The 72,089-nt window shown below is 39.0% G+C and overlaps 1 protein-coding gene across 1 annotated transcript; it reads right to left on the bottom strand.

Annotated features, from left to right (window-relative positions):
• Positions 1 to 15,299: 15,299 nt before the first annotated feature.
• Positions 15,300 to 65,869, bottom strand: kcnk9 (potassium channel, subfamily K, member 9). Its single transcript, XM_052023297.1, has 2 exons — positions 65,191 to 65,869; positions 15,300 to 17,417 (listed from the first exon to the last, which is right to left on the bottom strand). The coding sequence occupies exons 1-2, from the start codon at positions 65,738 to 65,740 to the stop codon at positions 16,576 to 16,578; spliced, it is 1,392 nt and encodes a 463-aa protein (XP_051879257.1). The 5' UTR covers positions 65,741 to 65,869; the 3' UTR covers positions 15,300 to 16,575.
• Positions 65,870 to 72,089: the final 6,220 nt, after the last annotated feature.

Genomic DNA, 72,089 nt, shown 5'->3' with positions numbered 1-72,089 from the left:
CGGATACCTCAACTTGTTTCAGAGCCAATAAATTATCATTTGATGCTTAATCACTGTTATTTTGTAGGCAGTCTGTCCACAGCAATAAATGAGATAACTGTCCAGATAATAATCCAGGCACACTAAGTGACAAAAATATTGTACTTGTTGCTCACTAGCTTGTCAGCTATAAAGTTTTCAAAGGCTTTGCAATTTAGACTCGTTCAAATCCACTGTCTAATCCAGTTTGATACTCTTTCTGGCATCTTTGTGATTCTACAACCAATCAGATTGAAGATTCCTTATTGGGACACACCTGTTGGTGTGACTTCATTCCAAATGACAGTTCAACACACTGTGAATTCAACATTACTGACTGAACAAATTTCTAGATCACAGAGTACAAATCAGAACGCATAACACAGAAAATATAAAGTGGATTTAAATAATATATAGAAAGCAAAGTTTGAGATACACAGATGGGCTTAGGAGATAAAATAGATAGAAAAATGTTTTTTTTTAACTTTTAAAATAGCCAACACTAACATTTTTCTAAATAACTCACAAAATTAATCCAGGGCTAGAGACATTACACATTTATGGGAAATTTGTGTGCAAGTACAGCAAATACTTGCTGTTGCATTAAATTCAATGGTGCTTCTTTGGGAAGTTTTGCAAAAATATATTTGTGGAAGAGCCAGGTAAATCTGGCAGCATTTTTTGGATTTCTTTGTATGTGCATACACCAAGTCTTGCTGTCTGATTTAACACATTAAAAAAAACAATGACCAATAATATCTCAACTCCACTGCAAAGCCTGGGCCAATATTTTGGTGATATTGGTTGAGGAATGCATTTTGGACAAAGGGCTGAGCAAATTCCATGTTCTCCATCAAATCTCATCAACAGTAATTGCACTATCCCCTGAATCAGCAGACTACCCACACTACAATGGTTTATCCTTAGATTGTGAGCTTACACCCTAGAATGAGAGTTTTTTAATGGATCTTTTACTCACCTTCTCTCATTCTTCCTTTTTAATTTCAAAAATAAACTTGATTCATAATAAAAAAATATAAACAAAAGAAGAAACAGTGCAAAACTTTTATATTCATGATCATTGCATTCAGTAGTGTTAACTTCTTTTAAAAAAACATAGCACCATTACCACTCACGTGACCCCTTTGGGTGATACACCATTTCAATGTTTGAGGTTCTTCCCCACCCAACACTGCCCTTCCTTGTGCGGTAGCAGAAGGAGCCTAAACTATGATTCTTTTCCACAGAGCCTTTGTACTGGCTGCACCAAGCTTCAGTGCATTCCTCAGCACGTATTCCTGCAGCCTGGAATGTTCCAGTTGGCAGCATTCCCTTACGGACATCTCACTGTGCTGGAGGACCAACAAGTTTCAGGCAGACCAAAGGGCATCTTTCACCAAGTTGCTGACCAAGCAGCACTTGATGTCTGTCTCAGTGTGTGACCCTGGGAACAGCCCGTAGATCAGAGAATCCTTGGTTTTGCTTGGAATGAACCAAATCAAGGACTCTTGCATCCATCTCCACACCCTCTTAGCAAATCCACAGTCTGCAAAGAGATAGGTGATCACAGCCATCCCAAGGGCAGTGTATGTTGGAGATGATATGTCATCTGGACAGGAAGGATCTGACTTTGGGAGCCCCTCTCACTGCCAGCCAATTGAGGTCTTAGTGCATGTTGGAGAGTTCTGGCAATGAGGCATTCTGCCAGATGGTTTGGACAGTTTGCTCAGAAATCCACCCACAGTCTCCATAGAGTTCCTGTCCTGCATTGTCTACAGAACATTCCTTGCTAACCACTGCCTGATGGACTTGTGGTCAAAAGCATTTGCTTGGAAGAACTCTTCCACAAAGGACAGGTAATGCAACAATGCCCAGCTGACTGGGGCGTTGCATGGCAACGGGGCCAGACCTATCCTCTGCAGCACCAGGGACAGGTAGAACCTCAGCACATAGTGACACTTGGTGCATGTGTACTTTGGCTCACACACAGCCTGAATTAGCCACACATGAAGGTGGTCTCTTTAACTGCCTTATCTCAAGCAACTTCAGATATTTCAGAAAATAACATATAATTCTTTTTTATAGACATTCTGATATTCTTTATATCTTATATTCTTTTATATTTTGACTTTAATCTTTATTGACTATCTTGAAAGTCCGAAATAATTTTCTAGTCCCAATTTGTGTAACTATGTCTTTGTTACAGTTCCTGGTCTAAAAATTCTTTGGTGCCTGGAACGGCACACTAAAATGATAGTGTATGACAGGCCAACAAATGTTTTATTCAATGGTCTGCTGCTTAGAACTCTGTAGTGAATGAGGTGCAAAGCTTTACCATGATGTTTTCAGGAAAAACTGGATGAAAAACAAGGTGCTCAGTAAAAAGAGCTAAGTTAAAAGGCAAGCTATACTGTGGACCTACATGTAGTACTAGCTTGGGAAAGTTTAGTTTTTTCTGGTTAGGGTAGGATAGTGAGTGTCTCAATATGTGAATTGAGAGGTCTTTCAGTTTGCTTTATCCTTTTCTGTCCTCTGAGGATACAGAACTTATCAAGACAGCTTAAGACATTGGAATAATAATTCCATAATGTTGCAATAATCATGGGTGACTAACCTTCATATAGATTGGACAAATCAAATTAGTAAAGGTTGTCTCGAGTGTGAGTTCATTGAATATATTTAGGATCATCTCTTATGAAAAATACATTGCGCAAGCAGTGTGGGAAGCGACTATTTTAAATCTGGTTATGTGTAACGAGACAGGATTAATTAATGATCTCATAGTAAAGGATCCTTAGGGGAAGATTGGTCATAATATTATAGAACTTCACATTCAGTTTGTCAATGAGAAACTTAGATTGAAGTTAACTAAAGCCAATTACCAAGGTATGAAGGCACAGTTAGCTAATGCAGATTGGCAAACTAGATTAAAATGTAGGATGATAGATAAGCAGTGTAATCACAGTCATGTGTAATATATATGAGTGTAAGTCTTTAAAAACTGCTTGAACTATATGATATGACCTTGACATATAGTTGTGCCAGATACATCTGTTAGTCTGAGAATAGCTGCCTTCAATAAGGGATGTTACCTCCATCTAGTCTGAACAATAGAATTTGTAGCAATACAAAAGAAAACCAAAGACACCACAAGCAATGGCAGGTATTTGAGGAAATAATACACAATTCTCAACAAAAGATATAAACCATTGAGAAATAATTAAGGGTAGTATGAGACTGAAAGTAAAGACATGTACTGTCGCAAAGATTGGAGGCATGCCAAATGATTGGAAAAATTTCAGAACCTAGGAAGAGATCACTAAGAAGATAATAAAGCAGGAGAAAATAGTTTATGACTGTAAAACTAGCAAGAAACATAAAAGCAGATTTTCTGCGGCCTTTGATAAAGTGCCACACAAAGGGTTATTAGATAAAAGTAAAGCGGAGGGGATTGGGTGAACATATTGGCCTAAACAAAAACAAAAAACAGATTTGGAATAAATGGGTTATTTTCAAGTTGTTTGTAATCCATCGAGTGCTACAGGAATTAGTTCGCAATTTATATCAATGATTTATATGGCGAGGTGGGGGGAACCTAGTTATGTATATCTACTTTTACTGATGATGAAAAGCCAGGTGATGCTGTAGATTGTGAGGTAGATCTAGAGAAAATTATAGGTCTCTAATTTTCTCTAGATCTTAGAGACCTATAAGTTGAGCAGGCTAAATGAATGGCTGAGGAGACGATAGAACATAGAACAGTACAGCACATGAATAATTTCTTCAGCCCACCACATATGCGCCAACCATGATGCCAATTTAAACTAATCCGATCTGCCTACACATCTTCTATACCCCTCCATCCCCTGCATGTTCATGTTCTTATCTAATTGCCTCTTAACTGATACTACCATCTCCCCTGGCAGTGTGTTCCAGCTGCCTACCATTCTCTGTGTAAAAAAATCTCGCCTCATAAATCTCCATTAAACTTATCCCCCTCTCACCTTAAACTTCTCAATTGTGATGAAAGGTCTTTGATCTGCAACATTAACTGTTTCTTTTTGCACAGATGTTGCCTGATCTGATATTTTTTTAGCATTTTCTGTTTTTATTAGACAAGGTCCCACATGGTAGGCTAGTGTGGAAGGTTAGGTCACATGGGATCCAGGGTGAGCTAGTCAAATGAATCCAAAATTGGCTGAGTGGAAGGAATCAGAGGATAGTAATGAAGAGTTGTTATTCAGATTGGAGGCCTGTGACCAGTGGTGTGGCCACAAGGATCGGTGCTGGGTCTACTGTTGTTTTCATCTATACTAATGGTTTAAATGACAGGGTTGTTAACATGGTTAGTAAGTTTGCAGATGACAGCATTACTGGTGGTGTGGTGGACAGTGAAGAATGTTATCTAAGATTACAACAGGATATGGATGTACTGGGGAAGTGGGTCAAGCAATGGCAGATGGAATTTAACTCAGACAAGTGTGAGGTGTTACATTTTGGTCAGTTAAACCAGGGCAGGACTTACACAGTAAATGGTAGGGCCCTGGAGAGTGTTGTAGAACAGAGAGATCTAGGGATACAGGTACATTGATTCCTGAAAGTGGTGACATAGGTAGACAGGGTGGTGAAGCAGATGCTTGGCATGCTTGCCTTCATTGGTCAGGGCATTGAGAGTTGGAACATCATGTTACAACTTTACAAATTGTTGGTGAGACCAAACTTGGTGTATTGTGTGCAGTTCTGGTTGCTTAGCTATTAAGCTGGAAATGGTGCAGAAAATGGACCGTTGGAGGTTGAATGATGACCTTATAGAATTATATAAACTCATGAGGGGCATAGATAAGGTGGATGGTTACAGTCTTTTTCCTAGGATAGAGGAGTCTAAAGCTAGAGTATAGATTTAAAGTGAGAGAGAAATGATTTAAAAGGGACCCGAGGGGAGCTTTTTCACGCAGAGGGTATTTGGTATATGGAACAAGCTGCTAGACGAAGCTGTAGAGGCAGGTACATTTACGATGTTTAAAAGACATTTTGACAGGTACTTGGATAGAAAAGGCTTTGAGGGACATGGCCAAACACAGGCAAATGGGACTAGCTCAGATTGACATCTTGGTCGGCGTGCACTAGTTAGGCCGAAGGGCCTGTTCCTATGATGTATGACTTTATGATTCACTTGGTTGATTCCAAGAATGAAGGGATTATCTTATGAGGAAAAACTGAGTAGTTTTGAACCTATATTAACTGGAGTTTAGGAGAATGACACATGATTTTATTGAAACAGATAAGATTCAGAGGCATCTCAACAGAATGGATGTTTCTGCTCATGGGGGAACCTAGAACTAGGGGCCTTTACAAAATAATTTCAGAATAAGGGGTTGGCCATGTAAGATAGAGACAAGAAGGAATTTCTCCTGTCAAGGAGTCATGAATCCTTGGAATTCTCTAAACCAGAAAGCTGTGGAGTTACGGAATATATTCAATGCTGAGGTAGATTTTTGGCCTATATTTTCCAAAAGCGATTGTGATCTTATTGAATGACAGAACAGATTTTATGGCCTTCTCCTACTCCTATTTCTTCTGTTCTTATGCTCTGCTTAGAGCCTATAAAAAGATAAAATACCCCAAAGTGCTTCATTTCAGGCCTATGAAGCAAAAATTTACAACAACCCAACAAAGAAATATTAGGACTTGTGACCAGAATCTTGTTCAAAGAGGTAATGTTTAAAGACAAAAAGCAAAAGGATAGATGGAGTAACTTTCAGAGAGAATTCCAGACATTGAAATCTAACCATTGAATGCTTGAATATACTGTACACGTTAATCACTTGCCTTCATACAACTAGTGTGTGGTGAGTTTGCTTCAAGTAAATATTGCCTGCTTTCATTTTTTGTTGGAGGATAGAAAGAACTGCCAAGGAAAGATGTGAAACTCATGGACATCCATTGCAATCAGCAGAGGCATTGCTGCAAGTACAAAGCAATGACTTGGCTCTTATTTCAGAGGCAATTGAGTGCCTTCATGTAGTCTTGCACAGGTGAGTCTGGGCTTGGTATTTGAAGGCATTAAACCTACAACGTTTCATCAATAGGATCTTTGGTACTAATGCAGAAACTGAATATTTAACAATTACATGGATGTAGTCAGTCATCGGAATCCTATGCTATATAGCTACTTCTCTGTACATCAGTTTTCTCAACTAGGGATGCATTTAGGATTCTTTTTCTTCTTCAGCTGTCCCTCGGCAGTAAAGATGACTTGCTCAGTGGGTTCTGAGGTGGCTGGTGAGGCCAAGATGGGAAATGCAGACTCAGCTCCCGGTAAGATGGGAGGTGGTGATGGGGTGGGTTGGTAATTTGGTAGATGGTCCAGTCCTTCCATCTGTTACATAAGACTTCAATATGTTTCCGACAAAGAGGTTGGAGGTTCTTGATAACATTCTGAATACTCCTTCCAAATTTTGAGCCATCATGGCTGGGGATTCTTACAAGTCGATGGGGATATTACACTTTTTCAAGGAATATTTGAAAACATCCTTGAATTATTTCATTTGTTCGACTGGTCATCTCCTGTTGCGACGGAGCTTGGAGAGGAGTGTATGTTTTGGGAGTCTGGCATAAAGCAACATGACCTATCCATCAGATTAAGAAACTTGGAAAGGCTACAGAAAGAACCATCAGACTGAACACCTGCTGTTAAAATGGAATTTAATAAGAGGTGCTCACCAGAATAAGATTTGACCACCCTTGCCTCTACGTCGTTGATCAGGTGCAGGTACTTTTTTTCCACTTCATACTCATGCAGTTTTGACCTTTAAGATGATTCAATTAAGTTCTTCACCTTTTTGAACAAAAAGAAAACATAATAAAACTGCCCCAGTCAGAAAAGCAATCTTGTCTAATGAATTTCATGCCTTTTAATCCAGAACCAAGTAAGTTTCTTCAGTAACAGAAAGATCAAAGAGGCAATCCACTTCCCTCAGCCTGAATGACAAAAGACACCTGAACCCAGTGTGCTCTGAATGCATGTCACTGAGTTGAAGAACTGGATGTTCTACACTTGTACTTTAAACTTTCTTCAAATAAGTCATAGTGAGGTCCCAGAGGATTGGAGAGTAGCCAATGTTGTTCTTTTGTTTAAGAAAGGCAATAGGGATAATCCAGGAAATTATCATCAGGTGAGCCTCACATCAGTTGGAGGGAAGCTACTGAAGAGAATTCTTAGGGATAGAATTTACTTGCATTTGGAAAAACATGGGCTTATTAGAGATAGTCATTGTGGCTTTGTGAGGGGAAGGTCATATCTTATGAACTTGACTGAGTTTTTTGAGGAGGTGACAAAGATGATTGATGAGGGTAAGGCAGTGGATGTTGTCTACATGGACTTTAGCAAGGCATTTGACAACATCCCTCATGGTAGATTAAGATGCATGGGGTCTACGGTAACTTAGTAGATTGGATTGAAAATTGTCTTGTCCATGGAAGACGGGGTTGTCGTGGAGGGGTGTTCTTCAGGGATCAATGCTGGGACCTCTGTTGTTTGTGATATATATAAATAACTTGGATGATAATGTAGGTGGACTGATAAGTAAGTTTTCAAATGACACATAATTTGGTGGAGTTGTGGATAGTGGAGAAGGTTGTCAAAAGATTCAGCAGTATATAGATCATTTGCAGAAATGGGTGGAAAAATGGCAGATGGAGTTTAATCCAGGTAAGTGTGAGGTGTTGCACTTTGGGAGGTCAAATGTAAGGGAAAGGTATACAGTAAATTCAGGAACCATAGAAATATTGGTGTACAGAGAGATCTTGGGGTCCAAGTTCATCGCTCCCTGAAATTGACAACACAAGTAGATAGGGTAGTAAAGAAGGCATGTGGCTTGCTTGCCTTCATCAGGCAATACCTTTGGGATAAGTCAGGAAGTCATGTTGCAGCTGTATAAAACTTTGGTTAGGAAACATTTGGAGGATTGTGTTCCATTCTGGTAGCCACATTATAGAAAGGATGTGGAAGCTTTGGAGAGGGTGCAGAAGAGATTCACCAGAATGGTGCCTGGATTAGAGAATATTAGCTCTAAGGAGAGATTGGACAAACTTGGATTGTTTTCCCTGGAGTGCAGAGGCTGAGGGGAGACCCAAAAGAGGTTTATAAAATTATGAGAGGCATAGATAGGGTAAATACTCATAATCTTTTTCCCAGTGTAGAAAAAGCAAATACTAGAGGACATGGCTTTAGGGTGAGAGGGGAAAATTTAAAGGTGATGTGCGGGGTAAGTTTTTTACGTAGAGAGTGGTAGGTGCTTGGAACTTGCTTCCAGGGATGGTGGTGGAAGCAAACACAATAGTGGCATTTAAGAGGCATTTAGACAGGCACGTGAACATGCAGGGAATGTGCAGACAGATAGGTTTAGTTTAATTTGGCATCATTGTCAGCACAGACATCATGGGCCGAAGGGCCTGTTCCTGTACTGTACTGTTCTATGTTCTATGTTCCATAAGCTGAAACAATAAGAATCTATACTTAAAAGAGTTTATTTGCTTCAGAGGATGATTGACAGTTATTAATACTTACTAAGATATTAAAAAGATAAGTGCTTGTAATTATTAGCCCTAAATATCTGTGGCAGGTTTAGTTTGCATCTACAATGCAAATATAGCAATTTCAAGATGTTTAATACATGTTATTAATGAGGCAGGCATTGTAGAAACTAACTGTGGTGCAGCAATTTCAAAAGCAACCAACTTTTGGATTTTTACTTTCAATTGCACATCTGCTCCTTGCCTAAATTTCCTGCAGATTTTCAAAATACATACATATAAGCACCATTGGCTTCAACAATATATTGATTGTAAAATTTGGTGTATACTTTCAAGCCAATGAATAATTTGTGGGTAATATATATAGAAGTGAATTTGAAGGTAAGGTGTTTTAATTGTGAGATGTTTTGTTTTTCTAACATCATTACAATGAAATGTAATAAAGATAACAGGAAAGGAAATACATGTACAGCAATTCTAAAGTCATTAAGGAATTAATAAAAACTTGCTGAGAATTTTGTCACCAGAACTCATTTGGGAGATCAGTTATGAACAATTAGAGCTTAAACTATCTTCTCTATTGTTTGAAAAATATTTTCAGTTAAACATAATGACATTATTGTAGCTTTTAATTTGGCACATACGTAGTTGGTGCTGAGTCATCCCTGAGTTTAGAGCTGAATCTGTATTAAGGTTAATTTAGCTTCCTTGCAATTACAGTCAATAGCTCCTTCAAGCCAGTAGTGGTGATATCATTTGCTGCCATTGCTCAAAAGAAACAAGTTACAGAAAAGCTGACAGAAAGAGACAATTAATATGTTAATATTAATTAAAAATCTGTTGCAATTATTTGATTTTTAGAAGAAATTCAAATGCTGTGATTCTTAATTAAATTATTTTATTCAATCAAACATAAAGGGCTTTAATTAACTAATTATTCTCAGATTCATATAAATATACGTACTATTGTAAGTCTCTCATGTTGCTGTGACCCTATGCCATACATCTAGGCTCTATGGAGCTATAATTTATTACTTATAGTGCTGGAACATAAAAGTCACTAATATAGTTTGTCTGAGTAAAATAGTCACCTAAATTATGCATTGAAGTTGATGGGCCCCATTAATGACTTAATGGGCTCTACATTAGTAATGTCTAAGTTATAGAGAGATTATAAGATATTCTTTAAGAACGTATTTGTATTCAAGAACAGGGCTTCTGCTATGATGATGGGGTGCATTTGATGCCCTGGTAAATTGGGAATAAATTATTGTAATAACAAAATTTTAAGAATATTTTTGTAATTTAACTATTAGCTATATTGAAATAAACATGTTTTTAACATTTTGTTCTAATTGTATTCTTTCTTGTTAAAATTGTGTATAATTAATGTTTAATTTATGTTTTCTTCTTGTGAATATTGCTTATCTGATGCTATATGCCTTTGATGCTGCTGCAAGTAAGTTTTTCATTGCATTTATGCACACATGTACTTCTGTATATGACAATGAACTCGACTTTGACTTTGATGCGTGAAATGTGATTTTTGAACCTGAGTGAAACACATAGAAACACAAAAATGAATCTTATATTCCACCAAACATAATCAGTTATTTAATTAGATCATTACTGATCTATACTGCAATGCCATCTACCCTCAAAAGCTTAATTAAAGCCTTCTATATTATAGGGTCTCATTTGCAAAAACTAGACAATAGGGGTCCCTACCCTTAAATAAAATATTTTGTTTATATTTATCAAAAATCTTCCTTCCATCTGTACTCAATGTTTGGTAGGTCCTATTTTCTTGTAAACCCCTCCTCCCCGCCACCAACAAAATATGGTGCACCTGTTCCAGTTATATCTTGTCCGTGGTCCTCAACATGACTTTATCTTTAGCATTAGCACAGAAAAGTAGGGCAAAAAAGAGCTGGAGGGCAACAGCCAGAAATCTGATAATAATCCGAAGGAAGTGAAAGAAATACATAAGGTTCCATCTTTTTTTCTCAGGCTGTTCTAATGACACTCCACAAATCTGCTGACCCATGCTGATGCAAACATTATACACTGTCCCAGCTTTCTTCAGGCTTCCCTGATTTGGCACCCAATAAGATGATGTGAGCCAAGTGATGGCTATGCTCCTCCTGATTTATTTGCATCTTTGAAATGTCCTCTGCCTGACATCAGGTGCAAGATCAACTCTCTCGGGAAGTTGCAGAAAAAAGAATCGAACAGTCAAATTAAAGGTGCAAGGACCCAGCAACTCCTTATGTCTTTCTCTTAAATTTCCTTTCATTCACGAGCAAGTTGCAATGCAGGCTTAGATTTCTCCATTAAACATAAACATAAATACCCTGTCCTGATGTGTAAAAATTGTCTCAATTTCTGCATTTATTCTTTTACCTTGTTGTGAAATAGGGACGTTTCTTTCATTCTATTATTCACCAAAGAGTAGGAAAAGAAATAAATTGGAATTATGTCTGTGCTAATGGTACTAAGAGAACTTCCTTAGAATTATAGACTGCTTTAATTGAAGATTTTCTTTCACACTGTATGCCCGTAGCAATAGCCATATCTATATGACCATGATGCTAACTACTGACACAATCTAACAATTGGAAGGTAAATTATTTTCAAGTACTTACTTAATTAGACATGTTAGCAGCTTTGCATCTGTGTCCCATTGCTATGCCTTTGCATAGATTCAGAGAATGAATGTTTTTGAAGGTAGAAACTGAAGGTAGTGTGATATCATAGAGTCATAGAATAGAATCATGCCATTTGGCCCAACTCATCCATGCTGACCAGTGGGCACCCTTCCATATTGACCCCATCTCCCAGCACTTGGTTCATAGTCCTCTATGCCTAGGCATTTCAAGTGCTCATCGCGACACTTCTTAAATGCTGTCAGCAACCCTACTTCAACCACTCTCTCAGGCAGTGCTTTCCAGGTTCTTACTCTTGGTAAAGAAGGTCTCCCTCATATCCCCTATAAACCTTTTCCCCTTTTGCCTAAATCTATGGCCTCTAGCTTTATCTACCTCTGAGAAGGGGAAAAGTTTCCTGTATTCTACCCTATCTACACTTCTCATAATTTTATATACCTCAATTATGTTCCTTCTTAACCTCCTCTGCTCCAGAGAGAACAGACCTAGCTTCTCCAGTCTCTCCTCATAAATGATTTGCTCCACCCCAGACAACATCCTGGTGAATTTCCTCTGTATCTTCTCTAATGCTATCACATCCTTCCTGTTGCATCCTTCATATAGCATGCAGTACTCTAGCTGAGGTCTGACCAAGATTTTATAAAACTGGAGCATAACCTCCCTACTTCTGTATTTGATGCCCTGCGTAATGAAGACGATTATTCTATATCCCTTCCTAAACAATCTACCAGTTGAGCCACCTTCAAGGATCTATGGACTTGTACTCCAAGGTCCTTCTGTTCCTCAATCCTTCCTAAAACCCTTCCATTCATGGTGTATGTCTTATTAGTACTCCTAAAATACATTGCCTCACACTTCTCTGGATTAAACTCTGGATTGATATCAATATGGAATTTATGAATTACAGAATTATATATGCATTCTCATTCTCATTCATTTTTCCCAACAGTTTGTAACCTTTACAGTCCTCCCCCTTGAAGACAGGAATCCTAATAAATTCTCAACTCCAATGCACCTCCCAAATACATCCACTTGAGCTGCAAGTTTGACCATTAACTATTGACTATTTAACCAGGTGAGGCATATATCATTTTATTCTGGCTTCTGCCCTCTTCCTTTCCAGTCTTGATGAAGGGTCTTGACCCGAAACGTCAACTGTTTATTTCCCTCCATAGATTCTGCCGGACCTGCTGAGTTTCTCCAGCATTTTGTGTGTGTTGTTGAGGCATATAAGGTGAATGATGACATGGGAACAGCCAGCAGGAGCTGAGAGATGATAAAAAATCTGGGATCTCAAGATGCTTTTATCCTCTCTTGGTAGAGGGTGAATTGTCAATCCTCCCTCTAACCCAAGCTCCTGACACCAATTTACAGTCCTATCATAGTTGCTGAGCACTCCAAGCAATGAGAGCCACGCAAGTACCAGAATCATCATAGAAAATGCCATTGGTCTTTTGAATAAGAGATTCCAGTGCTTGTATAAATCGGAAGGCTTCATGCAGCATATGCCCAACAGGTGTGGAGACCACATGATTGTGTGCTGTATGCTGCACACCTTGTGATTCTTACCAGCCTATGACAAAGAGCAGCATCCAGGCCTAGAGTCTGAGGGACATAAATCACAGGCTGAAGAACAGCAGGAGCAAGAAGAGCAGGAAGGCAAGGAAGGCTAACGGGGGAAGTCCCAGCAGAGTATCACCAGCCTCATCCCGCAACATGGAACAGGCATTATGTGGTTCCCTGATAGAGAGACATTGTTCAGAAGGAGCCTGCTGAATCACAGTTCTCATTCCAATCAATGACTTTCTCCACACTCTAAGCTTTAATACCAACTTGATTAAGCAATAATCAGCTGAGAGAACCCAGATGACATGTAATGATCACTCACATGCTCCTTTACTGGCTCACCTGCATTAATCAATGTTTGACTCCTTGATCCATTTGCTTAAATAGCTTTCTATGACTATTTACAATGGTGAATAACTTATCTTGACATATCTTATGAAGGCAGTGAGATTTGTTTCTCCAGAGTTTAAGTAAGTGGGGATTCTCGCATCTGGAGACAGCTGGAACCACCTCCTACTAGGCTCTTCCTATGGTGGCTCTGTGGGTCTCCCAGCCCCATAGCATACAGCCCCTCCTTTCTGGCATTTACTTCACTGATGAGAATGCCAGATCTCTTCCACTTAATCCAAGGACTGTTTCCCTTTCTCCTGTGGCCATAATGTGTGATGCTGTGGTGATGAGTGTGAATTCAAGAACTATTGCCCTTCACAGAGAGCTGTGTAGCAAATTATCAGAAAGTACATTCAGTTGATTCTGGTCCTTTTGGGAACTATGTACTCACTGTTATAACCACACTGTTCTTAAGGTATTTTTAGTTAATTTTATGTTTTGTTTTGTTGGAGATCCAATTGGACATTAACACTACGTGCAGTACAGGTTCACACACCAAAAGAGGGTGAAGTCTAATTTCTGGGTAATTATAAGTTTCTATAAAGAAAACTGACAGTGTAAACTTGTCACATTTTAATTATAACCTTCCACTAGGGGTGGTACTGTAGAGTGTCAGTTTCATGTCACAGTTTGTAATGAAGAAAAACCCATAGCTCCAACCAACCCTGGATCCCTGCTTCACAAACGGCCATAAATTTTCTAATTTACTTATACCAATGGTTTTATTTACATAGTTTCTGCCATATGGCCCTGACTTTCCTCAAACTTCCTGCTGTTGCATTGCTGTGACTTCACTAGAAGCTCAATATCGGTAAATGCACTTCTAAAAAAGTTAAGGCAGCAGCAGAAACCCTGAAGGAAACAGGACAATCTGCTTTATTAACAAATCTTATATCTACCTTTCATCCGACCCATCCACCCCCATCAAATCACCAACTCCACCCTTCCACCACCCTCAACCCTGACTCCTCCACTCTGACAATTTTGCAATGCAATAGACAATTGCTATCAGAAAAGAACATAATAAGATTGCTATCAGAAAGAAAAAAGCTGTAGTATTAAGGTGGAATGAACACTCAATGCTATCCTTATTTTAATTGGGGTATTAATCTATTTATTTAAAAAGTTTTCCCCTTCATATTTCATTAAAATAGTTGAGCTAGGAACATGCTTAGCATTCATATATTTCAAATCACAAATTTTGCAAGTATCACAAGCTTTAACTCAGAAAGTCAAAAATAAAGATAATGATAAAATATAAAATGTTTTACACATTAAGTAGGGAAGATGAACAATAGATTGTATGAAATGAGAGTGGCACATTTAGAGGGAGCTGGCTGATTATTTGGTGAAGGAAGTGAGTGATGGGTACAGGTGATAAACTTGGATGTGTTATTTTCCAAACATTCAATATGGCCTGATGAATCATAATGTTATCTAATTGTTCAGGTCTGCCAAGGCTCAGCTGCACATCGGTCCACCAATTGAGTATGAACCGCAATAAATAATGAATAAGATTTATGGTACTATCTCAGAGGTGGTCATTTTGTGTCATTGTATTACAGTACATGAAAGATTTGTTTCTTACCGTGACTGATTATACTGAAAAGAGAGATTTGAAATATGCATGCCATTTCTGTGTCTCTGTTTGCTGTACATTGCAGTAGCTCATGCAGCGTATTGTGGCCCACGTTCTGATCTGGATCAACCCTGCAATCTGGCAAATGCAACACAGACTCAATTTGACTTTAGCATGTGACTTCAGATGTCACACTAGTCAGACCAGAATAAGAGTCCAGATATTTCCTGTGTCCTTTAAAATATGCAATCATGCCGTACAATAGCCAAAGTAATTCAATCTAAAGAATACTGTAGCCTAATTTTGAACACTTAAACTTTCTTTATCAGTTACACTTGTTGATACTTGTGCTACTAATACCTCACATAAAAGATATGGGGTCAATAGGACTGACATTGCTCACGTATCCAGTTATATTGACAACCTTTCAGTGGACTGTAAGACTGATCAAAAATAATTTGTGAATGCCACTTTGCACACAGTACTTGTCAAAAATGTACCTTTTATTGCATGCAAAATATTTGCCATTTATAACATCTCTTTATACTTAAATTCAGCAGTTAAATTTTCTCTGTACATTTTCATTCAAATTTTGAATATATATTATATATTGATAAAACTCTATAGATGGCTGTTTTTGTACAAAATACTACCACTGAAGTTAGTTCCTGTGGTGCAAATTTACAGGATTTTCCTTAACCATGTACATTTGTTATAAAAGCAACAATGTACATTTTGAAACGTGCCATATTTTAATGAAAAAATTAGAAAAGTGCATTATTTTACAACACTGCAGTAATTGTAAAGACAATGTAAAATATATACATATTAGTGCATTCATTACAAAAAGAAGCAACCCCAATAATTACATTTTATACATGAGTCTGAGATCTAGCTTGAGTTGTAAACATTTTGTTACAGCTTCCTATCATTTAAACTATTTCATAGTACAGCAAAAATTAAATCAGCTTTGGGAATAACAGTTAAATCATTTAAACTGTTAGACCTTCTGGAGAGGAATCTTTTTTGTTATTGTTGTTCTTTTTCTATTCTTACAGTCTTAATCCAGGCATTCAAAAACTAATTCCAGGTCATGCAGGTCTTAACTGAACTAAAGAACTAAACGCAACTCTAGCCATTTATTTCTACTCCCTCCACATAAGGCCAGAAATAGAAAATGACCAGAATTGCTGAAAAAGCATAAGTACTCATCATAAATCAATAAATATTAATTGCATTATTAATTTCATTGCTAGTTAAGTTGTCTTTTCATGTAAGTTACAATGCATACCAGTTTTACAAAGCACATGCATTTTAACTGGCATGCTAAAATGATCTTTCTGCACTTTACAATCAAGTATTAAAGAGCCAGCTGTTGAAAATACAATGGCACATCCGGTATACTGACTGCTTCATGTGTTAACGCGCATGCTATTTCAGCAACACAATTTGGGTTCTTCTGATCTGTTAGTTAAGTCTGAAATGCAGTATTTAAACTGTTTTACAAAATTAATACCTGATGCATTGTTTCCTCACATTTTCCACTTCCATCCAGAACACTCTCTCATTCTAACAATTTAATGTTCCTCTCAGCAGATTAATACCAATCAAACATGTCCACTTGCAAGTAATTTTGATGAATGCCCAATGTGTTGCTTGCTCCTAAAACTCCAGCTGCCACCTGTAAGGCATATTGTCGCTGCTGTGGAGCTGTTACTAACCATGCTTCATGCTTGGTTTCTGAGTCTCAGAAGAAAGGCTTCTTTTTTTTTGCTGCTTCTTCTCCAGCACGCTCAATAACAAATCAAAATAAAAAGGGTTTCAAATGGACTTCCTCCTTCTCATGAGCCTGTGGTTTTCATTGAAGCTGTGTAAACCAGGCGACACAGAACTCACAGGGGAGGGGAACAGACTGTTTTTCAATGTACTCGGTGAAATCTCTTCTATCTTGTAAGATACTGAGTGAAAGTACTGAGGGTTTAATTGCGAACTGAAGGAATTCTGGTGTGATACCACCTGATTGGTATACTCGTGAGACCTGTAGCACATGCAGGAGCAAACAGACTGCAGGTCTGTGACTTCCGTTTTGTACCTCTGTCGGCCCTGTTGGGCATCTTCCTGGATGTGGATGATCATGCTGTTCCTATTCCCTGCCAAAGAAGCTCGCTCTTCAGCATCCCGCCGCTCATCTTCACTGTTCATGGTCAAAAACCTGAGAACCACCAAGTTGAGGAAAGCTCCAATAACCGTTAAACCGACTAAAATATACATAAAGCTAAAGGCCACGTAGAGTGGCCTTTTTTGCAGGGCCTTATCTTTCTGGAGGGCCACAAAGTCCCCAAACCCTATTGTAGTCAATGTAATAAAGCAGTAATAATACGCATGAAAGAAGTTCCAGTCTTCATAATGTGCGAAGGCAGCTGCTCCAATGCATAGGGTCCCCATGCATGAGAAGAAACCCACAGTCACCATGTTCTCCATCGACACATCTGTGCTTTTCATGCCAAGGCATTTCTTTATCCGTTTCAAAAGGTACTTGACAAATGTGTTCATCCGTTCTCCCAGACTCTGGAACATGACTAGGGTCAGTGGTATTCCCAGCACAGCATAAAACATGCAAAAAGCTTTACCTGCATCTGTGTCTGGAGCTGCATGGCCATATCCTGCAAATAAAAAAAATCATTAATCAAATTGCACTCAAGATCTTTCATTTGTATACTTCATTCTGAAACCAGAAAATACCCGGGATCATAAGTGGATATTTCTCCTTTTGGAAAACGTTCAACTTCAGAGATGGTATTATTACTCAACAATCTTTGACAGCCAGCATGACAGTTGTGCTCTTTTCACAATGCAAAGCAGTTGTCATTGAAATACTTAGAATGTGCACACAGTCATTACATAGAAAGTCAGGCTTGAAAAATTATTAGATATATTTTTCATTAAAGCATGAAATAACAACAAAAAATTAATTATAAGCGTGTTAAGATCATTTGAATGGCGACATCAGCCAACAATGGTAATGAATAGTACAGAGGTACTATAAATTCAAGCAAGCATAGTGATTAAACCACTGCAAATTGAACCCAAGGTCTCACAATTCTCAAATGACACTTTTTAAAAAGGGAAAAATTGAGAATTATTATTATTCTGATGACTCAAGTTCATTTGGGAATTAGAGACTGGGCCTTGAGCAAGATCAACCAAACTCATTTAACACGTGGGTGGCACTGGTAAAGGCAATATCCATTGTTGGAATGCACTTGGACCCATGTTTTCAGAGGTTTCATTTCAGAATACTACTCAGCTTCTAATTATGTACCCTTTGATCCCAATAAATACACACGTAGACTGATGAGATTTGAAACAGGACTTATAGATACTGGACAAAACTAGTCTCTAGTGCTCAGTCATCCTTTGATTTAGTCTGCTGTTCATGGCACAAATCTATAAATAGCTTGGCTTCTAAAGTGTTCTGAGTTAAACAGTGATCTAACTAGTGAATAATTTATTTCCCCACTTTGTCTGGTTTAGAATTATAAACAAAGGAGAAGAAAGTGGATTTTTGTAGTGCAATTTAACATTACAATTGAATCCTTCATACAAATTCCATTAATTGCATTGCAACCATTATCAGGAGCTGCACAAGTATCAGCAGATCAGTCTGTCCCACTCTTCCGACTTGGGTTAAACATGTCCTTAAGGCAAAGGGGGAGAAGTGCAGAAAAATCACTGTATGAGGACTTCATTGAATGAAGGCAAAAACACAGTTAAATATTTGATTCTTTTTTTTATTTCATTACATCTACACTCAATCTTGCAAGTCTATTTTGCCGACCACTGCCAAAAATCATTTTGGCTTGGAATTTCCTGGAAAGTTTTGTGCAACAGTGGCATAATAGTGAAATTGCATGGTGCTTACTTTGCAAATTTGCACAAAGCTTATTCATCCAATTTTGCAAGACTGTGTACATATTTTCTTGCTCAATTGATCCACTTCTGTCTTGCATTGTCAAAATCTTACTCATGTCATTAACATGCAGCATATAAATGTTCACAATGATTGGGTTTCCTGTATCTTCATCTATTCAATGTACAGGATCCAAAGTCATGATTTCTGGTGTTATATAATGATTTAATCTTCCATCACACTGAAGTTGCATTGTATTTTACAATTGTCTTTTATGGCACCAAAATTTGTAAAATATAGCAGAGAAAGCTTCCATAATTGCATTTTCTTAAACATGCAATGCTTAATGTGCATCAGCAATCAACACTGATTTTTCAGTACATCAGTAAGCTGCACCAGGACTTAAAGAAGGAAGAGGACCTACATTATGGATTTTCACTGCACACCAGTTGTTTACATTGCTTGTTGCTTGTTTTACACCAGTTTTTAAAAAATTTGACATATGTTGCCATCATTGTTCGGTGTAATTTTGGCATGAGTCAGATCAAGGAGAATCTGGCCCATTAATTATTTTGTCATCTGATTTGTATTTGTGGGATATTCTTCTGTGTAAAATGGCTGCTGCATTTGCTTACATAACAATTAAGTACCTTAGGATACTTTTTTCTATAAATATCTCTTTATAAATGCACATTGTTGTTGACATCATTTGTGCTTCGAAGGAAATTATTGTGTATGAAATATTTAAATATTTCAGAAAGTTGTAAATAAATACAATGTATTCTTCATTGTATGAAATATGTTCACAATGTTTTTTTTCCACCTTATATCTACTAAAACAATCAGAGTTTGAGATACTACCATTTGGTAATCTGTTACATTTTAGCAAAGATGATTTTATTCCACTGCAATTTCAAACAGAGACGGTTGAATCATTTTATTTTATCCCTCCAGGCGTATTATTTTCTGCATTATTCATGAAAAGTCCCTTTTTTATCTTGAGTTTATTGCTGATTGATGGCATTTTCAATAGAAGGACTGTACTGTACACTCTGTATTATACCAAAGACATATATTTAAGATATGGGCACATGAAAACTGTTATATCTTTGAACGAATATTAAACTGTCAAACTGTAAGAGCAATAATAATACCAGGGAAAGGGTTGGTAATATAAATGATGAAAAAATGGAATTGTTTTCACTGTGTGTACAGAACTGTATTCTAGATTAGTGCGACTTTACCTCAACATGGTAAGTGCAAATGTGAATCAAATTCCAGGAAATTAAGCAGAGCAAATAGGAACTATAAATTGAAAAAAAAATAAAGCCAAAGATACTTAACAGAAAGGCCAACTTCAGCAGGTTAAAATGATAAACTATTCAAATACATTAGAAAGAAGAATTGGCTGATAAGACAGTGGAAAAAGTACAGGAAGCTCTCAGAAAGGCGATGCTAACGGTAAGAACCAAATATATATATATATGCACAGGAAGCAAAAGCAGTGAAGCTTAAACAGTGATTACTGAATGAATAGACAACTTAAAAATGGTAATCAAACAGAGTTTTGAAAATAATTTAGAGGAATTAACGAAGTTTAGAAATGGTGGATGACATAAAGGTAGATACAGTTCCTTTACTTAAGACATCCACGATAATAGCCAGAAGGCAATAATCATTATGTATTTATATTAATGTCAATATTCAGAGTTGTTGGTTATAATGTTTTAAGTTCTGCACTAATTTAGACAGAAACTGCAGTATTTACTAACTAATTCATATAATTGCATAAAATCTAGAGGAACCTATACCACTATTATACTTTCAAGCATTAAATTCAGGTTCTGGTGCCTTTTTGCTGGAGCTCATCGCTTCATTATAAGACCTAAAAGATTGGCTTGAACTTCCTAAAACTTTGCATGGAATAATTTTAATGTTAGAATGAAGTTTGCCTCTGCTTTTCTACCATGAAATCACATTGTTATTGCATGAGCCAAGTTAAAATGACAAAGGTTGCCCCAAGTTGTTGCTTCGCAGTAGCCGCTCCCTTTGGATCATAGGGATTCACAGACAGGGTAAATTTGATTCCTGCCCTCCGATAAATCTCACTGTACCCGATGTTCACAGGTAGTCTTCTACCCAATTGCTAAACAGGCCTTTTTTCCAGAAAGCTTTGTCTTAGTATGAAAATTAGTACGATAAGACAGACTATTGACCTCACAATCTATCTCATTATGAACTTCCACCTTATTGTCTACTTGCACTGCATGTTCTCTGTAACTGTAACACTTTAGTTTGCATTCTGTTATTGTTTTACCTTGTACAACCTCGATGTACTGTTTAATGAATTGATCTGTATGGACAATATGCAAGACTACTGTACCTCAGCACAAGTGATGATAATAAACCAATTCCAGTTACAATTCCAAATTAGTGAAATGCTCCTTGGCAGCCAACAAGTGAAATGTCCTATTAATGTATAAGCATTAGGGTTAGGGTCAGACATCACATAGTTCAAATTACATTTTAGTCAACCTGCTATAAGTGTTGGCAGTGTAATGAGGGATTATATTTCATTAAAAAATAAAAGAATGGTTAAATAAAGAATGATGAAGATCTGATATTGGGAAGGGGATTCTCATAGTGGATGGAGAACAGGCTGAGGTGCTAATGATAGTGGGATTGCATGAATATGAGAATGGTGGATCTGAGAGACAATTTTTTCTCATATTATTAGATATGGAAATCATACTTGAGGACTGCAGATCACCAATATACCATTGCTATTCAAGAAGGAGGCAAATGAAAACCATGCAGTTATACGGGGATACATTGGATAGGTATTAATGCAAATAAAACTGAATACTTCAAAACACATGAGCTAATTATGGAAAGCCAACATTGATAAGCAATTTGAATCTTCCAAGTTATTAACTTCTTCTAATGCAATGCAATGTATTGTTAGGGGAACTTGATTCATTGTTAAGAACAAATGTATCAAATGAAATTTAGTGTAATAATAAAATAAGAATAAATATGTATTAAATGGTAGAACTTTCAAAAAGGCAGAAAAAGAGTATTTAGATTTTCCCAAAAAAGCAAATTTTCAAGCGTGTGTTTAAAATATACAAAATGGGAAATTAATTATAGAAGCAGAGATAATGCTAAATCAATGTTAATCACCAGATGTAGTATTAAAATGTTGGAATACCGTTTCCAATTTGAAAAGGCAATGGAAAGAATTCAAAAGAAATTCATTAAAATTGTACTGGAGTGAGAGGCTTCAGTACTGATCACAGACTAAAGAAACAAAATTTCTTTCCATTAGAACAAAAATGGTTAGGAGGTGATCTGACAGCAGTGTTTAACGTTCTGAAGAAGGTTTGTTATGGTTTAAATATGAGGAAAAGAGCATAGCCAAGAAAGGAGGGAAAAAGAAGGACTCCTGATCTCTCAGTCTACCTTGACATGGCCCTTGCACTTTATTTGTCTAACTGCACTGCTCTTTCTTTGTAACTGTAATGCATTGTTTTTGTTCCCTTTTGTACTACCTCGATGTACTTATGTATGGAATGATCTGTGTGAATGACATGCAAACAAAAGCTGTTCACTATATCTCAGTACATGTGAAAATAATAAACCAATTACCCATTAACAATTACAAAGAAAAATATATTGACCATCAATTGGTAGCATTAAAGATACATTAATTTACTTCTGTAGTAAAATTAAATGAACTGGTTAAATGTTTAAATGCATAGGTATATCCATAATTGATTTTTTCTTGCTAGGGAACTTGCACTTATGCAACCTTTCAATATAACTAAATACTCCAAAAAGCTTTACAAATTAGGACTAGCAAGCAAACAAAATTAGTGTGGGAGTTTTTGAACAGTTAACAAGAGACTCACAGGAAGGGAAAGGTTTTGAAGAGGATTTCGGGAGTGAAAGGTTTTGATAAGGGTTTGCCAGATTATTGAATGCAAAATGCCAAATATGTCCGTTTCAATAGCATATCATTTATTTGTGGACATGTCTTTCAATTGCAACTAAATAAAACTGGAAGAAAATTCAGAATTCTTTTAATACCTAGTCAGGGGCATGGGATGTTGAAAATGCCGTGTTTCACTCCCAGTACTAAAATATTCCACACTGATCATTCAAACAAAAACCATAGATTGATTTTCCCAGGCAGGTTTTGAGAATAAAAAATGGGATTGTCTGTCGCTACTTTGATTTCAATATCCACCCAAGGAGAAAATGATTGTATTAATTCTACAGGGAGTTTAATGTAAAAGAATGACAAATATATAACAAACTAATATGTGTTTTTATGAAGGAAACCTAGTGTGTTTTATCTATCCCAAATGTTCTAAAGTCTTGGTTTATAAATTAAAATATAAAATATCCAGTTTCATAATAGTACATAATTCTACTGTCATGCAGTAAAAACAATAATTCTAAAATGCTTTCCTTCAAATTGCAACCACATTCCAATCTTAAATGTAAGATAAGGAATATTTAACACCTGTGTTACTGGTATACCTCACCCACACTTTTCTCTATCCCGGCATTTCGTGATATCTAATCAGTACTTACACAGAATATATAGTGACAAGTATTTCTGAATCATGCATAATTTTGTCAAATGTTTTCTACACCTAATCAAAGCTTTCTGAATGAGACTAGGCAGCAAAGCAATCACCAAATTCTGAAAAATACCTGAAACATTTGGCTTCCAGATATTATATAGACTACCAGACTATTGTACAGAGTTTGGGAGGTAGAATTCTTCTTAAGTGGTTCCCTGAGATCAGGGAGCATTTGCTTCTAAGGTGACTGATGAGATCATTGTAGGGCCCACAAATCCAGCCATAGGCGGGGCAAGAGGTGCTTGGTGGGGTAGGCAGGAGGCTAGTTTGGGAGGTGATGTCCTCTTTGGGAGGTGGCGTGGCTTGAGAACATCCTTAAATTATAGTCCTGTGGCCACTTGATAATCTCTTTGCATGGGAAAGCTTAGAATATGGTACCCATTTGGTCAGTCTGTATTGGGCATGGAAATGATGTGGCCTGTCCAACCGAATCAACTAGGCCCTCAATGTTAAGGATGTTGTCTCAAGAGAAGACACTGATGTTGGTTCACTTATCATGCTAGTGGACTTGGAGGATTTTGTAGAGACAGGATTGGTTATACCTCTCCAGTGCATGCTGCAATAGTCTTAGTTTCAAAGCATATTGAAGGGCAGGAATCACAGCTGCCCAGTAGACCAGAACTTTGCGATGGGTTTCAGGTTGATCTTCAGATATTCTTTTCCCCAAACAGCCAAAGACTGTGCTGGCAAATGGAAGGCAATGGTTAATTTCATTATCAATGTCTGCCTTTGATGAGAGGTGGCTCCCGAAAGATATGGAAAGTTGTCCACATTTTCCAGGGTCACAATGTGTACCTTTATTGTTGGAGAGCAGTTTTATGCAGCAAGGGCAGGTTGGCAGAAATTCTTTGCTTTGTGGATGAAGGGTGCATTCTTTGACATTCACAAGTGGTCAGAATGGCCAGTTGTTGTGGATGTCTACTCAGGCAGAGAATAAGAAATATAACTGAGCATTTCCACTACTAACTGTTAAAAAAAAAGATGGACACCAAATCAAATAAGGATTGGATGTGGGCCTCTCACAGCTGAATAGCTCAATAACAATCATTGCAGCTCATGCATAAAGAGTGAAGAGTATGTTGAGTAATGTACAAGAATACTCCAGCTAACTGTGAAACAAGAACATCTCAAAGGGGACGTGAGTCACAGCATCATGGAGTCATACAGCATGGAAACAGGCCCTTTGCCCACCCAACCCCCTTCCCAACCCAGTCTGCACCTACCATCAGGTGTCCATTTACACTAACTCTACACCAATCCCATTCTATTTTCCCACAACTCCCCGCACCTCCCCCCAGATTCTACCACACATTCATATATTAGGGAAAACATACAGTGGTGAATTGACCTATCAAAAGTTGACAGATTTATGAAAATCAAGTTTATCATCAATTGGTTTTGATAAACATCTGGCTTTTGAGTGAACAGAAATTAGTAAAATGTGAAACAATTTTTTTCTGGACAAAATATCAAGCTATTTTTTCATGTTGTAATATGAAGGTGTTATGTGCTAATCACATACATTAACTTTCAACAACTTCTAGATAGCTCCCTGCCTCCTCACCTTCATCCTGGCCCATGTCCAATGTTGGAATTGGTAAAATGTGACTCAATTAAAATAAGGTAAAAGCAAAGCAAAATCACATTGATTTGATATTATTGAACGGGAATGCACATAATAGAAAAATATGACAAGAGCCACAACCAGGTGATGTTATGTTGATATGTGAAAATAAATATTTGTCACTTCACAGAAAACAAGGTGTTGTTTCTTCCTGTGATTGCTCTTACTGCTGACATAGACACTGAACATTAAGGTTTTCACTCAATGAAAGGTTCAGCACATTTGCAGCTTGCTCAGATTTAGCAGCCTGTTTTATATAAAGAGACTGGCCCCTTTGCCTCTGGTTGTTAAATCACCCAGATGCAAGTATCAGCAGAGTTGTCACAAAGTGAAAGTTTTCAATTTGGAATTGTAATCAGAATAGAATGCCTCACTTTACAGTTTGATATCTATTGTGAATTGTTTACCGTAGTGTTAACACTCGAGTCTGCAACCTCCTTTGAATCTTTCTACCCTTCATGACCAGTGAATTAAGAAGTGCAAGGTCTTGACAAATCCAATGAAGCTGAAAATTAAGGAAGAGTGAAGTAAAGTGAAATAGCAGCTCTGGGCTCATTAACTTTAATATATATAAGTAACAATGACAAAGGCAACTGCTTTAAAAAAACTGGCTAAAGTGGGAAGTAAAGGGATCATGATGAGGAAAATGTTCAAGATAATTCAATGGTCCACAATGTTATAGCCCATAGGACCCAATGCCAATTGGCAAATTAGATCCAAAATTAGCTTGATATCTGGAGGCAATGATTAGTAAGTTCACAGATGGCATAAACGTGTTGCCAATAGTGAGGAGGATAATTGGAGGCTACAAGACGATATTGATCTGGTGGTAAGATGGGCAGAGCAATGGCAAATGGAATTTAATGCACTGTGGGATGACTAATAAGGGTAGGATTTACATAATGAATGGTAGAGCCATAGGCAGTATTTGGGATAGAGGGACCTTGGTGTGCAAGTCCAAGGATTTCTAAAGGTGGTCTCACAGGTGGATAAGGTGCTGAAGAAAGCATATGGAATATTTGCATTCGTTAGGTGGAGCATAGAATATCAGAGCAGGAAAGTTATGGCACAGCTTTATGAAATGTTGGTCAGGCCGCTGCTGCAGTTCTGTGTGCACTTCTTGTTGCCACATTATAGGAAGTATGTGATTGCACTGGAGAGGGTGCAGAGATTCACAAGGATGTTGCCTGGGATGGAGTGTTGCAGTTATGAAGAGAAACTGAATAGGCTGGGTTTGCTTTCCTTGGAGCAGAAGAGGCTAAGGGAGGGTGGGGGATTGGGACCTAATAGAGGTATACAAAATTATAAGAGACATGGAGACGGAGGTAGGAAACTTTTCTCCCTAAAAGAGCTACCTAAAACAAGAGGGCAGAGGCTTAGAGGAAGAGGTAAAAACTTCAGAGGGGATCTGAAGCAGAACGTTTTAACCCAGAAGGTAGTGGAATCTGAGTGGTGGTGGAGGCTGGTCCTCTCGCAATATTTAAGAAGTATTTAGAACAAGTACTTAAATCATTAAGACATTGAAGGCCACAGACCAATTGCTGGAAACTGGGGTTTGGTCAGATGGGTACTTGATAGTCAGCATGGACACAGGGGGCCGAATGATTTGTTTCTGTACAAACCTATGACTCCGTGACTGCATGAATAATACTTACGTTTTCTCTGCCGAATAAAAAATCTCATTACATTAAAAAGTTCATCACATTTGCTGAGGATTTGGCAACCACAATTGAGAATTGCTAGCTAATGCAGAAAATTTGCCTTACAAATGCAGTCCAAAAATTGGAAAGAATTCAAACATATGATGTTCTCTTCTAATTTGGATATGTGCGCACCATGAGCCAAAACAAAGGACAAAAATCACCTGTTCAGCAGAATTGACAAAGTATCAAAGATTAAAAGTGGACTTAAATCTGAACAGCACACAAGATATCTATTTAATAAAATCTTATGGTTAGATTGAGTTTTACCATGCTATTTAATGGGAAGTAAAGATCTTTAAGGCAGTCTTCAGATTTTAGTTGACAATTTTTATTTTTAAATACATTCTTTTCAAAAGTAGAAATAATTGTGCAACTTTAGAAGGTCATTTGAAGAGTTTATAGATTTATGTAGTTCATTTTGTGCTAGAGAAAAGATGAAAGCTAAAGAAATACTTCATCATAAATCTTGACCTCCAAGGATAACTCTTACCACTTTGTAATGCCTCTACACTTTTTCAATAGAACTCACAGCACAGAAACAGGCTATTCAATCCAATTGATCTATGCAGGTGTTCATGCTCCACACAAGTGTCCTCCCTCATCATATTCAATAATTATAACCTTCTATCCCTCGCTTCCTCATGCATTTATCTAACTCCCTCTTAAATATGTTATGGATCCTAATCACTCCATCTCAACCATATTCTCATCACCCTGAGTATAGTTTATCCTGAATTCTTTATTAACTATTGTATTATTTATATAGCATTTATATAATGCTGACGTAATATTAATTTTTTATCTTAAAAAAAGAGTAACTCATAGTTCTAAATCATAACCATCTTATTTTTTAATGTTTGCATTTTCATAGTGGCAATTAAACTGCACTGTCATGAACTTCAACTGCTTGATCTTTTTAAGACAAATTTCTACAGTCTCCTTGATCCCCACAATGTCTAATCTATGCATGCATCTATTCCATTTTACCCCACCTTCTGGGCATTATTCTCCTTCTCAAGGTTTAGCAACAGAGAAATCATTTTGTTCAATGTTATACAATGAGCTTGCTTATTACATATAGCTTTAAATGAAGCCAGATAACCTCTTACTAATTTAGCATCATGTTCATATTATAAGTACAACCGGGCGGTTCTCAATGAATTTAGGATACCAATCTATTTGAATGTGTTAGGTGATATGTAAACTGCAGAGATTTTTCATTATAATGGCTCAATTGGATCATTTGTCTTGTACTCACTGAAAGTCGATCAGTATCCTCTATACATTTTTAACATAATGATTCTTCTACACTACTTGAGCTGCTGATTGAAAGACTGTAACTGAAACTGACCTTCCAAATCCAACAGATGATCATTACTTAATATCAGTTGCGGATTACTTGTTACAGATGTAACAGGACACTCCTACAAACGGCACCAAGAACCATTGAAATAAATCTCTTTATAAATATTTATAACAGCAAAGCTTATGTAAAAGGAACCATATCTTGAACCTGGACACAAAGCAATAGATTAAAAAAATGAATAATGAATGAACATCTATAATGGTGACAGTGGAAGTCTAAAAAGAAAACTACACATTTAAAAGTATGGGTTGATTTTTACTCTCAGACATGAACAACTGTCCACGGACTAATTCAGGAATGTCAGCAGGAAGGGTTACACTGGCTCCAATTAAGCAAACCTTGATTTTAAACTCCTCATCTTTACTTTTAAGTGCTTCCAATGTTGTGCATTTTTCTATCAATGTAGTTTCCTCAAGCCCCCTAACCCTCTAAGGTATATGATCTGACAATCATCTCTAAGTTCAACTCCTCCACCATTGCTAGCTCTGAAATTCCCTTCCTACAGTATTCTACTTTTCTACCTCTCTCTTCTCCCTTAAGATGCATCTTAAAACCTATGACATTGGGCAAGATTTTATTATTCTGCTCTAATATCTCTTTATGTGGCACAATGTTAATTTTTCTTTAATAATGCTCCTTTGAAAAGCTTTAGGATGCTTTGTTTCATTAAAATAACACTTTCAACTAATTGCCATTAACGGTTGTGATGAAAGTGAATGTAAATTAATCCATTCTCAAATTAGCGTTTTCTTTGAACACATTGGTCACCCACCAGGGCAAAAGAAATTACAGCTTCAGAAAAAGAAATATTCTCTACATACTGCCCTTTACTTTTACCAAAGTTGATCATGTTTGTAACAGGGATTTGGCATAAACCAGGGTGTTGAATGGGGCAGACTGCATATGGGTTAATACTGATGCAACGCAGAGTTACATGAGACTTCTGAGATGTGCATGTTGACAGAAGGCTCAATTCAACATAAGCCACTACTTCTTGCAGAGGGGAGAAGGCCAATAACAAATGCATTGAAGCTACACAGTTGAGCAGTGCCTCCTATTAGGCAGTGGGGCAGACCTAGGTCTGGAACCAATGCAAAAATCCCAGCAGTGGCAGGAAGAAGCACAAGTGGAGCCCAGAAAGTGAGACACTTTCTACTGCATCATCAACCTTCCAGAGAAGATGATTTCAGTAACAAGGAAAAAACTTGAAGGTCAGGACCAATGACCCCTCTTTGACTCAGTAGACACCGAATTTTTCACACAGCCATTGATGTTTGGTGAGTCCCCCCTTGACCAAGTCATTGGCTCTTTTTATAATGTAGCCTCACTCTTGTGGCAATCACCAACCCTCCCTCTCTCACCTCATTGCTCCTGAGTTAAGCAATAAATCTATCTGGAGGTTTCAGTCTGAAATGCTCTGTTACTGATACGTTGAAGTTAAATCACATAAGTACAGAAAAGGTTGTGGTAATTTTGTTCTTCCTGGTTCACCTGAGAAATAATGTTTTTTTGTGTTTCTCAGCAATTTTACTCTTCACTCTTTTGACAAGGTATGGTTGCACAAATGTCTATTAACGTATTATCTCATGAAATAAAAAACACCCCAGATGTGCAAGCTCAGCAATTAGTAAAATCAAGCTCTTTGGTAATATCCACATGATGGCCACTGGTGAGGTGAAGGCAACAGGGGGATGAGCAAGAGGCTGAAATTGGAGGGAAGGAGGTTTAAGTCTGTTTAGGACCAATGGAAATTACAGACATAAGGAGAAGAAAGCCAAAGGAGAGATATGAACACAAAGGAAAATTCTAGATTACTTCATTGGTTATAAAGCAGATGTATTCCATTCTATCATTTAACATATTAGTATAATATTATCATTTACTAATGTGATTAAAATAAGCACTAACTTGCAATCAACTTTTTAATCTCACAATTAATTATGATTATTGTTTTTAATTGTTCAATGCCTTAATCCCTAAGATGTGCAAATTTTATTGATGACCAGATAATATTTACATTTTGCAGCATCCTCTCACCCAAAACCAGCAGGAATGGTAACGTGACTGACAGATTGTCAGGCATGAGATGTTAAGTGCTGGGGATCAAAGAAATGGTTCATGGTATTAGGGAAGTCTGGAGATGCTGGGACAGAGGGAAAGAAGGCCAACCTTCCTAGATCTCTTCTAACCCCACCTCATTCCTTGCAGGTATTTTTTATTCATTCCCAAGACATGGCTGCCAGCATTAATTGTGTATCCCAAATTGCTCTTGAGAAGGTACTGTGTGGTTTGTTGAACTGTTTGAAAGTCAACCATTGCTCTGGGTCTGGAGTACACACAGGGTAAGGAGAACAGATTTCCTTTCCTAAATGATACCAGTGACCTAACTAGTTGTTTATGACCATCCAGTAATTTCAGTGTTACATTACTGATATATTTAATTAAGCAGTTAAACTTCCCCACCACCAGTGGTAGGTGTTGAAATCTTTTCTGGACCATTAGTCTGGGTCTCTATATTACAACACTCCTGTAAAAGAACCACAATGCTACTGTAACCCACGTTCAGCAGAAAAAAATTATGAGGGCTTCTCCTTGGAGGCCTGGGGTTAATATGTACATCAGTACAACCCAATCTCCATTTTTAAACAAGGACCCCACCAATTTCGGCTGAGAGGCCCCTAGCATTTGAAATTTAAGTTGCAGTCAGCAGGATCTGTTAAAGCTAAGGCTAATGCTCCAATTTTATCCCAACTGTACAGAAAATAAACAAGGAGGGGGTGTTTAAAATTTGTTCCCCATAACATATTTTACATTTAACTTCTACTACCACACACTTAGAATGACACAAACATTACCATACACTTAAAGTGAAATTACCCTTATTATTCTACACTGAAAATGACATAACACATATTGCTATAAACACAAAGTACTTATATTACCAAAAGCAAGTTACATTAAAAATAGAATAGAGGACAAGGTTTGGCTTTAAAACAAGCACAACCATACAATTAAATGGAATAGATTGTAAATGAGGCGCTCTCTGCTGAAGTGTACAATTAGTAGCTATTTTCCCATCAGTCCATTGGATGTTAATGTGACCGGGGGTGTCAAAAGATAATAAACTCGATAGCCAATTTGAACTCATTTTAAATAGTGTACTATTAATAAACTGGAAGGCTATTTTCAAAAAAAAGCTTGGTTTATTTATCTTCTGTAAGCTTTTGCAAGAATAAACAAACTTGATAGCATCCATATACTTCTAAGCAAATCCTCAATAGTTCTTAAGTTATTTTATTCATTACAGGTGAAATTTGCTCCCTGAGGGTTGACCTGATATTTGATACACATATGCTCTGACCCTAGTAGCCCATTTAACTGACTTTAACTATATTTCTAAATAAACACTGATTATGTCTTTGTTTGTGTACCATGATGATGGATTAAGGGGAATGATGCTGCTGACAAGAAAACACTGAGTATCTATTTCGCTCCATTTCTGAAAGTATTTTGTGGTCCACAATGTTTGCAACAACTACATTGGCTTTGTATCACATTACATATAATGGTTGAGAAACCTACTTCGTCAACCTATAGCAGCTTCAAAGATATTGTTGCTAGGTAACAATGGATTAGAATCTAGGTGGTATCAGTTTTTTTAACATTAACAACAAATACCAATTTGAGTAAAATGGCAGGTTTTTGATGCAAGAGACTAGCACCAAGATCAACAAGCAGTGAAGATCAGCACATAAAGGAGCTCATACAACCAAGATACAACTAAAAACATGATTTATGTGCTGATAACAATATTAGATAATTTAATGGGTAAATGCACTGCATTAAGTTGCACCAAAGCATGTTACTTAGAAAGTCAAAGACAAAAGAGACTGCAGATCCTGGAACCTGGAACAAAAAACAGAATGCTGGAAGAACTCAACGGATTAAGCAGCATCTGTGGAGGCCAGAGAGAACAACAGTAGGATTCCCTTGGTCCTCACATATCACTCCACCAGCCTGCTCATCCAACACATCATCCTCCACCAATGCGATCCCTCCACCAGTCACATCCTCCCCTCTCCCAACCTTACTGCTTTCTGCAGGGACCACTCGCTTCATGACTCCCTGGTCTGCTCATCCCTCCCCGCCATCTCCTCCATGTACCCTGGCACTTTCCCCTGTAACCATAGGAGGTGTCACCCCTTTCCCTTCATCTCTTCTCTTAACAATATCCAGGGACCTAAACAGCCCTTCCATGTGAGGTAAGGGTTCACCTGCACCTTTTTCAACCTGGTCTACTGCATTTGGTGCCCGAAGTGCTCTATATTGGTGAAACCAAGCATAGATTAAGTAACCATTTTGCAGAGCACATGCATCTTGTCTGCAATAGCCATCTTGAGCGTCCAGTTGTTTTAACTCTTCTTCCCACTCTCACATCAATATATCTGTCCTCCACCTTCTCCATCGCTACGGAGAGGCCAAATGCAAATTGGAAGAACAACAGCTCATTTTCCACTTGGGTAGCTTACAACCCAATGCTACTAAACACTGAATGTTCCATTTTCAGGTAATTCACACCCGCTGTGTTCTCCTCCCACACACACTCACTTGTCCACCTAGTTTTCTTCTCCCTTTGTTCACCTTTTTCATCACCTCCCCCCACCTCATTCCATCTGCTCATCATTACCTCCCCATCTTGTTCCACCTTCTAGCCTCTATCTCACCTCTCCTCACGCCATCCCCCCACCCCTCCCCGTATTACAATACACTCACAAACTTTCCTCTTCCCTCTTAGGGTCTTGCCCTGAAATGTTGACTTACACCTTTTGCCTCCACAGATGCTGCTAGACCCATTTGATTCATCCAGCATTCTGCTTTCTATTTAGAAAGTCATCAGGTGTGATGTAGATTCTATGAGAGGTTTGCTTATCTCATCTAGGAAGTTTATTGAGATTCTATAAATGCTATAACCTCTCTGGACAGGTAAGAAGAAAGTCATCTCTTGATCAATCATCAGTAATCTGTGCTGGAATTTAAAATGCATGCATTCTTTTCCAGTTCTGATAAAGGGACCTGAGATGAAGGCATAGTTAAGATGTGAAACCCTATCTTTAGAGATGGTTAGCCTCCTACCACTCTTATTTAATGCTATAATACGGCTACGAAATGAAGCCATATTACAGCATTAAATAAGAGTGGTTGGAGGCCATTATGACCATCTGACCATTCATAATGGCTAGATGAAGCCATTATCTGTAGAGCCATACCCTAGCAGCAGAAAACTCAGATAGATCCAGAGGATAAAGACATTTCGGCTTATTTTATCATATCTTTCCAGGTGTCTTTTTATTACAGCCTCTATCTGTTCCTTATATTAAAATCATTGCCATGACCTCAACCTACTAATCCCCTTTTGATGGACCCATCATCAGAACTGGAAGAGAATACAAGTGTGTCTTAAATTACAGAGAGGTGGAGGGCTGGAAAGAACAAAGGATTCTCTACAATAAAGTGGAGACGTATGTTGCCAAGGTAACAATTGCTTTAAAAAAAACAGCAGATGGGGAAGGAAGAGGAAAAAAAAACAAATTGGAAAAGAAAGGTACAGCGAGAGAGAAAAAAGGCTGGTTACTTGAAATTGTTAAATTCTGTATTAAATTACAAAGGCTGCCACATGCCCAGGTGGAAGATGAAGTGCTGTTCCTTGAGCTTATGTTGGGCATCTTTGGAGCAGTGTAGGAGGCCAAGGCTGAGAGGTGAGAGTTGGAGAGAGGCAGACAATTAAAGTGACAGTCAACTATAAGTTCAAGGTCACCCTTGTAGACTAAGTAGAGGTGTTCTGTAGTCATCACTCAAATCAGGTGATTGCTTTGCAAGTACCTCCATTTAGTCCTCAAAGCCAACCCTAAGCTTTCAGGTTCCTGTCATTTTAATCCTTTATCCCCCTCCCACTTTGACTTCTCTGATTTCAATCTCCTACATTGCTCTGATGCCTAACAGAAGTTTGAAAAACAGTATCTTGCCTTCTGTCTGGGCACCATGCACAAATTGGGACTCAGTACTGAATCCAACAATTTCACACAATTTCACAGCCTTTTTGTTGTTCAGTATTTCAGTTTTAATTTGTTCCTTTGTTACTTTTCTGTCACTAGCTAATGGTATTTATAGTAATGGTTACCTTGACAACTTTGCTCTGCATCCTATCACAAACATTCCCCCTGTTCTCTCCATCCCTCTCCTTCCTGCAACTCAAAGCATACTTCTTTTCTCATGTTCCAGTTCTGATGACCTGAAACATCAACACTGTTTCTTTCCCCACTGATGCTGCTTGACTTGCTGAGTGTTTCCAGCTATTTCTGCCTTATTTCAGATTTGCATTATCTCCAGTTTTTCGCTCCATTTCTCCTATCAAATGCTGTCAGTACGGAGAAATGAGACAGGGTTTTCCCACCTTCAGCTCTGGAAGGCACTCAGTTTCTCAAATACATAGGTCAGAAAAATGATGGTCTCCATTTCCTTTATGTACCCATGGGGTTTCTGCCGAATTTCTGCAAATCATGTCTCTTTCTTTTAAATTATTCAATAATTGATTTGGTATTTGTGGTAGGAATCAGCCAGTCAGGAAAATACTAATGAAGTATGAATGGCATTCCAAACCTCCACCTTACTCAGATATTCGGCCTTTTGCTAGTCACATAAAACAAAATATTGTGGCATTCTCCAGGCTTCTGCTAAAAGTCTACATGGGTCTGGGCATGTTAAGGACTTCATCTACTCGTTATTTCACACACCTCCACCTCCCCCTTCAGGCCAAACGTGCCATTTCTGTGAATCCTTGTCCAGGTATCAGCATGTAAATTTGCATTGAGTGTTTGCTACAACTTTAATGACCTTTCCATGATGGGAACAGAAAGCTTTTGAGTACACTAAATATGGGACAGCCATTGCCTTGTGCAAATTTACAGCTGTCTCCTATTTTCTATGACCCAATTAATAAAACATAGAAGCTACTGACTAAATTATGGCTTTATCTACCTTAACTCAGATATTCAGCAATAATGTATTTGCTCCTCTAGTATCTCTATATCTGTGAATTCTTCAGCACCTTTGCAATGTGTTTGTACTCCCATTGCAGGTCATTGTTCCTGAAATGAATTATTTCTGAAGGTTAAATTGTGTTTACCACCCATCTGTTTGTTCTACTAACTTAGTTATGTCTTCCTAACATCTCTCCACTGTTTCAGTTGTTCACACATTTCAATATTGTGCTTCCCAATTTGAAGTCTAAATCTGCTCAGTGTACTGAGACCAAAAATGAGCCAGGATTGACCCTTAGGGTATACAATTTTCAATGCATCTCTAATCCATGGGATTGGGATTCAGATCATTAATTGATGCATTGATTGAAATTGAAATCTGTCAACAACATTCATTAAGAGTTAAAAACAAATGAGAGAGGAGATTAAAGCAATTAAAGCATCTTCTAATAATTGATGTGAAAATACTTGCTCTTAAAATCCAACTGTAGCCTCCTTCCCATCCCTCACCTCCATTTGATATTGTGACACATATTAGGAAAGGAGGATTTGCAATATGTATTTATTTTGACCTTTTAGGAACTAATTTCATCTTTAGTGTGATTTGAAGTGTGGGTTGAATTTAAAACTAGATTCATCAGCAGCTACTTGCTGACTGGTGACCCAGTTTTTTAAAATTGAACCACAATCCAGCAGAATTCCTTCTCAAAGCTACAGATCTTTCATTAATTTTCATCTTGCTTACCACAATCAGATAGATTGCATTAAAACCCACTGTTAAGTTATTTTGAAGAGTGTACTCAAAATAAGACAAAATGCGATGAGATGAGATCAGGTGCTAGAACCTACCTATTGCAATTTATGAATCTGTTCTATTATTCATACCACATATTCTATCATTAGTCTTGGTAGTTCTAAGTATTACTCCACAATCATTATCTCAATGGTGCAGGAAGCCAACAAGGGTATGCTATATCATAACTGATGAGCATGCAAGAATAGAAATGTAAACAATAAACTTTGGAATAAGTCATCCATATGTCCATTAGTAATTAAGAATATAGTCCAGGATGTTGCCTAGATTGGAGACCATGTCTTATGAGGATAGGTTGAGTGAGCTAGGGCTTTTCTCTTTGGAGAGAAGGAGGATGAGAGGTGACTTGATGCTGTACAAGATGTTTAGAGGCATAGATCGAGTGGACAGTCAGAGACTTTTTCCCAGGGTGACAATGGCTAACATGAGGGGACATAATTTTAAGGTGATTGGAGGAAGATATAAGGGGGAGTCAGGGGTAAGTTTTTTACACAGAGAGTGGTGGGTGCGTGGAATGCACTGCTGGCAGAGGTTGTGGGGGCAGATACATTAGGGACGTTTAAGAGACCCTTAGACACATGAATGATAGAGAAATGGGGTGCTATGTGGGAGGGAGGGGTTAAATAGGTCTTAGAGCAGGATAAAATGTCAGCACAACATTGTGGGCCAGAGGGCCTGTACTGTGCTGTAATGTTCTATGTTCTATATTGCTCTTACAGTCAAATCCTGATCTTCCTTATGAATTGTGTATTGGCCAAGGAACAATAAATAGAAATGGTGAAGAACTAAATTTAAGGGATTGTTTTCTTTTCTTACAACAAATGATAAACGAATCTTCCCCCCCACCCACGCATCCCAGCACACCCCAAAAATAGATCTTTTATTTCTTTTCCAATTCTACCTTTATCCCCCATTCCTCATTTGAAGTATTGGTGATTCGCTGAAATACAGGACTATAGCCATTAATCAGCTTCCCACTCAGCAGCCACATGATCATTAACTATAATGCTTCTTGGGAAATGAGTGTTGAGCACTTATTGGCTAAGGTATAGTGCATCAATATCAACAGGTATGCACTTACCACATCCTTTAGTAATCAAGCTGACTTTGTCCTGTACATAATGCAGGTCAATACATATTTTATTCTTTATATACAAAGTGCGAACTGTATCAATTCAAGAAAAGGAGGACAACCAGGAATGTCCATTTGCTGTTGGATGGGAATGAATGTAATTGACCGCCCACCTGTTCTCCCAGGGATTATAATTTGGGAAACAATAGATTCACAGGCCAAGATTAGTCAGAGATGTGAGCACAGGTCCCCTCTGCAAATTTTAGATGCTCAATCTACCCATTGGGTTTGCTCCTACAGCTGTTTCAAGAATTTGATAAATGAATCTCATTCTGTTGAGTGATTTTCTTCTTGTTTCATGGAATGAACATGAATGGTATTAATAACTGTGACATGCCATTTCTCCTTGCTCATCTCAACTATTCTGCAGCTTTCAATGTGGTCGACCTCTTGCAATTGTACGTCTTCTGTTTACAGCTCCACAGGATTGCTCTCACTGAGTTCTATTTGTGTCTATGTAATTTTTTTCATCTTTTTTAGTTACCGCCTCACAAGTCTTTTGCAGATTTCTTTCTCCATGAGGGGAATTGGAATATTGTTTACAATAAAAATACTATGTTATTGTAAGGTTTCATTAATTGATAAGGGTCTTGCCCAACTCCTAGAGCCAATTCAAATTTACTGGAAATTCAAATAAAAAATGTGCAGATAGTGCGAGTCTAAAATAAAAACAGAAAATGCTTGAAACACTCAGCAGATCAACTCATATCCGTGGAAAGAGAAACAGACCTAATGTTTCAGGTCCCAGAGCTTTGTTTCTTTTCCCACAGATGCAGCCTGACAAGCTGCATCTTTCCAGCATTTTCTGTATTTATGTTATTGGAAGTGTATGCCACTTGAAGGATATGCTCTTGCACGTACTGCCCTAGAAATTCATTTACTTCTGAACAAGAATGTTAAAACTGCATTGTGCTTTAACCTGGTGCTATATTTAAAAGTTGCCATAGAATCGCTCCTCATTTGCGATTCTAGTGCAACAGGGATGTTCTTCTCAATTTGGTCTTGTTTGTAAAGCAGCACTCCCTACCAAAGGAATCTATTGTAGTTTCACTTTGCCACACAACTGTGATGTTAGGAGTCCAGTCTTTAAAGTGATCTGCACCTTGACCACCACTACAACTTGGAAAAATTCACAAAAAGGCAGGAATGGGAAGTGAAGAAGACCCCAGATTCATGGACAGAGACAGGGAAATTTTAGTTAAGATCAGCAACAGGAAATAGTTTCTTAGTAAAAAGGGGAGCAAAGAGACAGTCCAGCACACAGTTAGGCATGCTTGTCAGAAGGTGGTGTTGGAGCTAACCCACCAAGAGAGACACCCCACCTAATTTGGAGCTCTGTTAGAAAAAGCATCCTCACGTCATGAGATTGTAAACATGAGACCTGAACACTATGTACTTCAGCTGCAACACCATTATTACACATGCACCAGTTCTCACTTTCCCAGTCTCACTGACAGCCAGGCAGTGACTCCACCCCTCCTTCCCGCACACTCATTGACAAACAGATAGACACCTTGAGAACAGGCCATAGGTTAGTGTGGGGATTGCACAAATGGAGACACCTAGCACTAGTGGGCTTCAATGAGGTAGGATAGACAAGAAACTTATAGTGCACCATATCTCCACGCTGTCATCGTGCCTTAGAGAAATTAAATGAGGATCACAAGGGAAAAGCATTCAGGAGAAGGCTATTTGGATGCACAGTGAAAGGCTTGGTGAATTGTTCAGCCTCTCAGATCCAATGCATGAGATGACTAGGAACATGCAGGGGTCCATCTCACAGGAAGTTGTAGGGAGCCAGTTCATCAACTCTATGCTGGGGGTGATATACACTTCTGTGTCAGCTACTATCAACGCTTTGCCAGACGAATAGTTCTTGGATCAACTTTCTGCTTCTATGGAGGCAAAGATGCATAGATGAGTTGGGCTGAAGGGCCTATTTCCATGCTGTATTACTTTATGATGATCATTCTTTAAGCCCATTGATAAAATCTCAGTCCAAGCTGTAAAAGTAACTGGATATGTAAGGGTTAATAATGTACGGCTGTTATTGCTTCAACCATGGCATGACTATAGTTATGACTGCAAGGTGTGCAGGTGCTTGGGAGTGCTTAAGGCATATCTTGTTTTGCTAAAAGTTTGCTGAAAGCAACTGCCCAAGTATGTGCAACTCCACACGCAGGCATCTTTAGATTAAGTATAAAAGGAGGGACACAAACATGTAAATCTTTGAGTAGGGATCAGTACAGAGCTCAGGTTACACTGTTTACTCTTTCTATGTATCCCTCACTCCCGCTAGCGACTCCCGCTAGCATTAAATAATAAAGCGCTTATTGTATGCTCCTTGGTTCTGCTGTTGTTTACTTTATTACAGCACGAACTGACTTCCACAAAGCCCATCAGACCTCTGGTAACTGCATGGTAGTAACATGACTGTGAGTAGATTGCTATTCTACAGGAAGATTCCTCACTGGACCACACCAAAGCCATCAGGAAACAAGCAGACATTTTACAGAAGTTGTTCATTCAGGTTGGCAGGGAGCTATAGACCATTGGCACAGTGGTATGAGCTGGGTCACAGATATCCACTGCATTGCCTGCATGGTCTCATGAGAGTTGCCATGACATTGCAGGGTTTGAAAAGGCCTTATCCTCCTTCAAGATATTTTCTTTCATCACTGCTTCTCAGCCAATGCCCTCAGCAAGCTTTCCTGAACTGTAGTCACTTCTGGAGGAACAGTCAGAAACCATCTTTTATAGTCCAAGGTCCTTCATAGATGTCTGCTGTAGAAAGGGAGAAGACTTCTGGCAGCCCAGCAGCAACCACAGTGGGATCACTGGGACGTATGGTGGTACTGTGAAGCTCACATGGAAGGCTAGCACATTGGCAAATCACCAAGGATTACAATATAGATAATCAACTTTGCAATAAGTTTAAGTTATCCACTATATATTAGCAAAAGTTGTCTTAATGAAAGGCCTTAATGTTTAGACATTAGTAAGTTTATTTTGTTTTTTTATTATGCTGAGTAACAACAGATCTTATCTTATGAAGACAGAGGAAACTGCTGGTGCTGGAATTTGGAACAACTGGAAAATTCAATGTTGTGATGTTTGATGCAGGGTCTCAACCTGAAACTTTGGACCATCACTCTGCCTCCACAGATGCTGCCTAACCTGCCGAGTTTCTCCAGCAGTTGTTACTTCATTTTCCAGCATCTGCAATCTCTTATGTCTCTCGTTTATTTTCACTTTATTTTAAATAATATTTTGAGTTATCAAAAATTTTAAACTACTTTTTTTTGTAATTAGTTAAACCTATTTGATTTGATTTTAAATACCTCTAATTATCGGAGATTGACAGCCTCATGGGACCGGTGTAGCAGTGATCCCTACAACTTGGCTGGACCTTGTTATGCGACCACAGAGATAGATCTTGGGGTGGGGCCAACACAGGTTGTGTCGAGCACAATCAGCATATAGTACAGAATGTTGAGTGGACATATACAATGGGAGGGACTAATGCACTGTGCAACATTTCATTGCAATCCAATGCACCAGGATTAGCCCCTACAAAACAATGCAAAATGACAAATCATTGAAATGCAGATAATAAGGTGTTTGTTTTCAAAATAAAAGGAGGCAAGATCATGTCTCAGTTTTAAAGGCAGCACTGTGGCAATTCGCCTGGTCCATCTGATAGGAGAAGAGCACAATTTCCTCCCATTGTAACAGGAGGATAACTATAACATTGGCAATGCCAACTTTTATTCACTTGCAATGGTCCATGCCCCCTGTCTTTGAGAGACATATAGGATCCTGTCAGGAGTGGTCACTCATAGATTCCACATTAATAATTCAATGTATTCATGTTAAATTAGCTGCAAGCCTCATTAAAGAAATTCAAATTACTTGAAGCTTGGCCTTGCCATATTATTCATAGAGAGATACTCTATGCCATGTCCATTTACAGAGACCTTTTCCACTGAAACAATATGTTTATAGTGGTCAAACCTTAGGATTAATGGTGCATGATTCACCACAGTGACTTCACACCCAAAGCAGCTCCATTGTTAGGACCTTCACATTAAGTAATTATCCAGCACTCAGATATCAATGTCAGCACTGCACCCACAGCAGTGGGCTTATTAAGAGATCATCTTTAAATACAGCCTTGATGTGCTACAGGTTTAGCTTTCACTTGACCTCGCTTTCTTTTGCTTGTCAGGTACAAGCAGGCATATCACAATTGTGAAAGTGAAGGTCAATGATTCAACAGGGCAGATCTTCCAAGCCATGTTGCTTCTTCCACGTACTCAAAAGGTTGAGGCCATTATATCAACTTGTATATCAAACATTTGTAAATCATTTACTTACTTGAATGCGTATCTCTTTAAATATTGTAATTTATTAAAATCTATAAAGATTCTGAATGAAAGAATCTATTGTCATGAGGCTTTTGGCTATCCAGACAGTGATATCAAGTTCACCAGTGTGATGCGCCTGGGTTATTGTGAACATAGCCCAACTTTCGGCCACTTCAAATGGAACTATATGAATTGACATAATACTTGAGATAAATAAACTTTTCCATTTATTTTTGTTATGTTAGGTCTATCATTCCAGGCTTGACATAGTGAGTTCAAGTGAGCTGCAGAGGTTAAACACAATGGAAAATATAAACCTTATGATTATGTGATGAGCATTTCTGCAGTTTTAAGGATATATTTCAGTAGTGTGTGCTTATCTGGTCCACTGGTAGAAAATGAGATTAGGGATCCTTTGAGATATAGCCAAAGACTCTTATCAAAAGCTCAGAAGCGTCTGTCATAGTGACAGATGTCAATGAGAGGGCTGGAAACGATTGTACTGTGTAATCATGGGATGTGTGTTATTAGTCATTCTTAGCAAGTTCAGATAGGGCCTCCCTTGTGCGTTGCTTAGCACACAATTCTTCTACTGGTATATACTGTTTGTTTTCTTGATGGAGAGACAAGAGATTCTGCAGATGCTGGAAATCTGGAGCAACACACACGAAATACTGGAGGACCTCAGTAGGTCAGGCAGCATCTATGGAGAGAAATGAACAGTCAACATTTCGGGCCAAGACCCTTCATCAAGACTGGAAAGGAAGAGGGCAGAAGCCAGAATCAAAGGGTAGAGGGAGGGGGAGGAGCACAAGCTGGCAGGTGATAGGTGAGTCCAGATGAAGGGGGATGGTAGGTAGGGTTCCTCCAGCATTTCATATGTGTTGTGTTCCTGATGACGGCTCAGCACCCCTTTCCTCCTTTTTATTCTCCTCCCTCCTTTTCCTCCTCTTGTTTCCTTCTTCTCCTCCTCCCACTGCAGGCAAGGACTGCACTCATCTATTTGCTCGGAGTGCAGTAAGCAGCAAACAATGACAATATAGGAGATACTTTCTAGTGAGTAACTGATAGCACTCACAATGTGGTGCATGCTGCATAATGTCATTTTGAAGCAGCCAAATGTATTCTGAAAAGCTCCTTCTGCTGCTGTAGCTTTCATTACAGCGCAGTTCAAAAGCTCTGGCAGAAATTCTCAGGTGAAAAGCCAGGTAAGGAGGACAAAGCCCTTCTATAAGTCCTCTCTCATGTTTTCATTCATGCCTGTTGTCCCTTTGGCATGTATACACTATTCCGGGTCTTCCAACAAAACCAGCAGCATCACACAAGTGTCTATTGTAACTAGTTTCCAGGTTTTGAAATAGCATTGGAGATCATAGAAGTCTTGGTAGTGAGTGGGAATCATTTTTGGAATGAGCGCACTACAGAAGTGGCTAATGAGAAAGTGAGTGTCCCTTTAAATTGCACAGATTCAGAGCAAACAGTATTGTGGAAACCCAGTTGGTTTGTAAGTGACCAATGACAAAGGCACTTTGGAAAAATGTCACCAAAATTTCATCTGCCGATTCTAAAAGATGGTGTTAAATGAGATCTGACCACTTTAGGTGTACATCCAGCACCAAAAACTCATCATGCCCAAGTACAATTCACCTCAGTTAGTGCGTGCTCATATTTTCAGTGATGTGAAATGACCCAGTAATGGTTGTTACCACGTTTCATCTTGAGGAAAGTTAATTTTCAATTGCATGACAGTGGAAAAAAATAGCTTTAGTATAATTGAATCTCTAGACCACAATGTTTCCTGCACTGGTATGATATATCATCAAGAAAGGTTGGTTTGTGCATTTGCTTATAGAATAATGTATGATTTTCATTTGGGGATGAATATATTTATGACTGAATTGTCCCTCATTTTAGAACCAAGATGGAATATTTAATAAAGGTTTTCAATGACGAACCAGATATTTAATAATTGAAATGCATCACTGGAATCCTGGCAACATAATGGAGTAGAAGTTCATAGATATTCAGAATATTTTCAATATTAATTTCTGCAACTGTAAAGGAAAGCAATGGATAAGACTTTGACAGTTGCAGGATGGAAGACTATCCCAATGGGTGTTTGTTAGAAAAAGGAAAATAACTAACATACTGTATATTCAATAAATATCTTTCAGAAGATGCCTTTTTATATATTTCTAAATCTTCACTTCTTGAGATGACTTGATATCTCTAATTTCTGCCAGCATTTTTCATGTGATGAGTTTGAGGAATGAGGTTTATTAAGTAAAATAATTAGCCACAAGAGATGCAAGTAAACCATTTTGAATCATTGAAAAATAATGCTTTTTCAATTTGCAATCATCCTGCATAATTGATTGAGATAATACTGAATTATAAATCTAGCCCAGTATAATTTTTATAAACAACAGTTATACATTCAGCATAAATTAGATTTTTATCAAATAATAGCAATTACTGAATTTTAAAAGTTTAAGATTTTGAAATTTAATTAACGTATTAAGTTCATACAGAGAGGTGAAAAAAGTACCTGTCAGCATTATTCAATCAAAGGGTTCAAATGCAGATCACGTGAACTATGACATAAGATGAAAGGTGACTGGACTACATAAGAAGATAAAATTCAATTTTGTGTAATTTATAGAAGTGCTTAATATGTTCAACTTATTTTTATCTATGCATCATTTCTGCACAGATGTTAACCCTATTTTAAGAAATGTTGTAATCTGCTTCATGTCTTTCTTCACACTACTCAGACAAATTAGCACTTTATTATAATTTATTGCTATGTAGTTAAAGAGCCCTAGAATATGGTCAATTTGGTTTTTTTTGTTTAAAATACTTTTTAAACAAAATGCACTCAAACTCAAGACAGTTGTACAAACACAAACTAACCAATCACTCCTTAAAACAGAAAAGAGCTCTGTTTCTCTTCCCACAGATGCAGCCTGACCTTCTGAGTATTTCCAGCACTTACTGTTTATATTTTAGATTTCCAGCATCTGCAGGTTTTTTAGATTTTCAGTCCTTGAAGCAAGTACCTTTTGGCCCAGATTTTCCAATCAATAGCTAAGGAACAAGTGACATGTGATATCTGTGAGCAATTTAAAAAACAGCAACCAATCAAACTGAAGAATCCTCACTGAGACTTGCAGTGTCAGATACCTGAAGTATAAATTAGATTCAATTAATGTACAGAAGGCAAAATAAAGAGAGAGAAGGAATGAGGCAATTAAGAGATAGAAGAGAAACAGACAGGAAAAGTGAAAACAAAGTTAAATTTGCAACACTAATTCTGAAGGAATAAGGTTATATACTAGAAAATTAAATATTCTATGTCAGAGAGTTTGATAGTAATTAAGAATTACCATTGAAAACTGACTCATACCTGAATCCATCAGCCATAACCTGCTGTGTTTGACAGGTAGCCCTTTTATGGATTTCAATGCCAAGGTATATTGACAAGGTACTGTAAGAGCACAGCTGCCAAATTCCAGGGTGATTCACAAGACAACTTCTAGATTTCCACATTTAACAGTGCTTTTTGTACACTGCAAGTTGATATTTAATTGTGCCGTCTGTGTTTGGAGAATGGATTTCTAAGAATCAGTGAGTGGGTTTGACAATATGTCATGAGTTTTTGCTTAGATTGTGTTAATTTCAAGTGCAAGTATATCAATGCGACAACAAATGAACCTAGCGCAAAAAAAAACTACTAAAGGAACTCTACGGATCAAGCAGCATTTGTGGAGGCAAAGGGATCATAGACTGACGTCGGGTTTCAACCTACATCAGATGCTACTCGACCCATTGCGTACCTTCAACAATTTGCTTTTTGCTCCAAACTACAGCATCTGCAGACTCTTGAGTCTCCAGTAAATGAACCTACATGTTTTAACTGTGAATGTGTTTGTGAATGTCAAAGAATTGCACGTTGCATCTCCACGAGCACGTTCATGTCAATAACTCTGAATGCATTTGTACATCTGTGACTATAATTACATATCAGTAACTATGAGTGTGTGTGTGTGTGTGCGTGTGTGCGTGCATGCGTGTGTGTGTGTGTGTCTGTAATGAAAGTATTTATAGAGTCTTAGAGGCATAGAGTTATGCGACACAGAGAAATGCCCTTCGGGCCTAACTCATCCATGCTGACCAAGGTGCCTTCCTGAGCTAGTCCCATTTGCCTGCATTTGGTCTATATCCCTCTAAACCTTTCTGATACATGAACCTGTCCAAATGCCTTTCAAATGTTGTAGTTGTACCCGCCTCTACCACTTCCTCTGGAAGCTTGTTCCATGTAGCCACCACCCTCTGGATGTAAACCTTGCCCTCAGATCCCCTTTATGTCTTTCCCCTCTCACCTTAAACCTATGCCCTCTATTTTTAGACCCCTTCCCTGGGAAAAAGACTGCAACCATCCAGCTTCTCTATACCCTTGATCATTTTATAAACCTCTGTAAGGTCACCCCTTAGCCTCCTTCACTCCAGAGAAATCAGTCCCACCCTATCCTTATAACTCAAGCCCTCCAGTCCCAGTAACATCCTTGTGAATATTTTCTGCACCCTCCATAGCTTAATCATATCCTTCATATAATATGGTGACCAGAACTGCAGATAATACTCCAAGTGTAATCTCACCAACATCTTGTACTGCTGTTTAAACAGATGTTTAGCTGTTTGTCTCTCTGTGACTGTATGTGTATGTCAGTGAATATGAATTTATTTAAGCATCTGTGTGTCCATGTGTATTAGTAATTCTGAATATGTTTTGTGTGCCTATGAGTGTGTTTAAATCAGGGAAAATAAATAAAATGTGTTTGTTTATGTGTTTGTATAGAAATACGTAACTCTGAATGTTTTTATACATCTATATATGTATCTCAGTAACTGAATATGATTGTGTGTCTATGTGTACATCAGTGAACATGAATGTATACCAGTATCTATCTATGTACATCAACAACTAAAACATTTATCTTTGTGAGTATGCACACATATCGGTAAATGTGAATATATTTATGTGTGTGATTGTGCATGTATGTTCAGAATTATTAAATGATTTTGTGTACCCATGAGTGTGCAAGTATGTTCATGAATGAATTTATGCATCTGGGGCTTATTTTTTCCTATTTTTGAGAAAGACGAAGGTAAAGTGTGTCCATTCTGGATAGAGAGAATATAAATTTTAACCAGTTTCTACAAATGCCTTGTTATTTTGAGGTGAAGAAAACAATAGAAATTTTTAGTCAGTCTATAACATTGTAATTTATTATTTTGATTTGAAAATTGTTCTGTTTCTCTTATCCAGATGAGAATTTCATAAAACCCTAGAGCAACTGTGGCCATGGCAATGTACTGTAAAGGTACACAGCCTCCCAGTTTGATACAATTACATTCAACTTATTTTTACTGAAATTCTTGTATACATAGTTCTATATTTTGTGATTTATCTTTTTTTTTGTTAGGGAAACTGTACAATACAGAATTACCACATCCAAAATTAGCACATGCTAAACTTGAAAAATCTAATTTTAACACTACATTGGCTCCCTTAGTGGTTTGACATTTTAATATTAGTATTCTAATTGAATTGTTTTATGTTGCACAAATTGCCTGAGTTCATTTTTACCCAGCATGTCTTTTTTTTTAATCAGATAAAAGTACATTTTAATTTTAATAGCTATTTAATTCATACACAATTACAGTTTTCTTCTTCAAACTTGCTGAACTTAACTGCTAGAGCAGAGCAGGATTGAACTTTTTGTTTCAGAGAACATTTTCAGTTTGTTTATTGCACTGAGAGGGAGGTGGTCAGGATGAATGATTTACGGAAGGTTATAGACTCAAATCCCTATTTTGTCTGCTACATAAACATATCCAGCCTTCACTTTCCAAATATTATCTGAGTCATATAAAAACAGCACAGAGAGTCTGCCAGACCATCAAGCACCCATCTACACTAAACTTGCACTAATCCTCCCCACATTTCCATCAACTCCTCCCAGATTCTACCACTTACTTATACACTTTACAGTGGCCAATTAACCTCCCAACCCCCACATCTTGGGATATGGGAGGTAAACAAAGCATCTGGAGGAAACCCACACAGTCACAGGGAGAACATGCAAACTCTACACAGAGAGTACTGGATGTCAGGAGTGAACCAGATCACTGCAGCTATGAGACAGAAGCTCGTCTAGCTGTGGAACTGCAAAACAAATTCTGCATATTTCTCACTCCTTTTCTAGATTTCACACCTCATGAAACTCAAAAGTCCACTGGCAGATTACAGAATTGGGTTGATAGTGGCAACAGGAAGTCAATGTTTTATGAAATCCAAAGGTAATTTTAAAGCTTAAGCATTGTAGAAGTGAATAATTTTTGATGGAATACTTCAACCTGAAATGGTAATCATTTTTCACTCCACAGATGCTGTCATGTCTCCTGAGTATTTTGAGTGCTTTTTGTTTTTGTTTTAAGATGCTTTGAATCTATAGAAGTTTGCACTAGCTTAAGCAAACCTGCAGTTCCATCTGGAGAAAATAAACCTGTATAGGAAACTGCCTTGGCTGATGGAGAAAATAATCAATAATTAGATGCAATCATATATAAATATGTATCCAAGGATGGATACTTTCCACATTGTGCAAGTTTTTAAATTGTAACTTGGTTTATTATTGTCACATGTACCAAGGAGTACAGTGAAAAACTTTGTTTTGCATGTCATCCATACAAATCATTTCATCACATCAATACATCAAGGTAGTACAAGAGAAAGACAATAACAGAATGTAGAATATAGTGTTACAGCAGTGCAGGCAGACAATAAGGTGCAAGGCCAGGATGAAGTAGATTGTGAGGTCAAGAGTCATCTTAATGTGCAAGATCCTGTTCAATAGTCTTATAACAGCAGTTATAAGACTAGTTATGAGCATATTTTATAGGATCATATGGTGTGTTATGACAGCTAGTTCTTTGAAAGAATTATTCAATAGTGCAACCTACCTGCTGTTTCAACATAGCCCTGTGATATCTTTTCCCCATTGAAGTACTTAGGCAATTTCTTTTTGAAGGTTTTCGTAGCTGAATTACAATGTGATTCTACATTACATTGTATGAATATCATTGCAGAATCTATGAACAATCTGTTGTCAGAATGCATTAAAAAGTATTCTTTGAGGGCCTAATAATTTTGGAAAGAATGTATTCATTTGTAGCTTGTCTCATCTATTCTTTTCCATGTAAACCACAGAGAGACAATCTATAACATTACTCTTCATGGGACTACAGTTTTATTCGACTCCAAGCGGACATTCCATACCAAACAATCTTACTGTTCACTAATGTCTTCCAAGGGACAATAATGATCAGAATGATTGTATGAAATAATGTTACTAATGGGACCATTATGTATTTTGTCTATTTGATTAATTTTGTAATAAATCTCTTCCTTAGAGTTATTAGTCAAGTTTTTATTTCATTGGCTCACTAAATGACATACTATTTTATTTAACTTTTCTGAAGAATCCATAAGTCTAAAATTAATTTGGCCTTTCTATCATGATGAAATGGTACTGAAATACTACGGAGTATTTACAGCAATTGAAAAATAAATGACTTAACAGAACAGTATATAAGAGCGAAGGAGAGGTAAAAATATGAAATTGTGTGTAGACCAAGAGTAGACAGTAGTGTGAAGAAGCAATAAGATTGTTTCTTGCCAGTATTTGCCGTATGCTCTACAACTTCAAGAATATTTACGATTATAACGTGTTTTTAAGGTTGAGCAACCAAATCAACAATTTTATTTAATAATTTCATAGGCAGTATTACTCATAAATATCAGTTGCACCCATTATTATTTATCAAGATGTCATTCTTATATGTCTCCAATAATTTATTTAAATCAGCCAGAAACTGAAATCTTCGTATTTGAAGTATTTTACCATTAACTCCTTATCCTAGCCAAACATACAAATGTTTAGTAGCTGGCATATATTTTTAAGATCAAGTCTCCACTCAACTTTCACATTTTTTGAATGACCTTTGTGGATAAGAACCCACATTCAGTAGATTAGGCAATCATTAAAGACAGTTTCTGTCAATTATTTAGGGGAATACAATGTCAAAAAGATTTAAGATGATAGAGTTACATTTCTGGAATATTTATTAATGTTGTATGACAATTTACAGTCTTGATCTACCCTTTTAATTTTTTGCTGTTTGTGATGGCTTTGAGAGCCCATCGCCAAACCATTGGCTAGTTATTATACTTTAAACGAAAGTCTAAGTCATTTTCCAAGACACCTCTTGAAGTTTAATGTGCTTTCTTCTAACCTGATGGTGAACATAATGTGCAGAAGCCAAACATACCTAGGAGTGGGACTGTTGAAAGATAGGACAAAAGTTCCAGACATTATCAAATGTCAGTGTCTATAACATTGTTGGATTTTTGGAACATGTATGAAATCCAGAAGTAGTACTTTAGGTCGTAAAGATCAAGGTGAAATTAGTAGCAGGTAGGAAAATGGAATATGGCTCCTGTGAAAGAGTTTTCATTTAATGAACCTATTTTTAATGCACATGATTTGAATAAGGATCTGAGAAAGGCATTGATTTTATACAAACTACAAGACTTGCATGTTCCCACTTTAGTGAATTATGTTGATATCTCCATCCTTCTGCACAGAAGCACAAAACATGTTTGCAACAAATCCCAATTCCACCAAATAAAACTTGACCCCATCTGAGCCTATAGAGATGGCAAATACATTACTGGAGGCTTAATTACCTAACAGTCCAACCATAAATATTAAATCCACCTCAAATGAACGACCCAGCTTTAGCCAGGCTCTAGCACTAGCCAGTCTTATTACTTGCAATCAGCGATAGATCACTGCAAATTGTCCATCAGCTGGAGATAATTTGAAATTCTTCGGATATTTCTATCTTACCACAAGCTGCTAAATGATTTGCACATTAATAATATTGGCAGTCATTCTGACATTGTTTTTTTTTTCAGCAAATTCTGGGCTAATATTTAAACAGGTTAGACAACAGGGTAGGCTGTTTGCATGGATAACTTCAGGAAAGCCACCATCTACAGAACCATATTCTAAAGTGAATCATGTTTGGGAAAATATTAGCGTAATTAAAGATAGTACATAACCAACTACACTTGAGCTAGGACCTACTGGGAAATATCATCAATTATGCACCAAAATTTCTCCGCATAAGTTGCACCAGGTTCAGGAATCAGTATGAACACAGATATCCCAGATTTGCTGGACATCCTGTGTTGGTGTTTTCCCAACTGCAAGAAATCTAAATTAATGCACAAGTCCAGAAACAGAACACAAAAATTGCAAATCTACATGTTACACAGAATAAACAGCACAAAAGTGGGCCATTTGTCCGAATTAACCATTGTCGGTCTTTACACTCCACTCAAGCCTCCTCGTGTTCTATCCTCATATAAATCTTTCAGCGTGTGACCCAATATTCTCTTCTCCCGTTTGTGCTTGTCAGCTCTCCCCTTAAATGCACCAATGCTATTTGCTTCAACCACTCCCTGTGGTATAGTATTTCAGGTGCTCACCACTCTTTGCGTAAAGAGGTTCATTTTCTGAATTCCCTATTGGATTTCTTATATCTCCAGTTCTGCTCATACCACAAGTTGAAACATTTTCTCTGCACGCACTCTTTGTCAAATTATAATTATCCAGACCTTGATTAGAACACTCCTCAGCCTTCTGTTCTTAAGAGAGACTCAACTTGTTCATCACTTCCTGATATGTATGACATTCTCTCTTCTCTCTTCTTCCATCGGGTAGAAGATACAGGAGCCTGAGGGCACGTACCACCAGACTTAAGGACAGCTTCTACCCCACTGTGATAAGACTATTGAATGGTTCCCTTATACAATGAGATGAACTATGACCTCACGATCTACCTTGTTGTGACCTTGCACCTTATTGCACTGCACTTTCTCTGTAGCTGTGACACTTTATTCTGTACTGTTATTGTTTTTACCTGTACTACATCAATGCACTCTGTACTAACTCAATGTAACTGCACTGTGTAATGAATTGACCTGCACGATCGGTTTGTAAGACAAGCTTTTCACTGTACCTCGGTACGAGTGACAATAATAAACCAATACCAATACTAATACCAATGTATGCCCTGGTATTAAACTTATAAATCTCTGCATTCTCCCTATTGTCCCTATTTCCTTTTTACAATGAGGCAACCAGAATTGTATGCAGTGCTGTTAGTGTAGTCTAACAAAGGATCAATACAGTTTTAGTGTATCTTTTCTACTTTTCAATTCTATCCCTCTGCTTGGTTTCCTTTTTCTTTATAGCTTTGCAAACCTGTGACGCAACTTTTAGTAACTGGTGAATTTCTGCTCAGAGGCCTCTCTATTCCACTTAGAGTCACCCCATCCAAATAAGAAGTGACCTCTCCACTACTCCTACCAAAATTTACTAATCCATACTTATCTGTGTTGAACTTCATTTGCCAATCATATTCTCATTGTACATGTTTATTAAAATCTTCCTGTAATTTGTTGCAATCCTCCTCCACACCTCACTCCCATCCCAATTTACTACAAACTGTTCCTAGCACTGATCCTTGTGAAACACAACTACCCACCTGCTTCCATTTTCTGTCCTGAAACCAATGGCAATTCATTCTTCTATTTCTGAGTTTATGTCCCTGAGTCTACATTCTCTGATTGTATTTATTACTCTAGTACGGGCTACCTTAAAAAGAAGCCTTCTGAAATTTTAAATAAATTTTGTCTACGTAAGCCTCCTTAAATCCAGGACCTACCTCCTTAAAAAGTTGGTCAACCAGGATTTTCCCTTTTGAGACCTGTGTTGACTACTCATCACTGCACTTTTCATCTCTGGGTGTTCTTCTATTCGTCTCCTTTATTCAAGATTCCACTATTTTTCCTACAACTGATTTCTTTGCTGTTTTGTTGAGCACGCTGTCCACTGAACTTGTCCAAGCTTAGACCTGACACCCTCTCTCTCTGCCTCTCTCTCTCTGCCTAAAGAACATCAAACCTGCTCCTTTTCAATAGAAAGATAAGTCAAATCGAGTTTATTGTCATATGCAAAAGTACAGTGAAGTACAGGTACAATAAAAATCTAGTAGTAGTTAACTTACGATTTTTAAAATTAAGTTAGTCTGCTTTAATATTTGTTGTTGTTTTATGTTTTATTCATTTTATTGTTTTTAATTTTTTAATTAGTGTTAAATGTTTTTAATTTATTGAATGGCACTAAGTCTTTGAATTAAAAGTTCTTGGCTGATTTGGCAGCCAACAAAGTCTGTGGACATGGCTTAGCTGGCTGTCAGAGCTTTTTTCATCTATTTTATCTTCTACATTCATATTTTCTTACAATGTAAAAAGAGGCAATTCAGCTGTTTGAGTCTATGTCAGCTTGCAGAATGATCCGAGTAATCCCATTCCCCCAGTTATTCCCCTGCAACCTTTTCTCTTACACATACCCATTGACATCACCTGATTCTCCTACGACCCATCTAGTGGGGGCAATTTACAATAGTCAATTAACCTGACAGCCAGTACATCTTGGGGTATGGAAGAAAACTAAAGTAACTGAGGGAAAGCCACATAGTCATAGGGAAAACTTATGGGTGGGAATCGTTCTAGCTTTAGGTTTCACAGGACAACCCTGTATGGGCTCCACCACTTAGGGTATTTGCAAGTCGCAGGTTGCCACCTGCTGATCCAGAAAAGATCATTTGTACCTACCTCAAAATTCACTCATGTGTTGTGCTTCCTTCTATGCTCCACCATGCAGGTATGTGTATAATTCATTATGATATTATATTATTCTCAAATTCAAAGAGGATGCACTGAAACCATAATGATCTGTTGGCTTTGCAGCTATTCTCATCTGTTCTTGTATGCTATTTCTGTACAAATAAGCTGCATTTACAGAATTGTCCAAATTCAACATACATATGTAAAATATTAAAATGGAAAAGAAAAATATATTTGCACATGCACTATCATTTTATGAAAACAGTTCAATTTTCTAAATTCATTCTATTTCAAATACACAATAAAATTAAACTACACTTTTGCAATATATATTGTTTTCATTCAAATGCAAAGAGCCATGTGCCAAATGTTACAAATCACTATTAATCATCAATTTTCTTCATTGAGTCTGTTATTTGAAAAAGTAGTTTGTACTCTTGGTTTTAAATAGGATTTCTTTTAGTATGAGCATTCAGTTATAATAGCAGGAGCTGGCACTGAAGGAGATGGGATCATTTTCCCCAGTGAAAGTAAAAGCTTTGCTAAGCCGATATTACTCATTATTATTTTCTGCTCATGCCTAAGATATACCTCCATTCCAAAACAAAATTACACTTTGTACCATTTAATGAACCTTAATTTAGTTTTAATATTGCTTTATCATATATACTTAAAATCATGATATGTTTCTTTTTTTAATACCCTATTTTTATGAACATATGAGGATGGAAAGAGTCACAGGTAGAAGGAGAAAACTTGGCAGTAAATGCTCCTGCGGCAAGTTCATTTTGGTTTAACTGCAGTGCCAAAGGTAACTCCCAGTTGCTCATTTTAAGGAATATACTATGTTGCATCAAAACACAATAAAGTCATTTTTATTGCTACTACTCCACTGAAAAAAATAGCACTTCTCGCCCATCTCTAAATGTCCAGGAGGAATTAGTCATGAGTCTCCTTCCTGCAGTGTTGCAGTCTTTCTGCTGAAGGCAATCCAACAATGCTATTCTGTAAGGACTTCCAGTATTTAGACCCAGTAATAATAAAGCAATGGCAACATAATCACAAGACTGGATAGTGGGAGACTTGAAGGGAACTTGCAGATGATGGCATTTCCAATCACTTGCAGCCAATGTGCTTCTAAGTGGCAGAGGCTGCAGGTTTGTAATGTTGCAGTGCATTTAGTAGAAAGCCTCACTACATTTGTGGTGCACTGGTAAAATAGGTGTGAATGAGTTATTTAGAAATAGTGCTGAATTTTGAGCTGTGAGCAGGAGCACAGCTGGGGACTTGCTGGACTGACAATGAACAAGTTCCTAGAGTTTCCATCCATAAAGCATCACGTTATTCACATTGAATAATATTGAAACATAATGTGCATTTTTAGAAAATATTCTATACTGGTTGTCTTTATTTCAAAAGTTATGATTTCCAAGTGCTATCACACTGAATATAAAATCTAATGATCGTGCAACAGTGAATTGGTATTATTTACAAAAAAAACTCAGTTTGCATTGCAACACACACAAAATGTGCTGGAGGAACTCAGCACGTCAGGCAGCATCTATGGAGAAAAATAAATGGTCGACGTTTCGGGTTGAGACCCTTCATTGGGCTGACCCAAAACATTGACTGTTTATTTCTCTCCATAGATGCTGCCTGACCTGCTGAGTTCCTCCAGCACTTGTTGTGTGTGTTGCTCCAGATTCCAGTATCTGCAGAATCTCTTTTGTCTCAGTTTGCTTTGCTTTCTCTGGGACTTTAAATATTCTTTAAGCAAATTTGAGTTTCACTATTCATATTTTATATGTGTGAAAGGACAAATTAAAATGTGTAAATGCCCTTCTAAGATCTACCCTTTTCATCAAAACAATTGCTTTAGGAATAATGGCTTTTTTACAGTTACTTAACTTGCAAATAAATATCATTTCATTCATTCCATATATTAAAGATAAACAGTAAACTAAATACCTTTAAACTAATATTGAGTCTTATCAAGCAAAGTATCCATCACTGCAAGACATTACAGTCACACTCTGACATCAAAATATTCTATGATAGGTATTAATGCTTCAACCAAAAAGAACAAAAAGCCTTTAAAAATAAATATTTAGGTAACACACTGTTGTGGATGTATGAGTGCATCAAGGCATGGTATCACTAAGTTGCAACAAGTTACTGCATTTGCCAAGATTGTTGAATCATTAAGCATTAATTTCAACCTCAAGACTGTAGAGAAGACACATGCTAATGTTTCTTCCATTCTATTCTAAGCCCTCTCCTATGTTGTTTTAAGAACATAGAACCGTACTGGACGGGAACAGGCCTTTCAGCCTACTTGAGTAGGTTATAGTATCATTTTCCCTGCAGCAGTATAGGGAGGAATCAGAAGTTCAGTGGTCTTGTTGAACTACACTATGCAGTAACATGTTAGTACTAAGAGATAAATATATTACCATTTATCTCCCTCTTGGAAGAAAACCAAAGTGATACATCTCCTTCTCTAACTTCTGCAAAACCCGGCCGGAATATTGTATTGAATAGAGGAAAGGAGCATGTTTGATCACCAAACTAGATATGTGCTCACCCTTCTCACAACTGCCAAACAAAGTAAAAATTCATTTTGGAGACACATGAGACTGCAGATGCTAGAATCTAGAGCAACAAAGAATTTGATGGAGGAACTCAGCAAGTTGAACAGCATCTGTTGGGGGAGAAGGAACTGTCAATGTTTCAGGTCAGAACCCTACATTAGGACCCTGCATTGGGTCCTGATGCAGGGTTTCAACCTGAAACATCAGCCTGAAGACCCACACTCAATGTTTTAAGAACTGCTTCTTCCCCTCCGCCATCAGATTTCTGAACCATCCATGAACCCATGAACACTACCTCATTATTCCTATTTTACACTATTCATTTATTTTTGTAACTTAAAATAATTTTTATGTCTTGCACTGTACTGCTGCCGCAAAACAACAAATTTCACGACATATGTCAGTGATAATAAACCTGATTCTGATGCTACTCAACCTGTTGATTTCCTCCAGCAGATCGTTTGTTGCTAAAAAAAAATATTTTGATACTTTCTGTAGGAATCAAGTCCAAATGTTTAACAATTAAAAGGATTAATGGGACTGACATGTCCTGTACAACTTTTTATCATGGATTTTGCAACAGTAGTGCTTTGGCAGTCTGGGATTTCAGTGTATTGCTTTATTAATGGGCCCAGAGAAAGTACCAGGATTTTCCAGGATGAGGAGGGGAGATAAGGGCGGCAATTCTCATCTACCAATAATCAATCACATATCTAAAGTCACCTTAATTCGAAGTGACGATATTAGAAAATGTTGCCAGAAATGTTTTAAAAATACATATTTAGGAAACTGCAGCATTAAGGTGATAAACTTTTTGAGCAAAGAGATCATCAAGGTTTCCTCAAAATCCATCCATTTCTGAATATGACAAAAACAGATCAGTAGTTCTAATACTGGAAACTGGTGATTCAACAATCAGAATCATTGCAGGTCTCCTAATCTTTGAAAGAACTGCCAGTGCTTTTCTCGGTGATGTTTGAATGTAAAACATGACTATGGTTAAATAATCATTAAACTAAACATTCTGAATGAACTCATTACAATTAAAAGTTGCTATAACAATTACATTCAATATAATAGCCTATTAGTTAAGTTACTAAACTACTATCCGGAGGTCTAGGTTATTTACCTGGAGATATGAGTTTGAACCCCCGATGAGAATTTAAATTCAAATGTTAAATAACTTCAGAATGAAAAGCCAGTTTCAGTAATGATAGCCATTAAACAGAATGTTGTTTAAAAAAAAATCTGGTTCGCTGATAAGATCCACGAAAGGAAACCTACCATTCTTACCCTGTCAGGGTAAGGTGTGACCTCAGACCCACCTAAGTATTTGACTCTTAAATGTCGCCTGGAATGGCACAGTAAATTGGGGCAATTGGTCACCAGCAATAAATCTTTGCAGTTATGTCCACTTTCTTTGATAGAAAAAAACTTTTTCTTATATAATGCATTTAAAAATGTTTGAGAGAAATGTTAACAGCAAAATTTGGCAACCAGCCAGGCAATTACATACCAAATTGAAGAATAATGTGGCTATTGAGCATGGCAGAGGTGAATCTGCCTACATTTATGTGTATGGAGGTCATGGTGGAGTGGGGTGGTGACAGGGGATGGATGGGTATTGTGTGTGTATGTGTGCGTGAAATCGAATGCAGTTGTGTTTATGACCCAATGAACAGCTGTGTACCGGCGTGTGTAAAATGTGACACAGCTGTGTGTGTTTATGCATGCATTTGCTGTTCCCAATTTATAAAAGTAAATAAATTAAGACTGAGCCTTCCAAGTGAACATTTGGCCGCATCCTACTTTGAACTGTGAGGTAGGTAAGCAAAATCTGCTGCGCAAAGGATGCTTTCCCTTGTTAATATTTAAGCTTTAATGAACCGCTGAGGGTAATCCCAGGAGGGGCAGGAGGTTCTCAGACCACAAATGATAGAAAACCTTCGAGCTTCAGAGGAAATCAGTGCGATTGGAGGCTTTGCGGAGACCGCTTTCTCCAGGGCTTGTGAAGAGGGATTTCCACCACTGTGATCAAACAAACCCTCTATTGTCTGCACAGCAATGAAGCAGGTTGAGTGAAGTTAGAGCAGCGGGCAGAGGCAGATGCGAGAAGCTGGGGTGGCTGTTGCTTGGAAGTAAATGAACTTTTAATCTGAATTTGAAGCAAACGGTTGCTGAATTGTGCCTATGTAATTTCACCGCCGTTTTCTTATTTTCCCTAATTTTGCTCTCAGAACTGCGGTTACATGGTTGAGTACCTTTTCAGAGATGTTTAGATTATTATTTTCTCCTTTTAAAAAACTGGCGAGGAAAGAAACAGGGTGAGCGGGCAAGCGAGTTTTGCTGTGGCAAAATCACGGGGGTGGAACTCAGTCTGGAGATAGCAAATTAGTGCCAAGTGAAAGGGAGGAAGGCGGAGAGTGAGGAGGTCAGGCTGTTGGGAGAAAGAAGGGCGGGTGAGTGGGACCGGAGGAGAAGTATGCACGTTTGAGAAAACGATTGTAAGGTGGAAGAGGACGAGAAAGATGTGCGGATAGACGGGGAAAACGCAAAGAGGTTGCAATTCGTTGTGAAAGAGCGAAAACAAAACAGTGAAAGCTGGAATCAGGAGCAAAAGCATAAAATACTGGAAACACTCAGCAGGTCGGGCAGCATCCGTGGAGAGAGGAACAGTTAACGTGTCAGCTGGAAGATCTTGCATCAGAAACTTTCGTGGATCTGGAACGTTAACTCCTTTCCTTACTCCACAGATTCTGCTTGACGGGCGGAGTGTTTCCAGTATTTAATGTTTTTGTTGCAAACTCCCTGGCAGCCCCCCCCCCCCCCCCCCCAAATCAGGCTGAGGGGAGATCATTTGTCCAGTCGTGCTCGGGGAACAGCCAGACCAGGAGCCGGACTAATCGTAAGTAAAAAAAGGTCAAGTGAAAATGAGCAGCAGATCACCCCATCGCTCTCCATCCAAGGTGCAATGGCAAGCCGAGTTATCTGAATTGCCGAAGGTCTAGGCTCTTAAACCACTCGAGATAGGAATCGACTGAAAACTATATTTCACATCCCTATACCTGGGTCTTTTAGTCAACCCTCGCAGGAGTCAATTTTGTTTTTAAGGTATTAGCTTCTTCCACTATACTTGGATATTTTACGTAAAATTTGGCTTATCTGAAAGTTGTCTGTACAAAAGAGATTTGGAATTAAACCCAGAACCCTGTCCAATTTTAAAATCAACCTGTTTGGCTCGGAAGATGTAAAGGTGTGAGGGATATGGGAAAGGACAAGAAAGGATTTGTTTTGTTGTGGTATATTGACATAAACGGCGATTAAGAAAGGATTCGTAGTTTGCCAGGATCTCGTAGAGCCAGTTGCTGCAGATGAAACTGGTTAAAGACCAGCATTTCAAGCGTTAAAGGCTGACGTAAGAAGAATCTAATCTGTCTCTTCCTCATCCCAAAATAAGCAAGAATCTGGTTTTCATGGCGGATTGCCCACGTAGATGTGAAGAGATAAAACGTTTGGAGAATCATTTCTCCTGTGTTTTCATCGAGGTGCACATTGTCATCAAATGTAAGTTCCGACCTTTTCGCCACCATGGAGAATTTCAATAAATCATTGTTTACTGCCACCCACTAACATCTCACACTACGACCTTGTAAGATATACATCGCAAAGTAAGTGCGAAAATATTCCCCAGCTTCCAAAATAATCAGAATAACCTCCAGAATAAGAGCTCCAATTACTTCACACTAGCCTTGCAATATAGTCTCACAACGACGTGGTCTTTCTTTAGAAAGCACAATCAGGAAACATGGTGTTACCCGTAACCCTTATTTATCTTTGTACCTCCTTGTTACTTCAGTTCCCTCTTGAGTGGATATTTATCTCCATCGGTAAGAAAACTGCCAACAGATATAGCATCAAATGGTTATCCTGGAAATCCTAATGTTATTTGCTAATTGTGCCCATTTTTCCCATTAGTTGAATCTGGTATATTGAAAGGGAAAACAACAAAATAAAAGAAGGGGACTGGGTGAAAATCCTCATTTATATTTATCGAAATTCGGCTTTCCTTACCCCTCCCTTCCCAAAGTTATCTTTCTACAATGAAAGTTCAAATCATGGGCATACATGCCTAGGGTATAAATGCCATGAAAATTAGTTATTTGCAACAGCAGCACAGAACATTACAAATATCCAAAAAGGTCCTGGAAGAAAAGCAGAAATACTCAGCAGATCATGAAGCAGCTGAGTCATAGAGAGATACAGCACAGAAACAGTCCCTTCAGCCCACCGAGTCTAGCTGACCATCCATCAGCCATTTACACTAATCCTACATTAATCCCATTTTATCTCCACCATATTCTCTCCAACTCTCCCCAGATTCTACCACTTACCCACATACTAGGGACAATTTACAGTGGCCAATTTTCCAAAACAAAAAATGCCAGGAATACTCAGGCTGCAAGTGGAGAGAGAAACAGAATTAACATTGATAACTTTGCATCAGAAATAGAATCTTAGAAAATAAACATATTTGAAGTTGCAGTGAAAATGGAAGTGGGGAGAGAGATCAAAGGAAATGTCTGTGATGAGATGGAGATCAGGGAAGACAGAATGCTTGCGTTTTCCTGATTGAGTTTTTTTGAAGAGGTGACCAAAAGGATTGACAAGAGCAGGGTGGCAGACCTTGTCTACATGGAATTTAGCAAGGCTTTTGACAAGGTCCTGTATGATAGGCTGATCTGGAAGATTAGATCGCGTGGTATCCAGGACGAGCTAGCCAATTGGATACAAAATTGGCTTGAAGGAAGAAGACTGAAGGTGGTATTGGAGGGTTGTGACCAGTAGTGTGCCTCAGCAATTGATGCTGGATCCACTGTTGTTTGTCATATACAGTATATTAAACATTTGGATGAGAATATAGGTGACATGATTAGTAAGCTTGCAGAATGACACACCAAAATTGGTGGAGTGGGGGACAGTGAAGAAGGTTATCCATAACCACAATGGGATCTAGGTCAACCAGAAAAGTGAGCCAAGCAATGACATGGAACTTAACTCCGACAAGTGTGAAGTGAAGTGAAGTGATGAAGTTAAACCAAAGCAGGACATACACAGTGAATGGCAGGGCCCTGGAGAGTATCGTAAAACAGAGAGACTGAGGGGTACAATTACGTAGTTCCCTGAAAGTGCCGATGCAAGTGGACAAGGTGGTGAAGAAGGCATTTGGCACATTTGTCTTCATATGGTAGGGCATTGAGTACAAGATGGAAAACACAATGATGCTGGAGGAACTCAGCAGGCCAGGCAGCATCCGTGGAGAAAAGCAGGTGGTCAACATTTTGGGTCAGGACCCTTCTTCAGGACTGAAGATAGGAAAAGGGGAAGCCCAATATATTGGAGGGAAAAGCAGAGCAGTGATAGGTGGACAAAAGAGGGGAGGCGGGGTGGGCACAAGGTGGTGATGGGTAGATGCAGGTAAGAGATAGTGAATGGAGAAAAAAAGGAGCCGTAAAGGGAGTTTTTTTCTCTCTCCTTACCTTTGACCCATGCCCCAGTGGATCTGCTCTCCCCTCCTCCCCCGCACCTGCCTATCACTGTATCTTACCTACATCTACCCATCACCATCTTGTGCCCACCCCGCCTCCCCTCTTTTGTCCACCTATCACTGCTCTGTTTTCCCCCTATATATTGGGCTTCCCCTTTTCCTATCTTCAGTCCTGAAGAAGGGTCCTGACCCGAAATGTTGACCACCTGTTTTTCTCCACGGATGCTGCCTGGCCTGCTGTGTTCCTCCAGCGTCGTCGTGTTTTTCATTTAGATTCCAACATCTGCAGTCCTATATTTCTCATTGAGTACGAGAGTTGGGACATCAGTCAATGGTGGTACCATGAAATACAAAATACTGCAGATGTTGGAAATTGAAACAGAAAATGTGACATACTCAGCAGGCCATCTGCGGACAGAGAAATAATTTTACAAGTTGATGACCTTCCATCAGGAATGGCCAATGCTGATATAAACTGGATAGACTGGTTATCTAAATTTGCTAAATTCAGTGCTGTGTCCTGAGACATAATGGTCAAGAGAAGGGATTCTCTTCCTCGAGTGTGATGTTGGGCTTCGTTAGAACAGTATAAGGTGCTGAAGCTAGTGAGGTCCGAGTTAGAGTAGGGTAGATAACTAAAGTGACAGGTTCAGGAGAGGTTCAGCAGCGAATGCAGTGCTTTAATTTGGAAGAAGTACAATTATCTTTCTACAAATAAGGCAGCTGCCCCATCTTTTTTCACTACCCACTTCTTCTATAAATTATATCTGACATTTACTTGGAGACACGGGAGGCTGCAGATGCTGGGATATGGAGCAAAACAAAAACAAACTGCTGGAGGAACTCAGTGGGACAGACAGTCTCTGTGGAAGCAAACGACCTGTCGACGTTCCTGGTCGAGGCGCTGCAGCAGGACTGAGAGAGTAGAGGGGAGACAGCGAGGGAGAGGAGTGAGGCAGGTGGATCCAGGTGAGGAGGGGGTGATAGGCAAATGGAGCCCCGTGGGGCGTGTAATCTCCATTTAATCACCAAATGCAACACCGCAATACATGTTTTCTCGGACGCATCGTTTACTCACCTTACAAGAAATATAATTCTCGTCATATCTACCTCGGGCCATCGTAGCTTTCAAGGTTACTATATTGTGTAAAGCATAAGCTATGTTGAACTAGCTGTGGGTCTGAGATTATAGATGAATAACAAATCCCCGTCAGTTGTAAGTTTTTTTTAAAAAGGTGTCTCACGTATAACGAAATTAAAGTTGCCTTAAGTTTAGTTAAATTCTAATTTAAGTCACCTTTAAATTAAGAAGAGCAGACCTGGGAGGTAGGAATGTGATATTCCAAACGTTCTCTAACGGGGGCGCTACAGTTCCCTTCCATTAACCTTGACACCAAAAGACTTTCCTATAATCCTTCACTGAACCGTTTGCGTTAACATCCCTAAAGCACCACATTCTGGGTGGTTTCACCTTTTTTTTTAATGCCCCGTTGTCTTTGTCGTTAGATGGGACTTTTAAAACACAGTAGTTTCTAACTTGTGAAACTGACTTGTTTCTACATGTTCAATATTGGAGTATTCGCGGTGTCACGCACAGAGCTGACAAAATGCGTATAATAGGTTCAAAGAATATCGTATGCATTGTATTTTGTGATATACAAACAGGGAAATAATGTAGAGATAATACGTGCATCTACCCCTTGCTGTGGATGTATTCCCCGGCTCCTTTGACTCGTGACTGGGACCTACAAAAAGGATCCAAGAAGCCTCTTGTCACATAATCTCCACTTGAATGTACGTAGGTGTCCCACGGCGAGTTCTGACACTCTGTTGTGATTCTAACTCAAATACATTTCTGATTCTGCACTTGTTGTCGGTAATTAAATAAGTAGCGTTGGTGGAAACATTTAAAGCGATTAATCAGGAAAAGTGCACTGGATCGAGTGACGGGAAGGCGGGTGGAAATGTCAATTCAGACAGTTAGAAAATGAGCAGAGCAGGGCTGTCAGAGTCTACAAACTACAGCGGGCGCTGTTCTAAATAGATTACAGCAGGGACTTTGTCACCTGGAAATCACATCGTGGAAACTGTGATTTCACCTTCTAATGCTCCCAAAGAAAATTGTAGAAGTTCTAAATATTTAAAACAACAACTTGTAGCTAAATGGTACTTTTAGCACGTAGAACATCTCACGGCGCCTTCAGAACTGCTGTCTGAAAGATATAGGGAACAAAAGATAGAGGTATTCAATGTGGCCAGAAGTGAGTGCAGTGTAAGGTGTGGTTGGTGTTGGCACGTGGTCAAGTTAACTCCAATCTCAGGCGGGGAGGGAGAACTTACGGGTTTATGTTGCAATCTACAGCCGACTGCCTCCCTGAAGTTAGGATCCCCTTCGTGTTTAGCATGAGATCAGGGAAGATATACCTTTACAAATCACCTCTCCCCTCCCACTCTTGCACATTGTAGTAAAATTACATCATTATTGTTGTTTCTCTTAATTTCAAAGGGGAATGGGGAGTTGGTGAACCTCGGCGGCTGGGTGTCACCGACTGCAGTGCTTTGTTCCAAACACAGATCTGCTGCTTTTGGTGCAGTGGGCGACTGGTTTCCCCGTCGCAGGACAGCTTATTGACAAACGTCGCCAATAACAGCTATGTTCTTTTAACATCCCAAAACATCGGTTTAATTTAAAACAAAACCTTTAGTGCTTAATATGGCATGCCTATCAACAACTGATGGAAGTTTAAATCTCAGTGGTTTTGGCCAAACTGCTACATTTGTATTAGCTGAAAACTATGTTGCGCACCTCATTGAATATCCTCCCATTTGTATGTTTACTCTCCCCCCCCCCCCACCCCCTTTACACGGCACGTCATCTTTCGCGTTTGCTGCACTGCACTCACCCGGAAAGCAGTATCATTTTTATTGCATCGGTTTTGCTCACATTGCGGTTTTTTGGAAAGCATTTCAATTCCATTCCTCGTTGTCATTTGAGACATCTTGAGGCAACGTGTCCCAAAGTGGGGGGTGAGGAGGGGGAGAGGTGGACAGACTTAAAAGACGACCCTACTCTTCTATATGACCATCGTCCCCTGCCGTCTGTCCCCTTACACTTCACAGACACTTTGGGGCATCTTTTTTTTTATTTACATCCTTCAGCACTCCTATTGCTTTCAATGCTACAAGGTGGCTTCGAGCTCTACATGCAACAGGGTATAAGTTCACCGACGGGCTGAAACACACTCAAGTGCAGTTGGGAATTGAATAGGTTCCTTGGGCATCACATGGATCGCTCTTTCAATATCACAAGAGTGTCATCTAAATGCGCTTAACATTCCAATGATGGAAAATAGGCAGTTCACGTACAGTACCGTACAGTATTCAAGAAACTGAAAGTCAGGGCGCCTAGTTGGGTAAATTGAGTAACCACTATGAACAACAATTCACTGGCGTCTTTCAGTGAGACAATATTCACGGCAGCAAGTTACTGACAGAAAAACGCACGAAGGTGAACAACTCTTTTTATCATTGCGATTGACACGCAGTCACCCAGGGAGAAGGTTAATAAACTAGGCTGGAGTTTAGATTTGGATGGAGACTGAGTTTGTAAACTTCCACTAGCCAGGCAGACTTTTAATTCTCTACATTTTTTCCTGCTATCAAACAGAAACTAAACAAAGACGTCGCCCCTTGGTGGAAGACCCCTCTTGTTACCCTGAAAGAGGTTAACCCAGGTAGCACATAGGGTTTGAAGGCTCTATTTCTCCGTTTGTCGCTATTCTTTCAGCACCAAGTCACCGTAGAAATGGCCCGTCTGTGTGTGCGCGTGTGGCGTGTGTGTTTAAAGTGGAGCCAGTGAGCACTTCCTTACCTATAGTTGTGATCACTGTAATAGCAAAATAAAAGGACCCGGCGAATTTCCACTGAACCCCGGCTCTATGGGGCTCCGCTTGCATGATGATCACCTCCAACTGCTTGTAGTCTTCGTCGCTGATGTTGTACTTGCCCTTGAGCCCGATCTGCTGCTCCTTCAGCTTCCCACCCTGCTCCATTTCGAACTCGGACTCGAGGGCATCGAAGACAGCAGCTCCCACCAGCAGGTAAGTGAACGTGCAGATGATCAAGGATAGAGTTCGCACGTTCTGCCGCTTCATGGCCTCCAAAAAACGGCGTGTGAGCGGCTCATGTCCGCTCTCCCTTCTATTCTCCAAACGCCTGAGGTCCACCGAGAAAGCCCGGGTACAGCAGCCAGGATCCCGGCAGCGGCTGTTCAAGTTATCCGACACGTACTGGTCCTCTTCGATGGCTTTCTCGGAGGCGGACAGGCAGAGCAAGCTGCTCGATCGCCGGGACCAGGATCCCTGCAACCTAACTCTGCGCAAGACCTGACCAAACCAAGTCGTCCCAGTGCGCAGGGCCATCAAAACAGCACGTTCTGGGTGGGGGGAAATGCTTTTCGCTGAGCGATCTGTTCACAAAGGATACGGTCGGGGCTCCGAAGCCGTGTGATCTGCGTCAAAGCCCGCTGGTGACAGTGAAGAGACGCTTACCGGGCGTGGGATGGAGCTAGTGGGCTTGGCTGATTGCTGATGGATCTGGCTGGGGTGCCCACCACGTTGGACTGGATCTGATTGCTGGAGAGCGTTACCTCCCTCCCCCCCGAGTCCCCTTCCTCTCTAACCACACCTAGTGGGAACTCAGCCATCGCCACGTTAGGGTGTCCTTGTCTCGTTATTAATTTTAAGGGCCGCTATTTTCAGGGGATTTTTTTGTTAATAAGGTGGACTTAAGACGCCTGTCTGATGTCATCTCCATATTCCCGCCCGTTTGATGCAGGAAAGGCGGGAATGAAACAACCTGCCACCGGGGAGATTAAAGCGTATGAGGACTGAAGAAAGAGGCGGGGATAAGACGAGTGGAAGGCCACCTGCGGAGACTTACTTAAAGACATGTCATATCGTGTTGTGACAAACTTCCATAACCTCTTCGGCCCACTTACAATCTGGTCCCCCGCCCCCTCCTCTCCACCACCCTTCGCGATCTCACACAGACTCCCGCAGAGCCTGCCCAGTTTCGCTTTCTTTCGGGCCAAATTAATCCTGGCAACATCTACATTCTAGTCATGGATAGGAATAGGTGATTTTCGATAATCTCGGCTTCCTGTGCCATCTCTTTTTGAGTTTTCCCCTATACTGCGGAGAGACCTTCCTTAAAAACTAGTCAACTACTATAGACAGTTCGTTGTTACACCGAGCATCCTGATTACTAGGTACAGTCTGGTGATTCCTTTTGCTCAAGACCGGCGCTGTTGGACCAGGTTGAATGCAACTTCATGGGAACCGATGTGATTCTCCCGCAGCTTCAGCAAACTACCATCTAATGTGATTCTCATTTCCAATTCTGACAATTGAACTGAAGAAAGGGTATAACGGAGCCCCAGGATGACGGAATAGAAACAGTTATCCTTTTAAATAAATGATAGGAAATGAATACAATCTAGCACTGTGTCCCGAGTAAACACCCGCCCAAATAATCTAATAAAGCCAGTGTTCTGAAAGCAAATCGAACCCACCGAGTACAGCAGCGGAAACAGCCTCAGGTGCTAGGAATGGCCTCTAAGATGTTATTACATGATTAAGCATAACCGATCTTCAGCTGCCAATAATGCAGTTGAATCTTTGTGCTACGTTGCTTAACTTACAAACAAATAGACGATTCTAATCAACATAAATCAATCAACATAATATTTTGAAAGTCTGAGAAAGAATTCCAATCCCTTTTACATAATAGACAAATAAAGATTTGCAATGTACCCATATTGTCTACCATGCAGAGAAATTCGAGTCAAGTGGAATCTTAGCAGGGGCTAAAGATTCCTTTGCAATTATTCTCGAGAATTTGAGGGAATACATCAGATGTAAATAGGGATCTATTTTTACATGTAATTGTACATTACACAGTCATGAATCATACAATGTGGTACAAAATGGCGTGGGTTATGTGATAGCACAGTTGTGAAAAGATGGCTTTGGTCTGATAATTAGCTTGAGTTTAATAATATTCGACAACACTATCATATGAAAAGCAGCCACGTTTTCTTTTTGTTGTTTCTGAGCTGTCCGTGGTCCTTAACAGCAGAGCAAGCACGAACTCCGGGGCGGGGTTTTCCTTCTTCACGTCATTGGCAGAAGAAACTGACAATGTGGATAAGTTACGTGGAAATCAAAAGATACAGGAGGAAGGGCGTGTGGTACTCGGCCCGAGTCAGGCTCCTCTCTGCTGAGTCAGCGGCTGTTCAATCCCGTAAACCCGTGAAATCGCAACCTGAATTACTCAGCTTCTTTGGGGTTGGAACCTTCTGCGACATGGCTGTAGATTAAAATAGTGGCGTCTCCACCGAGCAAAACATACAACTAAGTCATGTCATCAATCTGACAAAGCAACAAAACTCCATTGTGTTTTAAACGTGTAACCTGATTTGAAAGCATTTGAAGTTTTGATGATTTCGCCCTCACCCACTCACCCCCCTCGAGTTTGTTTGGCGCAACAACTCAATAAATCGCATAATGTGATTCTCCAGTGGGACCGTACCTCTCATCAGCACCAGGCAAAGCCATGCCAACATTTTCTGCACATATTTCCGCGAACTCTAGTGAAAATAAATATCGATCAAGATTAACAGGTGTGATCGGCAGCAGTACAGTAAATAGAATAAAACTAATGTTGAACTATGTTCAGGAACACTCCACCCCAAAGGATTAAGTATACTTGACTGCTTCAATCGTGTGTGCAGTTATCAGACGTTAGTGCGTTTAGAAAACAATCCTCAGGCACGCCGCTTATACTTTGACTTGCCAAACCCATAACTAACTCGGATTGTCAGTTCAGACCGAGCCCCGAATCCACGCTGCTTCCGTTATACCGGGAGGTCGCAAAACTAATCACTTTTACTGAAAGAAAATCTCATATCCTTCAAATCATAATGGCTAAGGATCCCAGTAACTGACCAGAGTTTGAAACACATCTGATTTAGTGGAAGGTGCTGCAATAGCAGCGCTGCTTTGCTACGTTTCTAGTTATCACTGAGAAATGGACGGTGGAGCGTGGCAGAAATGCTTTGTGTTCTCTTGTGGAGATCTGTGTTTACACACTGCACTCGAGAAGAGTGAATGGATTGCAGTTAGTTTAATAGTGTTACATTTTCTGTCAGAGGTTTGACCGGGGTATGAAGATTCACGATAAAATGGATGGAAAATTTACGCGTCACTGAATAGTCGCTGTGCAAACAACCGGCCCTGCATCTTGGAGTCAGCCCGTGGCTCCGCAAGGCAAAAAGACACAAGTGCAGGAAATCATCCTGGAAATGTTGACCGTCCAAGTTCTAGGATGTGGACAATTGAAAACAAGAAGCACTTAGTGGGTGCTGGGGAAGGCGTGAAAGGTGCAAGGGACCCAAAGACTTCCCTTAGTTTTGTTCTCATTGGAAGTAAGTGGCCCTTTTAAAAAGTCACTTGAATTATAGACGATGTAATGAAATCTCGAATGGAGGCCGAGTCGCGAACAAACGCGCCTGCACCACTTACCGGCTTTAAGGAAGACCTCTCTGAACAAAGTATTTCAGAAGTGAAGTGAAACACACCACACCAGTAAATCAATGACACGAGTAAATCAATAAACTTGCCAAAATGATGTGATGTGTACACGGTGACGGGATTTATAGGATTAGCAATTCCCGATTTTAAACATGACTGGCAAATTCTTTTCAAATACGGACAGCTTACGTGGTAACGAATTTGCGGCATTTTCAGTTTGCGTACTACTGTGTATAATTTCCAAGTACAAAGTCTGATGATTTGCTTTATTAGATTTCCATGGTGCAGAGCTCAGCGATTGAAGTGCTAATGTTATTGTGATCATCAGTAATCAGTTGTGAGTTGTGTAATTATCAGTGGTTCATTTGACGTGATGTTAAAAGAAACACGCATATCCTGAGCACCTGTTACCCCCTTTCCCTTCAGGAATGACTCATACTTGTTTGGGGAGAAGATTAATTGAGGGGGCTGGATGTACCTGAGCACCTCACTCCCACCCCATAGCTTTCCTCGTTTATGGTTGGAGAGATTACTGGAAGGACTACGTAAATCTTTGAAGCTGGTCCCATCTCCTCCCCCCCCCCCCCCCCCCCCCCCCCCGCCACCAATGCCTCCATCCCTATCCCACACTTGGCTGCGATCAAGATTACTCGGAGAAATAGACGTGTCTGAGCGGGTTTTTATCCCGGATCCCCTCACAAGTCTTTGAACATTGCCAGGAGTTTAGTTTGGGCAGCGTACCAAACACACCATTGCCAGATTAGCCGAGCGAATGAGCTTTTTAAGGGAAGCAGTATGTGATAGAAATACAGCCCTCCCTTTCACCTTTACAGATTAAGATTTATTTTGCTGCCCAACGATCTTATTTGAAAAGATATAGTTTTCATTTTTTTTTTACTGATACACATACACACATTTCAGACAACAGATATGTCGGTCTATTCTATGACAGTTGAAGTGCAAGTAGGGTAAGAACAAAATGATTGCTGGTCTTTAGGTGGTTGTTTTAGACCCCACAGGGCACGGATTTCTTAATACTCTAAAGTTTGCTCTTTTTACCTATTTACTTTGTATTGTGGTTTGCAACAAGATATTGGGAAAAGTAATGACCCAAATTATTGAACTGAGATAAACATAGTTAGAAAATATTCTTCTTTTAACGTCCCTTGTCCCAGCTGTCATTCAACATAAACAAGAACCCCTCTCAGCAACTTGGATCAAGTGAACATAGAACATACAGCACCGGACAGGCCATTCGGCCCACAATGTTGTGCCGATCTTGATGCCAATTTACACTAAATGTCCTCCTGTGCATAATCCATATTCCTCCGTTCCTTTCAAATTCAGGTCTCTCTCTAAAAGCCTCAAACTCCACCAAACTGCCTACTTCCACTACTACCCCTGGTAACCCATTCCAGGCACCTACCACTCTCTGGGTAAAAAACTTGCCCCTCTCGTCACCTTTAAACATTCCCTCTCTAACATTAAAAGCATGTCCTCTGTCGTTTGACATTTCTACCCTGGGGAAAAGATTCTGACTGTCTACCCTATCTATGCTTCTCATAATTTTAAAAACCTCTATCAGGTCTCCCCTCAGCTTCTGATGCTCTAGGGAGAACAACCCAAGTCTGTCCAACCTTTCCTTACAGCTCATACCCTCTAATCCAGGCAGCTTCCTTTTAAACCTCTTCTGCACCCTCTCCACATCCTTCCTATAATGGGGCGACCAGAAGTGCACACAACACTCCAAGTGTGATTTGACTAAAGTTTTATATAGCTGCAGCATGACTTCCTTTCTCTTATACTCAAAACCCCTACCAATGAAAGCAAGCATGCCATACACCTTTCTTTACCACCTTATCCACTTGCAGAGCCACTTTCTGTGAACTATGGACTTGGACACCAAAATCCCTCTGTACTCCAATGCTATTAAGGGGCCTACCATTAACTGTATATTTACTCCTTTCATTTGACCTCCCAAATTTTAAAACCTCACACTTGCCCGGATTAAACTCCATCTGCCACTTCTCTGCCCACATCTATAACTGATCTATCTCCTGCTGTATTCTTTGATAGTCCTTTACACTGTCCACAACTCCACCAAACTTGATGATATCTGCAAACTTGCTAATACACCCATCTACATTTTCATACAAATCATTGATATATATCACAAACAACAGAGTTCCCAGCACTGACCCTTGCAGAACACCACTGGTCACGGACCTCCAGCCAGAATAACAGCCTTCCACCCCTACTCTCTGTCTTCTATGGGCAAGCCAGTTCCAAATCCAAACGGGCAATTCACCCTGGATCCCATGCGTCTTTATCTTCTGAATCAACCTACCATGAGGGACCTTATCAGACACCTGACTGGCCTATAATTACCTGGATTATCCCCATTTCCCTTCTTGAACAAAGGCACAACATTTGCTACTCTCTAGTCCTCTGGGACCTCACCTGTTGTTAGTGAGGACACAAAGATTCTTGTCAAAGCCCCAGCAATCTCCTCACTTGCTTCTTTCAATATTCTGGGATATATGCCATCAGGTCCTGGCGAATTACGCACCTTAATGCTTTTCAGAAGACCCAGCACTACCTCCTCCTTAATCTCAAAATGTCCCAGCACATTAGCATGCCTCATTCTGTTTTTACTGTCCTCCAAACCCTTCTCCTCGGTAAATATCAATGCAAAGTACTCATTTAGTACATCAGCCACTTGCTCTGACTCCAAGCACAAATTCCCTCCTTCATCCTTGAGTGGACCTGCCCTGTCCTTAGTTATCCTCTTTTTCTTAACATAAGTATAAAATGTCTTGGGATTCTTTTCACTAAGGACCCTTTTGGCCTTCCTAATCCCTGCTTGAGCACTTTCCTGCTATCTTTATATTCCACAAGGGCCCAGTCTGATTTTTGCTTCCTAAACCTTACATATGCTTCCTTTTTCTTCTTGACTAAATTTAGGACCCCTTGGGACATCCAAGATTCCGTTACCTTACCATCCTTGTCCTTACTCCTTACTGGAGCATGCTGATCCTGAACTCTGCTCAGCTAGTCTTTAAACAACTCCCACATGTCAGACATGGACTTGTCTGACAGCAGCTGCTCCCAATCAATGCCCCTTAGGCTCCTGTCTTATCCTGTCGAACCTTGCCCTCCCCCAGTTTAGTACCTTCCC

Source organism: Pristis pectinata, chromosome 9, assembly GCF_009764475.1.
Source record: "Pristis pectinata isolate sPriPec2 chromosome 9, sPriPec2.1.pri, whole genome shotgun sequence".
Lineage (NCBI taxonomy): Eukaryota > Metazoa > Chordata > Chondrichthyes > Rhinopristiformes > Pristidae > Pristis > Pristis pectinata.
The sequence above is the reverse complement of the archived record's forward strand: the minus strand, read 5'-3'. Positions and strand labels throughout refer to the sequence as shown.

Bases quoted from the DNA above. Each gene is read 5' to 3' on its own strand.
- kcnk9 (XM_052023297.1), bottom strand. From the start codon at position 65,740: ATGGCCCTGCGCACTGGGACGACTTGGTTTGGTCAGGTCTTGCGCAGA. The intron at 17,418-65,190 runs GTAAGGAAGTGC...TTTTATTTGCAG, and splicing joins TACAGTGATCACAACTATAG to GATATGGCCATGCAGCTCCA.